Source organism: Sceloporus undulatus, chromosome 1, assembly GCF_019175285.1.
Source record: "Sceloporus undulatus isolate JIND9_A2432 ecotype Alabama chromosome 1, SceUnd_v1.1, whole genome shotgun sequence".
Classification (NCBI taxonomy): Eukaryota; Metazoa; Chordata; class Lepidosauria; order Squamata; family Phrynosomatidae; genus Sceloporus; species Sceloporus undulatus.
The window spans coordinates 189,719,607-189,791,695 of record NC_056522.1 but is presented as its reverse complement, the minus strand read 5'-3'; the positions used below and the strand labels follow the sequence as shown (position 1 = coordinate 189,791,695).

General features: G+C 44.2%; 1 protein-coding gene across 1 annotated transcript; it reads left to right on the top strand.

Moving 5' to 3' along the window:
- The first annotated feature begins 43,825 nt into the window (after positions 1–43,825).
- Positions 43,826–51,847, top strand: FZD7 (frizzled class receptor 7). The gene is given in 5 exon segments (XM_042458259.1): positions 43,826–43,943; positions 45,983–46,024; positions 46,073–46,685; positions 46,687–46,746; positions 46,748–51,847. Coding segments are annotated over 5 exon segments (1,950 nt in total). The 3' UTR covers positions 47,865–51,847.
- Positions 51,848–72,089: the final 20,242 nt, after the last annotated feature.

Sequence of the window (72,089 nt, the reverse complement as noted above, 5' to 3'; positions counted from 1 at the left end):
ATCTTGTCAAGAAAACCCTATGAAAGGGTCATCTTAGGGTCCCCATAAATAAAAAATGACTTGAAGGCATACACCAACAACTCAGAAAGTGTAGGTTATCTGACAATAGACATAAAACACAGTATAACACAGAAGCATGCGTGAAAACCACAAATCTATGGGCACAGATGTAAAATACAGTATAATAAAAACTTCTGTAAAGAATATTTGAGCCAGTTTGGTGTAGTGGTCTGAGCATAGGACTAGGACTGTGGAGATCATGGTTTGAATTCACACTTGGCCATGAACACAGGTCGCGTGACTTTGGGCAACTCACACACTCTCAGCCCAAGGAAACTCCATGATAGAGTCACCTTAGGGTCACAATAGGAAATGATTTGAAGGCACACAACAAAGGAATAAATAAAACGTGGTATTTTCCTGTCTCCTGAAAGCACACGGCCATAAATAGGTTTCCAAGTGGCATTTAAATTATGGTCTCAGCCAGATCTCTACTAGGAGGGGGTTCCATATCATTTGAGCTGAGGTAGCTTCTCACTTTACAGTTTATGGCCTCCTTTGCAAATGATTAAAATTGTACTTAATGAAGCATATAAGGTGGGAACCAGCTACATCAGTTCACACACTAATACCTAGAATTGTGGCTATTTAATCCCAGTGACTTGGTGAATGCATACATTCCTGTGGAGAGCCATGGCATTAAAAAAGAAGAAGAAAGAAACAATTTCCCCTGCATACTCACACATTTGTCCATTTTGTAGATGCATCCTCTTCCCTCAGTAGAAAATGGTAGACAGCAAATACAAAAAGTGTTAGAGGAATTTTTCTGCTGCTCCAGAGACTAGGACCCAATGGAGCAATGGATGCAAGCTCCAGGAAAAGAGATTCCACCTTAACATTAGGAGGAACCTCCTGACAGTAAGGGCTGTTTGACGGTGGAACACACTCCTTCCTTGGAGAATGGTACAGTCTCCTTCCTTAGAGATCTTTAAACAGAGGCTGGATGGCCATCTGTCGGGGATGCTTTGATTGAGATTTCCTGCATGGCAGAATGGGGTTGGACTGGATGGCCCTTGCAGTCTCTTCCAACTCTACAATTCTATGATTCTATAATTTCAAATTTAGTGTATGCCAAGGGTTAGAGTTTGAACTCAAGAAGCTGACAGAGAGGAGAAATATAAAATCACTAATCAAATGGTCCCTTATGAAAGCTGACCATACAGTCAACAGGGTGATTCTTCTGCCTTCGAAGTCTGGATTAGTATGTTTTATTTTTAATTTCCCAAAGGAAGAATGAAAGGAAATGAAGTCCCACGTGCTATATGATGGTCAAAAACTTTTATTTTTAAAAAATCCCAATGCATTTTGGCCTTATCACCAATTGGCCTTCTTTTTCAAGGGCAGTTATCAGAAATTTCTGGAATTGCAGTCTGCACTGTTTATAGAAGTGGACCTTTGAGAATTACAAAGAAGGAACAGAGCCAAAATGTAGTAATTTGAACATTAGTTCAGACTCTCTCTCTCTTTCTTTCTCTCCTTCTTTCTCTCATTTATCAAATCTTTTATTATGTCACCATTCTGCCTTTTTTTATTTGATGTTATGCCCAGCTTGGAAAAGTTTTTTTTTAACTGTAACTCCCTGAATCTCTAAGCCAGCATGGCCACTGTTAAAGAGAAAAAGGCAGAAGAGCTGCACCGTGCTTTCTAATTTCTAACATGAGGAGCCCTGATGCTGGAAACACTTTGCAGGTAAACTAAATAATATCATCAATGATTTCCTCTTTCAATACCATTTTAAAAAAAAGTAGGGTGTATATGTACATGTGAGTGAATTGAATCAAGGCCCTCCCTGTCCCATGAATCCATACACATGTGAAGATCTGGTTAGCCCTTCTTTTTGGTTCCAACTCCAACTTGAGGTAAACCATAGATCTAGATTACAGTGGCCAGTACTGACCACCATCACACCGTCAGACTGATCAGGTTATCTGTGATCCAAAGACTCTATGGATCTTCATGACTTTCTGTCAGAGACAAAACTTTGAACTCATTTTTATCTATAAAGTTGGGTGCATTTCTAGAGCTGTATGTAGCGATATATGTGGAATGCCATCTCTCTGCCAAACAAACTTCTCCTCCCCTTACAATCCCTTCCATGCCCTCCAAAATCTGTTTTAAAGATTGAGGGGCCCTCTAGATCAGATTTGGAGGCCCATGGCTACAGGAGGGAGGAGAATAAGGGGGAAATTATGTTGCATCAGTAGAATTCCATTTGTTCAGCGATCAATCAGAGTTTAAAGTGACTTCTTTAAAAATCACTTGCTGTTACTTTTAATAAGTGCTGATGTGATTCCTTTAAGTGTTGTAACTGATGCAAATATTAAGGCATCCTTGTTTGGATGTTATTGGGAAAACATTGGTTACGTTGACATGATAAGGGAGGGATCTGAGGACTTTTTAATTGATTTGAAAATAATTTAAAGGTACAAAAGACATTAATGTGCAACCCTCTTTAAAACAAACATAATGCCAAAAATTGCTTTTAATAAAACTCTATTTTTTCTGAGCTCAGTACTGGATGTTATCCATTGGTCTGTGCCTTCAAGTTATGTTTGACTTATGGCCACCCTAAGGCGGCCCTATCATAGGGCTTTCTGGGCAGGTTTCTGGTTTTGCTATTGCCGTCCTCTGAAGCTGAGAGAGTGTGACTAGCTGAGTCTTATCAAAGGTCTTCTTTACTCTCACCCTGGATCAATCAAAAATATTTTCCTGCCTCAGGCCATTGTAATGATGGCACTGCAATTTCATTCACAAACAGGATTGCATCCTGCTTCATATCTGAGGGCACACACCTTGAGAGTGTGGGGCAGGACAGTTTTGTGATTTTGGCAAGATAGAACAGGACAAGGGCGACTGCTATTACCCATGCACCCACCCACCCACATTTGCCACTTGTGGCTACTCTCTCTTTCTAACTCTTGCCAGAGTTGAACCTGGCGTGCAATATCATCTTCAACCTATAACATTTCTGTCTTCTCTCTGGAAGGAGATAAATTTTGCATTTAAACTGCACGCACGCACCCAGAGTATCTGCTCTCTCCTCACTGAATCAGAACATTGTAACACAAGAATCTAGGGAAACCATTTTCTAAACGAAACACCATTTTATAAACAAAGACCTCTTTGAAAATGGCTGGTCTCTAGATCCTTGTGAGGTGAGGAAAGCTGAAGGAGACCTGGCTTTTTTTTTGGGGGGGGGATAATCCCTGGAGTTCCTCTAACCTCCTCAAATACTGTCACATGTATTTGTGGTACAGAGTATTTGTGGTGTGGGATGAAAGAAACTCTCCCTGCTGAAAAAACCTAGGTCAAGCTGTTTCCTGCCAATTAACTGCTATTTATCATTACTGATAACATTACTCTTAAGAATGGAACTGCAGATTGGGAGGAATGTCATGCCAACCACATCCAAGATTATTGACAATGTCTGCCCTTTGGTAGCCTAAAATATTCTGAGGAGTTACAAGGGTCTTAATTAAGGCCTGTTTTGGTTGCTTAAACGAACAGACAGAGCCAGTTTTATTACAAGCATAACAAATCAGGCATTATTTCAAGAGCAACTTTGAAAACTCTATTCCCAAAATGCATTCAAAAGCAATTAGCTTTCACATTATCCAAACAAACTTCACTTCTGTCTCAACTTCAAATTTAATTATTTTTCTAGCATTAAAAAAAAAAAGTTTTGTTCCGCAATCTCATGACCTAGGAGTAAGTTTCACTGCTGGAAATGGAATTGATTCATGATAAACATTAATATGGTTGTGCTGTGAGCTTATTAATATTTACATACTATACTATAAATATGGTACTATAAATAGCACCGTCGTTCTGACTCTACAGTCAGAGAGCTTGCCTTTCCAGCCCCCCTTTGAATGTTGCTTCTACAAACCCAAGTACACTAGGTTGGGGTATAGTAACACAGCTTGTTGCTTTTTTGCTACCAACTAAAGTAAGGAAAATAAAGCTTAGGGATCAGAATCACTGCCACTTTGGCAAAGACAAGTGTGTCCAACATTTTGTACACTGACAGCCTTCTTTTTTTCCATCATCTGAATCTTGTCCCTTCTTTTAAGAGGCTGGTGGGAACAGGTTAAAGGTCAGCCCTGAGCTGCCATCAAATGGGGTGAAAAATTGTGGACAGTTCCCCTTTGCTTGGATTAAGGGGTCTATTCTTTCCTTTTGTGATGGTGATACCTTCTCCTGGAAGGCCTCCATGTAGCAAATTAGTGTTCTGACCTTTCTTTCTAATTACTTCTTCAGGTGTAACAGCAAGCCAGCTGTTGGGAAGGCGACCAGAGACTGCTGGATGGTGTCCTGTTCCCAGTATGGCATCCTCTCACAGATTTCTTTGTCAATATGACAAAAGGGCCTTTTTCTTTTCATAAGAATAAACATCAGCCTCTGTCCCTGGAGAAATAAAAGTTGAGCAGCCTTAGGTTGTCTTTTTAAAAAATAATTTTCCAAATAAAAAAGTAAAACCAGGGGAAGAAAACTAAAGGAAGAAAACTAAAGGAAGATTAAATGCACGAAGCTAAACTCTAATCATTGAAGGGAGAGAATATGTAATACATTTTCCCCCTTTCCCTTTAGAATTAAAATATAAAATAAGTCCTTTAATGGCTTGGGGTTTTAAAATATAATTATTCACACTGCATTTTGTCTTTAATGGATATTATCACATGCCATTTTCTGCCAAGATGGGCATGGGCTGGGCACGGGCTGGGCACAGGTTTAAACCGTTTAAAAACAGATGTTATCACATGCTGTCATGCTCAGCCCAGAGGCATCGCATACCCAATCCAGACTTCTCCCAGACTTTGCAAAGAACAGGAGAAGTCCCATTATTTGCGAAGTCCAGGAGAAAGCCAGATCGGATACATGATGCCTCTGAGCTGGGTACGGAGGCATGCAATAACTTAACGTTCATGTTCATATGGCTCTTCATTCCATGTGTCCTTCAGGTTGTCATCTCTTTTATATAACTCTTCTGTGTATTTCATCCAATATCTTTTTATTTCTTCCTGGTCTTGAATTGTGTTATTTCTATTGTCATAGAACATCATGATCATTGGTTTAAACTTTCCTTTGATTTCCCAAATCTTGTGGAATATATTTCTTTTGGTTTTTATCTTTTTGTTGTTGTCTTCAATTTCTCTGCATTGGTCATTGTAGTAGTTTTCTTTATCTTTATGCATTAGGCATTGTACTATTGCATTAATGGTGCTTAGTTTATTCTTATTCTCCTTTTTATTTTATTTCTCTTCTTTCCTTTATTGCTTGTAGCATTTCATTTGTCACCCATGGTTTCTTCACTTTCTTTTTGTTTGCTGGAAGTATCTGTCTGTCCTCTTTTATGACGTCCCTGGCTTCAGACCTAAGCTCTTCTGGTTCATGGTCTATTATGCTTAGTAGTGCAAATCTGTTTCTTATACTGTATTGTTAATGAATTCTGTAGAGATTATAAAGTTCATTGTTTAAATCATATTTTGGTATGATGACTGGTTTAGTTTTCTTCTTGAGTTTTACTCTTATTTTTGATATGAGTAATTCATGATCTGTACCAAAGTAGGTACAGACAAAAATCTATCAGACACTCGCTTGCTTCATTTCTTTTGCCAAATCTGCCTACTGTTTTATTATTATTATTATTATTATTATTATTATTATTCTTTGCTTCCAACTTTTGCGTTCCAATTTCCAGTGATCAGCTTGACATCCTGTGCTGGTGTGTTGTCAGTTTTTTCCTGTACTCCTTCATAGAATCTATCAATTTCTTCCTGCACTGTGATTAGTGCATATACCTGAATTATGGTGATATTCATAGGGTTTCCATGTAGCTTTATTGAGATGATTTGGTCTGATTTTGCATTGTATCCTCTGACTGCTTTTGCCACATTTCTTCTTAGTATGAAAGCCACCTAATTTCTTCAGGTCTTTTCATTCCCTGAGTAGAACACTTTGTAGTTGTCTGATTGTAAGTGGCCCATTCCTGTCCATTATGATAACTCCTCGTTGTGATAGCTCCTATTTACTTCATTGTGATGGCCTTGGATGAGTCCCACACACTCAGTCCTGGAGAACCCTGTGATAGGTTCACCATAGGGTCACCATAAGTCAGAAATGACTTGAAGGCACACAACAACAACAACAACAACAACAACAACAACAACAGAGTTTCATATATCCTTGTTATTACAACAACACATGGAGGGCCACACAATTTTCACCTCTGCTATAACAGATATGGCACCACTTTGATAATTACAGTGTGCCCACATCATACACGGGCACTGCATATGCGGCTTTCAGCTGCATCGAAAAAATCCATGGTGCACCCTGGAAGATGTTGCAACGGATAAAGTGTGAAGAAAAAGATCCATTCTTGCTGTCTTGAGCTCACTGGATGAAAAATGAGAGAAAAATGTAAATTGTTGTTAGCTGCCTTGAGTCCCTATATCAGGGGAAAGGCAGGATATAAATACATAAGATAATAATAAAATAATGAATGTCAGATTTTTCCTTTCAGTTTTAGGGAGATTATACCAGCTAAATTGTTTTAGAGCTATTAGAGTAAATAATGCAATTATAAGGGGGGTAGTACAGTTGGACTTCTGTATCCATGGATTCTTTATCCACAGATTCAACCATCCATGGCTTGATGGTTTTATATATTTTATAATTGCATTATATATATATTCCAAAAGTCAAACCTTGGTTTTGCCATTTTATATAATGGACACCATTTTACTATGCCACTCTATTTAATGGAACTTTTGATATCCACGGGAGGTCCTGGAACCAAACCGTAGCAGATACCAAGGGCTCACTGTATTTATTCAACCCAAACCTCCATTGTTAATTGGCCTTGCCAGCAGACACACAGATTTCAAAAGATGCTGTCCAGTCATTGTGAGACAAGAGGGCTATTCAAACTGGGCCCCTGCCACAAGCAAGGAAACAGAAGCCTGATAAAGGACATGTTTGCCTTAGGATTTTACTCTGGCAAACACTGCCTGAGCAAATCCGAAAACCTCCGACCCACAGCGCGGATGATTAAGATACAAGAAAATTGATTAGCAAGCAGCACCTACAAAAACAGGCTTTAGAGATTGCAGTCCATCCTTAACCCCTGCTGTTTCTCTCTCCACCAAATGTGATTAAGATAATTGTTTGTTATCTATCCAAGATGGGGTGGCGATGAAGAATAGAAATCAGGCTCTGTCCCAGAATAAATATATTTTCCTGGTAGACTGAGAATACACATACACACACACACACTGTGGGTGACATTTAAGTTGCATGCTTTTGCTTTTTGACTAGTAATGACTCCAGTAAACCCCAGCCCACTCCTCAATTACAGGTGATATCTTCATCAATTTGCACAGTAGACAACCTGGCAAGCAAAAGGCCACCCATTTCCATAACCATTAGACAAACAGCAGTTTCTCTGAAAGAGATGGAATGGATGGCTGATTGTAGGGGAAGGAGGAAAAGAAATTCAAATAAAGATAAGTACAGCAACATTAGCCTCTGATAGCAGGAAGGAACTAGTCAGGTTCTTTCCAAAAAATTCTTTGGTGAGCTTATGCAATATTAGGGCTCCCTTAGGACAGTAGGATAGCATCACTTTGCAGGTCTGTCTTTAATATGTTGATTCCCAAGCAGGGATAATACAGCTCACCTGCAACAGTGCTGTGCCATTTCAGAAGAGTTTATATACTGTATTTCGTATCTTTTCTCCCTTTGTAAGATTTATGGTTTGACATTCACACCCTCTGACAGTATCCACATATGTCCCGACTGGTGTTCTGAAATGTTCTCTGCCATGGCTCAGTAGTCCTCCAAGATCAAGACTTAAAAGATATTACAATCAGTCCTCTATATCCACGGATTCTTTATGCATGGATTGAACCATCCACGGCTTGAAAATATTTCAAAGATATATAAATTCCCAAAAGCAAACCTTGGTTTTGCCATTTTACATAAGGGGCAATATATTACTATGCCATTGCATATAATGGGACTTGAGCATCCACAGATGTTCAAATACTAACCAGGGGTGACCCTGCCTAGTTTCCAAGATCAGATGGGATCTGGTGCCTTTAGTTATTTAGGTATTCTTATTGATGCATACATCAAGACAAAGCACCAATAAAGTGTACATATCATCTTCAGAAAGCCTGGCTATTGAAAGCTATAATTCAAAATGTTTTAATTTTAGCTATCAATTAAATATATACCCCCCCCCATTTCTTCCAGTGAGATCAAAATGGTGTACATGGCTCTCCTTGTCTCCACTTTCTCTTCTCAACAACCTTGTGAGGTAGGTCAGGTAGAGAAAGAGACAGTCGCTGGCCTAAGGTTATCAAGCCAGCTTTATGCCTTGAAGAAGCCTTGAAATATGATTTTTGTCAGGCACTCTCTAGAACTCTATCTAGCACAGTATCTAGAAGGCATCAGGATGAGAAAAACTGTTCTATGTTCACTGAGAAAGGAAAAAATTAGGGGCAGAACTAGGCACAGGAGTTCTATTCCCTTTAGGAGCCAGTGGGTTATTACACAGTCATAGAGCACTGGAGGCTCACATAGAAATTATTTGTTGGAGCCACCAGTTGTGTGTGATGGGAATCATTGCAGAACCACAAGAACATCAATTCTTACATAAATTACACAAAATAAGTTATTTAACAAGTTTAACATTGAGTGTATGCAAGGGGTTCTTGTAGCACTTTTGAGACTAACTGAAAGGAAAAAGTTGGTAGCATGAGGTTTTGTATGCTTGAGCCTACTTCCTCGGATGTGTGTATCTGCGGAAGTAGAGTCAAGTCTACAACTTCTATCAGTTTGGAGATTATCGCATTCCCTTTTCCCCGATCTGGGCATCGGCTGAGACTGGGCAGGGAACATGTCCTAACACACAGCTCCATACCCAGATTGTTACTATCCCGTCCTCAATCAGAACACCTCCCATTGATGGAAAATAAGTCAATCAATCAATCAATGTTTATTGATTAGCCCAAGGGCCATCTCAAAATACTACAAAGCTAAATAGAAAATAAGTGTTTTTAGCCAGGGATGGGAGAAGGACAAGATGGTAACAATCTTGGCATGGAGATTGATAAGGCACAGTCCCATCTTCTGGGATGCAGCTGAATATTATCATATACATTTTGCTGCCAATGCTGCCTCCCGCCTAAAACCCACCTAAATCCAAGCTCAGCCAGCTGATTTACAAGGCTGGGAAGCTTCTGAGCGCAGCTGGGAGCCAGGGTTTAGGCAGGTTATAGGCGGGAGGTGGCATGGTCGCAAAATGCATATGATAATATCTTTCTGCATCTCACAAGAGGATTCAAACCGGGCAAGGTAAAACAGATTATTTAACTGTGCGCTAAACTCCAAAGTCTGAAAGGTGCTACCAGATCCCTTTGCATACTAATTTTCCAACATAGCTATATCTTTCAAGACAACTATGTCTTTGAATTATTTGAAAGTATGTGTTTTTTAAACAATGCAACTGGCTAGAACACTGTTTTATGTTAGACTGAAGTTGAGTTTAAAATGTCAGTTTCCAGAGTCTGCTAGCCAGCAGATAGGGCAGCTATAGTCCAGCAAGTAACTTTTCCATGTACTGTCACATTACAGTTGGCCCTCTACATTCAGTGGACACAGGACTCCCATGAAAGTCAAAAAACTGTAAATAAAAAGTCACTAATTTTTTCACCTGAGAGAACACCTCTAAAGGAATCTGGAGATCCTCCAGCACAACTCTATGGTCAACATGTGGGAGAATTGCACTAGAGGACCTACAGATACCTAGGTAAGTGTTTTCACTAGGAATCTCTAAGGCCTCCAGCTTCTGACAGAGTTGCACTGGAGAACCTAGAGATTCCTAGGGAGAATATATTAATCAAACTGTGAATAATCAGATCCACAAAAGTCAAAGCTGGACTATAGTGGCAAATGTGAAGGCCTGACTGTATATCTACACAAATAAAAAAAAAAAAATGAAATACTATTAACATTCTGTGGTGTGTGTGTATGTGTGTGTGTGTGTGTGTGTGTGTGTGTATGACATAGTGGTTGTGTTTTGTTTTCCAATGAAATGTTTTCCATGAAAAATGTTTTGGAAAACTCATTGGGAGCTACTAATCTGTGCAACAGATTTCTTATTTCCTTGGCAGTGTCTTACACAACTGTATATGATCCTGATATTTAATGACCTGGCTTCAAGTCTTAGGTTTTATCTGAGGAAGAGGTAACAATACACACACACACCCCATACATTTCCTGTGGTTACTTGAAGGAAAAACACATTCCAGTTGCAATTATAACTGAAATATAAATTAGCAGGTACAAAATGAGAGCAGCTCCAAGTACACTAACTTGAAAGGTGGCTCCAAAATCAATAGGAGCTTTTTCAGGGAAGACACAGTTAGTATGGGAGTGTTACTGTGAAATATAGAGTTATTTCAGAAATCTTACAGCAGGGTCAAAGCTCAACCTGCTCCCAAAGCACTTTGACCTTTCTGTCCCTTCTCCTTATTTTTGTTCTGCTTCAAATCCTTGCTCTGCCAGGAAGTTCAGTGGAATGAGCTTTATGGATTTACGGATAAAATAGGAAGAGGGCGAAAAAATCAGAACTCAACTTTGCAGAGAGAGTAAGGATGGGAAACAAATGCAAAATATAATTAAATAATTGAATAGGAATGTCTAAAGATAAATGCATATATTCTTGACAGCCTTGGCAAAATAACCCTAGTCAGTTGCGCAATCTGGTGTCATGCATTAATTTCATTGTGTCATTTTCAGATTATATATATGCTCTGCAGGTGCTTACTTATTTCAGAATGCAAGCCAGCGTCATGCCACTTCATCCTATTTTGTTTGATAAAGTGATGTATTTCAACAATGGAGATTATCGCACTGCCCTTTCCCATCCTTTCCTCCTGAGCTAGGTGCAAGATGTAAACTCTAATATGTGGATTTTAACACACACACCCATGCCAGGCAAGAGGCATACCATACCCAATCCGGACTTCTCCTGCACTTTTTGAAAGAACAGGATTTTTCCATTCTTTGTGAGGTGCAGAGTCCAGGTCAGATATGGGATCTCATGATCAGGTATGGGATGCCTCCTACCTGGGAACGGAGGTGTGCAATAAAATCCACATATTAAAGTTTACATCTTGGGCGTAGTTAGGGAGAAAAGGATGGGAAAGGGCAGTGCAATAATCTCTACCAATCTAGGCCAATGTCTTACCAGCCAGTCTCTCCTCTTAACAAGCATGACTGAGCCACACTCTTGAATCTTAGCAACTGGTATAGGTTTTTGTAACCTTTCCCCCAGCCCCAAACCTCCACATCAGTCTTGTGTTGACTTTTCTGGGGTAAAAGGCTCCAGTTTCTCAGCAGAGATTTGTTAATCAATACCCTGATAGCTGATTTCCTAAAATCCTCTACAAACACCCACGCCCCAGAAAAAAAAAACTAGTCAAAGGAAAGCCTAATACAAATTTGATTAGTGTCATTTGTACTCCATTTTCCTCCAAGAAGCTCAGGGTGGCATTTTTCTGAGATTGTTCTATTTTATCCTTATCCTACAAAGTAGGTTAGTCTAAGTGAGATAATGTGTGTTGTATCTTGTTAACTACGGCCCCATACAGACAGGCCAAAATAAAGCTGCTTCAGGACACTTTGGAGGTATGCTGTTTAAATGATGCATGCATACTAAGAGTCTGGAACCTGCGCCGAAGCTGCGCTCCAGTCCTTAGGACTGGATCATGGCTTTGGTCTGGCTTCTGGACTCTTAGTACGCATGCATCATTTAAACAGCATACCTCCAAAGTGTCCTGAAGCAGCTTTATTTTGGCCTCTCTGTTTGGGGCCTATAAGTGGTGTTTTGATAAATTCTTCCTAGGTGAGACCCAGTATGGGTGAGAGAAGGAAAAATGCTAAAGTCAAAGAGAAGGGAGAATCAAATGGTTTGTGAATGTGGTAGCAGATTCTCAAGTACCCATGTCAAAGGAAATGAGGCACTGGCAACGAAAGAGAGTGCCTTCTTGGTGGTAACACCCCAGCAACAAAATAGCTCTTGGGTATGTAGCGTGCCTGGCAACTTCTTTATGGTCTTTTTGGTGCCAAATGATGACCTCTGTATTCAGTCTTTTAAACAAACATTAAATAACCCTTGAGCTCTCACTATGTTGATATGTTTTATATTAAAAAAATTAGCTACTAACTATTTTATTCTGCTCCTGTTGAAGGATAGCAGTTATGCTTTTTAATTACTATAAGTGACATATTTTAATTTTTTCTTTGGTCTTTGCTCCTGACTAGGCACTTTTTTTCTCTTTCTTTCTTTCTTTTTATTTGTTGCTAAATAGATATATGAAATGAACAAATAAAAATAGCTACCATGAAGTCACCCATGTATTTTCATTTGTGAGTAGCATCTAAAGTCTAGGCCATTCTGATCCAAGGTTAGTACTGTACGCCACACTGGGCCCCTTACCTTGCCTGCCTGAAGTTATTATAAACAGGAGTGTAGTGGACAGAATTCAACAGCTGAAGCTTCCTCCGTGGCTGTATGTCTTTGCAGAGTAAGAATTCTATCTATAATGCAGTTTGTTAAAGACAATGGATGTCCTGTCAAGCAGTTACAAAAATTATAGTACTAGCTGTGACTCTTTATGGTGGTTTAGTGGTTAAGAGCCCAACTCTGACAACTGCAAGGTCAGCAAATCAGCAGTCGAGACCCAAGCACTGCATGATGGAGTGAGCTACCATCGCTAGTCCCAGCTTCTGCCAACCTAGTAGTCTGAAAGCATGTAAAAGTGTAAGTAGATAAATAGGTACCATTTCAGAGGGAAGGTAATAGTGTTTCATGCACCTTGGCATTTAGTTAAGCTGTCCACATGACCACAGAGTCGTCTTTGACAACGCTGGTTCCCTTGGCTTAGTAATGGAGTTGAGCACTATCCCCTACAGTCAGCACAACTAGACAATGACATCGAAGGAGAAACCTTTACCTTTAGCCATGACTCTTTTTGTATGGTTACATGCTGTGCTATCAGATGGCATTAATACAAACAAGAGGCTGACTATTGTACATAATGTAATAGTATCATGCCCAAGGCCCTTTCACAATACACAGTTATAGCACTCTGATTCCATTGTGACAGGCATGGCAACATCTTATGGAACTCTGAGATTTACAGTTCAGGAAGAGATATTTAGGCGCATTACAGACTGCCGAAAAGTGGCGGCCTGCACCCGCCCCTTTCCCCGCCGGATTGGGGCCTCAGTGGCCAGAGTGGCAGCCGCTGAGGCCCCAATCCGCCGCTTTCCAGGCCGCGGGGAAGCGGCAAAAAGCCCCTTCCCCGAGGCCTGGAAAGGGGTGTCCTTGGAGCTTCACGCCCCAAGGACACCCCATGGCGGCAGGGAGGAGGAGAAAGGGGCCGCTTGGCCCCTTTCTCCCTTGCGTCGCTGGGCCCAGCCATCTAAAGGCTGCGCCCAGCAACACAAGACCAGGAAGGAGCTCCGTTTCGGAGCTCCTTCCTGCTCCGACGAAAGGGCGCAGTAAGTGCCCTCGTGTGGCGTGACGGCGTCACGTCCGCGCCGCCTCGTTTCAAGGCGGTGCGTTCGTGACGCCATCATGGCAGCCCCCATGTAGATGGGCACCACCATCTTGTATGTCCTCAGGACGTATTAGGCTTGGGGGTGTCAAGAAGTGACGCCACTTTTTAAACCTAGGACGTCCTGAGGACGTCCCTATATGCCGGTCTGTAACGCGCCTTAGAATTCTCAGCCTGAGAGCTCTAATGGATACCAAATTACAAAAGGCCTTATCACACAAGGCAAGTAAATCACGATTGCACTGGATAATTGTGCCTCTGTGCTGGGCTTACCATATGACACCATTCTGTTGTCCTCCTGTGGATGACCGTTTGGAACACACTTCTTTTTATTAACACAAAAAATCCATTAACGACCTCTTTCCCCCATGTCTGTTGTGCCACATGTCAATTGCACTTTTATGCTTTATAGGGAAATGTCAGTCCGAGTCATCAAAGGACAAGGAGATGGGGTGGATGGATCCTAGGAAGCTGAGCACAAAGGGAGACCAGTAATCCATGGGGCTGGAGAGGAAGGGATCAATTGGTGCCTGGTGTGTGTGTATGTATGTGTGATAGAGTAAGAGTGCAGGTATGTAAGAAGAGGAGAGGCTGAGGTTAGTGACAGAGGACCACTCCAGTGGAAACAAAAGATAGGGAGAGTGTTGTGCAATATCTGGCCCTAGGGTAAGATGTGCACCCAGAGCGAGTGTGGAAGGGGTGAGGCAACTATCTGGGGCAGGAAGGAGGAAAGCTTTTTCTCCTCTGGGATCTCTACCCAGCTATCACTGTCATACTCCGCAGATCATCCCCTAGGCTCAGCTGCCCAGCCCCCAATTCCCACTGAACTAGGCTTGCCATATCCCGCCTGGGGGCGGGACTTTCCCAGTTTGGGGCGGGTCCCCACAGTCCCACCCCGGTTTGGGACCTCCCCCCCCAGCAAGGCCCTGGAGGCAGCTCCACCCCTCCCCATGGCTGTGTGCCACCCTCCCTGCCTCCCTGCCTGGCTTAGCCTAGAGAGCAGGTCTTCAAAACATCTGCCACTCAGAGCTATTGCCAGCCCACTTGGTACACTCGTCCCCCGGGTTACGAAATTAATTCGTTCCGGCGCCATTTTCGTAACCCGGAAGTTTTTCGTTAGCCGAATCCCCATAGGCGCTAATGGGGAAAAGCCGCGGCTGCGCCGCGGCTCCATTTAAAATAGCGCCGGCTTTTTTTCGCAACCCGGGGAAACCTTCGTAACCCGGAAATAATTAATTAAATTTTTTTTTTTCGTAACCCGAAAAATTCGTAACGCGGCGCGTTCGTATCCCGGGGTACCAGTGTATATATACCCTGCAAGAGGCATTACTTTCTAGGTTACAGTGAGCAAAGAAAAAAAGGCCATAAATGGTTTCTGTTTCACTGGGAGTCTAAATACCTCATCTTTTCAATGTCTACCACTCAGTATTGTTGTAATTCTTTATCACAGGATCGTTTTTGAGGCCCTAAACGCCTTTCCTTGTAATATGCAAATTTCTCCAGAAGCTGACCAATGGGAAAGAAGCAGTCAGCCCTCCACTTGGGTTGGTTTTCAATGGCTTGGAAGGAAGAGATTTTGCCTTGCAAGTTGCTGGTAAATAATAGAAAGCTTTGGGATTGCAAAAGGCTGCAGAAATAGTTTGACCCCCCCTTAAACATCCATGGCTCAGTGCTATGGGATTCTGGGAATTGTAGTTTCTTGTGGCACCAGAGCTCTTTTGACAAAAGGAGACTGAATGGAGGCATTGCCTGGCTGGGGGCAGAGCCTCTTGCCAGCAGTGAGAACTAGGCTGCGATGATGAGGAAAAGCAGGGGCTCCTCTGGTGGTCCTGGCCACTTCCCTTGGCTCCCTCCCTCCTCCTCCTCCTCCTTCTCCTCCTCCTCTCAGAGCTCATTCACACTCCCTGGCTTTTCTCCCCTCCCTCTCTCTGCACTTTGAGACCCCTTTAACTGCCAAAGCTCAATGCTCTGGAATTCTGGTGTCTGTGAGGCATTTGGCCTTCTCTGTCAGAGAGCTCTGGTGCCACAATAAACTACAATTCCCAGGATTCCATAGCACTGAGCCCTGGCAGTCCAAGCAGTGTGTTTTGGACACATAGATCCTCCAAATGAATCCAGTCCCTAGCTTTTATATCTCTCTCACACACTGCAGGAATAATAACCCACTTTAACTCAGTGCTAGGGAATCCTGGGAATGCTAGTGTTTGGGAGACACTGAGACTTCTCTGTCAGTGATGGCTCTGAGGCCACAATAGACTACATTTCCCAGCATTCCCCAGCACTAACCCAGGACAGTTAAGTCACTCTCAAACTGGATTCTTTCCTCAGTGTGGATGCAGCTTTGGTGAGGAACTCTGGGCATTTCAGTCCAGCATTGTTTTATTTCTGCAGTGCATTTTGTGCATCCTCCTCCTTTTCCAGGACATGTCCTCTTCTGTCACATTTCAAAATGTCCTCCATTTGGATCATGGCTAAGAAGCATGGATTTATAATTACATGGGTGTTTTTAGGTTTTATTTTTGGCCATGTCCTACATTTTTTTTTGTTTGGGTGCCCTACATTTTGGGGTGAGGGCATTGGTCACCTTGGTCAGAGAGCTTTCCAGGGGTTTAACTGCCATTCTGCTGTGGTGCTGGAACAAACCACCATTCCCAGAATTCCATAGCATTCAGCCAAGACAGTTAAAGTGGTCTCAAACCAGATTATTTCTCCAGTGTAGATGCAGCCCAAGCCTTTTGCCTCTCTTATGCCTGAGATTTCAAAGCCCAGCCTTGGAACCACAACAAACTACAAATCCCAGGATTCCATAGGATGGAGTGATGAGAGTGAAAGCAGTGTGGCAGCAGCCTAAGTGTGCTTAATGCAGTTCTTAAGATGGTGCACCTCTTGCCTACAGATTCTCACAAGACTTTTTTGTTTAACAACTTGTACCCATTAACTCCATTTCATGTCTCCTTTATTTAGTGGGGAGGAATACAGACAAAACAAGTCAAAATGAAGGAAAACCAAAGTCCCTTGACCAAAAGGTTTGGTTGTGGAATAAGCCTCTGAAATATGCAAGAGGCAATGTTAAAATAAAGCCATGTTCAATGCTCAAATGTGCTGTTTGGAATGGGGAGGGGGGGTGGCCAGAAAGGGAAGTACATTTCTGTGATCTGTCTACAAATAATGTCAAAATGTCCTCCATTTTGATCATGCCTAAGAAACATGCATTTATATTAACATTTCTAAAAAAAGCCTCAATTTTTTGCATGTCCTCCATTTTTATTAAATGTGTCCTACATTTGTCCTACATTTGTCCCGGTTTGGAGGTCCTCACTTATGGCAACCCTACACTGAACTCATGAGTATTTAAAAACATGTAGCCACAAGAGACAACCCCTTGCTATGATGCCATAATGCTATGGTGTTATAACATCATCATTCTTTTTCACACTTAAGACTACTTTTAATTTAATTTATATCTGGTAGGGGACCCCTGTGTGTGCATCCCACAGCGAAACTAAGATGGCTGCTAGAGCAAAGAAACCTTTTCTTCTATGGCTAAGTTGAGTGGCCATGGGCTGCTGCAGAAAATACAAAGATAGGGCTTTCCTCATCTTTTTTCTGTTGTGCTCTCTTCATAGGTCTTGGGAAAGTGCTTCCAGGGAGGTGCAGTGGGCATGCTGACTGTGGGAACTGCAATAGAAAAAAAGTAACCCTTCTAAGCTCTGACTTTTCATGATCAGAGTAAATGCAAAGCTCCAGAATGGGTTTCACAATACAGGGTTTGAGCTTAAACTGGGGTTGAGAAACACACAGTACTATAGATACACACAGCACTGTAGTATGCAAACTTGTAGTTGTTAGATTACACCTCACAGGAGGTTAGGCACCATTGCCAGTGGCGAAGGATGATGGAAGCTGTAGTCAAAGAATATTCAGTTAGGCCACACCTTCCTCTTCCCTGCCTCAGTGTAGTACTGCAGATACAGCCTTTGTGCCTTCTCTGTTCATCCCTCAGTCCATGCATTTTCTCTCTTACAGGATTTTTTTTTTAAAATGTTCCTTAGTCCAAGCTGGGCATAATCCTCTCCTAATAAAAAGCAAAAAATAACTCTGTTGAAGCCACTTTCTCTGCGATTCAGACTTAATCAGAGCAAGGAGTTCTTCTTATCTAGCCCTCGTCACATGTGGCATGAGATCCATTGAGATAAGAAACTCTAATGGCCACAACAGATTTCCCTTTCATTATTTGGCAATGTTAGGCTCACCTCCAGCAGAGAAGCTACTATAAATGTATAGCACGCTGGCTGCTGGGCCATGCGAAAGAGGATTGGATTCAGTGTCCTGCCTGCCTGTGGGGATGGGCTCCCAGGATGGAATATATACTTCCCTTTAATAAGCTCCTCACTCAACCTTAGAGATAAAAAGGGAGAGGAAATGTTTATATTCTGACAAAGCAACTCTTTCCACCAAGCTCTTGTTTTATTTATCAGCTTGCTCTGTCCCTCTTGTCATTCCCCCCCCCCTCTTCTCCTCCTTTTCCAGTATAATAAATAAAATAAAATAAAATAAAATTTTTATTTGTACCCCGCCCTTCCAAACGATCAGGGCGGCTCACAAGTGCACCAAAGTGCAAACATCATACAAAGTTAAAAACAACCAAAAACATAAACATAACAACAATCCTTAAAAACAATAAAAAGCCCCTTAGCCCAACCTCACGGCCACGAGAGAGGAGGGAGGCCCATAGGATATTTAGTCGGGGAATGCCTGATTAAATAGGAAGGTTTTGAGACCCTTCCTAAATTGGGCCAGGGTGGTAGATGAGCGGAGCTCAGTGGGCAGCGTATTCCAAAGGGCTGGGGCAGCTGTGGAAAAGGATCTTCTGGCAGTAGCAGCCAACCTGGCCCCAGGCACCTTCAGGAGTTGCTGCCTAGATGTTCTGAGGGTGCGAGGCGGAATGTACGGAGAGAGGCGGTCCTTCAGGAAACCTGGGCCCAAGCCATTTAGGGCTTTATAGGTAATAACCAACACCTTATATTGAGCTCGGAAGCGGATGGGCAGCCAATGGAGATCTTTAAGCACAGGTGTTATATGGCTGGTCCTGGGGGCACCAGTGACCAGCCGCGCTGCCATGTTCTGCACCATTTGCAGCTTCCGAGTTTGGTATAAGGGTTGCCCCATGTAGAGTACGTTGCAGAAATCCAGTCTCGAAGTTACCAGAGCGTGTACAACAGTTTCAAGGTTGATAACAGGTACTCTTGACCGTCGCATTCACCTGAGCAGTCAGGTGAAGGGACGAGTCAAGAAGCACCCCCAGACTGCGCACGGAGTCCTTCACAGGGAGCGTGACCCCGTTCAGGACAGGTGGAACCACCGCCATTCCTGGACCAGGGGAACCTATCACTAGTACCTCCGTTTTCTCTGGATTAAGTTTGAGTCGGTTTTCCCTCATCCAGCCCATTACTGACTCTAGACAGGCCACGAGAGGAGAGACGCCATCCCCGGTCACTGCATCAGTCGGAGACATAGAGAAAATGATTTGGGTGTCATCAGCGTACTGATAACCCCGCGCCCCATGTCTCCGGATGATCTCTCCCAGCGGTTTCATGTAAATGTTAAATAGCATGGGAGACAGAATGGCTCCTTGAGGGACCCCAGTTTTAAGGGCCCGCTCGCTGGAGCACACGTCTCCCAGCTGCACCATCTGGGACCTCCCAGAGAGGTAGGAGCGGAACCACTGGAGCGCAGTGCCCCCGATTCCCACCTCAGCCAGGCGCCCCAGAAGGATACCATGGTCTATGGTATCGAAAGCCGCTGAGATGTCCAAGAGCACCAACAGGGACACGCTTCCCCCGTCAATGCTCAGACGGAGATCATCGACCAAGGCGACCATGGCCGTCTCAACCCCGTGACCCGCCCGGAAGCCAGTTTGAAATGGGTCCAGATAATCCGTTTCATCCAAGACCGCCTGAAGCTGGATCGCACCCGCCCTCTCGATCACCTTTCCCAAAAATGGTAGCAGCGAAACAGGCCGATAATTATTATGAACCAGGGGGTCGAGGGAGGGCTTTTTTAGGATCGGTTTTACTATGGCCAATTTAAGATCCGATGGAAATCGCCCATCCCTGAGAGATGTATTAATTATCCGGTGTAACAAAAACGTTACCGCCGGTCCCCCCTGGGCCGCTAACCATGAGGGACAGGGATCGAGAGAGCAGGTCGTCTTCCGAACACTTCCGAGGATCTTGTCCACATCCTCGGTACTCACCAACTCAAACTTATCCAGTGTAACATAGTCCACGGAGGCTCTGGACACTTCTACCCTAGGTTCTGCCATAACGTCGGCGTTCAGACCTTCGCTTATACGAGAAGTTTTATCCACGAAAAAGTCGTTAAACAAGTCACAGCAGGCCTTAGAAGGTTCAAGGATCTGGTTCAGGGCAGGAGGGAGCTGAGTTAGCTCCCTGACCACCCTGAACAACTCTGCCGGACGCGACTCCGCGGACGCAATACGAGCACCATAGAACGAATTCTTTGTTGCTCGTATTGCCTCTCCGTAGTCCTTTAACAGTCGGTCTAGGAGAGTCTTGTCGTCGAAGCAAAGGTGTTTCCGCCAACGGTACTCTAGCCGTCGCAGGGCCCGCTTCCTCGCCCGGAGATCTTCCGTATACCAGGGCTTACGTTTGGAAGCGGGCCTGAGAGGGCGCTTGGGAGCGATTCTGTGTATAGCCCCCGAAAGACCGGTATTCCAGATACCGGTAAGGGCATCAACAGAGTCGCCGTCATTTCCAACCGTGAGCCCCTCTAAGGCTTCTTGGAACCTCTCAGGTTCCATCAGCCTTCGAGGGTGGACCATCCGAATAGGTCCACCACCCCCGGGGGGGATCTGGGTAGAGGCCTTGATTTTCACCTCTACCAGGAAATGATCCGTCCATGACAAGGGGGAAATATTGGCTATTTCCACCCACGGATTTTCCGCCTCCGAACAGAAGACCAAATCGAGAGTATTACCCGCACAATGCGTAGGACCCTGTATCAGCTGGGACAGGCCCATGGCCGTCATGGTCTCCATGAATTCCCGAGCCGCACCAGATGGAACAAAGCTGGCCGTGAGGGAGATGTTGAAGTCACCCAGGACAAGAAGCCTGGGCGTCTCCAACATCAGCTCAGCAACCAGCTGTGTCAGCTCGTTAAGGGAGTCCGCTAATGCACGGGGTGGCCGATACACTAACAGAATCCCCAGACTGTCCCTAGCCTTTAGGGTCAGGTAAATACACTCGATATAGGTGGTCTGTCGGAGGTGGTTCCTGGTGAGGGACACGGTGTTCCTATGTACCAAGGCCACACACACACCCCGCCCACCTAACCTGCGCTGGTCCTTCACCGAGTACCCGGCAGGCAGGGCCTGAGCCCACACAGCATCCCCTTCAGGCCCCAGCCAGGTCTCGGTAATGCAAGCCAGGTCACACTTAGAGTCCTCCAGCAGGTCCTGGAGGATGTGGGTCTTGTTATTAATGGACCTGGCATTGCACAGGAGCAGCGACAGGGTTTGTGGCACGGTTGGAGAGACCCTCAGGTCCTTCAGGTTGGGAGGGGGACAGGAAGGCGAGATAGATATGATGCATCTATCCCGCCTTCCCCTGGAACGGAAGTCCCTTCTCCCACCGCCATACCTCCCCCTGCCCCACACAACCTCTATAGGGGCTCCGCCCACCAAGATGTTATCCCCGGCCCAGGCATCCCCCGCATCCCTATCCTCCCCCCACCCTTCTATGGCTTTATGGGGCCGCTCTCACCTGCCCTGCCCCCACCGAAAGCGCCGCAGCGGCGGCGAGAAAGAGTCCTCGTGGGCCACTGCCCAGATGTCAAAGGGCGGGCGGGCGGCGACTTCGAGGGGGGGTGGCCGGGAGCTGGCTTTATGGGGCCGCTCTCGCCGGCCCCGCCCTCACTAAAAGCAGGACATGTCCCCAGCCAACCCCTAATAAGAAGGAAGTAACTAAGCCCCTCTCTATCTCCCTCCTTCTAAACGAGTCCCCAACAGCGGAACCAGGGAACAGTTCTTAGCTCTCCGTCCTGGTGGTATAGGCAGTGAGCAAAGTCCCCTTGGCCGCTCCTGCCCAGGTGGAAGGGGGCGGCGGCAGTGTCCTCTTCGGGGGGGAGCCGGCGGGCCGGCTTTGTAGGGGCCGCTCCCACCGGCCCCGCCCCCCCTGGAGAAACGCTGCGGCGGCGGCGAAGAAGTCCCCTGGGCCGCTCCTGCCCAGGTGGAAAGGGGCGGTATATCCATTCCTCCTCTTCCCCCTCACTTTCTCTCTAATACTTGCTCATTCTGTCCTTGAGTGACAGTGAAACTTTTTAGAAAAATCTGTGCCGCTTCTCTTCAATTCCTTTTCACCATCCTCTCCATAAGGAGAAAGGGTTAAAAGTGGTTCACTGTTCAGGAAAGAAACATTTATCACCTGATTCTCATGAAGGATAAAATCCATTCAAGTCACCCGGAATACAAAATACAAACTCTCTCCTTATTAAGTATTTTGAAAAGCAGCCCAAGTCACTCCCATATTTATATTAAAAATAGGTGCCAAACACTGGCACTGAATTAAAGGCCATCCTGAAGTAAGTCTAAACATTGCCTTAAATCCAATTACTGATTTCCTGGGTTATTTCATCTTGAATAAACTCCTTCTTGTTGAAGAAAAGGTCTCTCTTGGACCTAAAAGAGCCCCACAAAAGGCCAAAAACATAGCAAAAATGCCCCTATATCCCATATAGAGGATATTGGGACACTTTTTAAATGTGCGGTGATGCTTCAAGGTCCCAAGGGGGGCACTGCAACCCACCAACCTCTGACACTTGGCTGCTCACCCCTGATTTAACGGGTCTACTCTAGTCAATACTAACAGTTGGATTGGGCCTTTATTCTCTACACATCCTGGTCCTTTCTAAAGCAGGGTAGGCAACTTCCAAATGTTACTGGATGAGCTTCCATCATTCTTCTTCATTAGCTATGCATGTTAGATGTGCAACATCTGGACTTGACAGTAAATGCATCTATCAGTAGATGTAGCTTGACAAGAAACCAACATCAGTTTAACTTCTCTCTTCTGTCCAAACATGCATCTGAGGAAGTAGGCTCAAGTCTAGGAAAGCTCACGCTACCAGCTTCTTTCTTTCAATTAGTTTCAAAGGTGCTACAAGATCCCTTTGCATCCTGATTCTGTTTTCTGTGTATCTATTGAAGGAGCTAGAGCACTTTCGTTTGCTCGCTGCAATTTTACCTTTTTGTTTTCTTTTTCCCTAGCAGAAGCTTACAAAAAGGTGATGAAATAAAGAAGAGGCCTGAGTTTGTATACCCTTGATAGTGATGTGGAAGAGGGGCTTTCATGTGGGCACTCTGTTGCTGTGCCTTAACTGAATAGCCCAGAACAAGCAGAAATTCAGCAAGAGAGATTTGCTGGGGGAGGGTGTCATGGAAGTGCAGCCGTGAGGGGAAATGCCAAATGCTGAATCTCTCCAAATCAAAAGCACCAGAAGAGTCATCCAGGCAAAGAAAAATACAAAACCTGTCAACCCTATTTGTAAACCTGCTTGCAGCACATGATGGATTAAAAATCGGAAACAAGTCACTTCCTGTCCAGTAATAACAGTTTGACCTTTATCTGTTTCATTACTGTCCTGGTCTTCAAATTACTTTGGCTGGAGAAATCCCACTGATGTCACCGTTTATACCTGGTGACTGACAAGACCTTACACAAGACTTCCCAAGGCAATTTCTATGAACACTAGGTCTGTTTACTATGTGCAGTCAATGACAATAAGCTTAAAAACTAACAACCATTTATGCGCAAAATTTCTGGCCATGTGTATTTATAGCTTCTGCCAGTTATTACAGTTTTAATTAATTATATGCATGGCAAGCTTGGACCAGCACATCTAGAGTAACAAAAGTGGATTAAAATAATCAGGAGTATTGGATTTTGTTGCATTTTACTGCACATGCAAGACATATATCCTGTACTGGGATTGTGCAGCATACACACTAATTCTGCTACATGTCTCTTGGATTGGATGGCAACTTCCCAGAACTGAAAGTCCAACTGGATTTCTGCTGAGCATACAGACATACATCAGCTGGAAAAACACAAACAGTAATACTACAGTATTAGCATGTGCAATTAAATATTTTAATAAATAAATAAATAATGTTTGGGGCTTGTTTATATTATTTTTTATTATTTTAACCTGTTTAACCGATTTCAATGTTATTGTAAGCCACTCTGAGATCTTTTGATATAGGAAGGAATATAAATATTTTAATGAAATAAATAGATAATACACTGCTTCTACAACCTTGATCAGACAAAAATGTCCAACTCCTTTGACAGGGGAACTTATGTATGTGTAACACCATAATGTTTGGTAGGGTAGAAGGCAGTAGGAAAAGAAGAAGACTGCAGTACAGATGGAAAGACTCAACCAAGGAAGCCATGGCCTTGAGTTTGCAGAATCTGAGCAAGGCTGTTGACAATAAGGTATCTTGAAGGCCTCTGATTCATAAGTTGCCATAAGTCAAAGCCAACTCAATGGTAATTAAGAACAACAAAGACACCATTGAGATTCTGCCCTATGTGTGACAAATTTTAAAATCCATAAATGTATGGTATGTTTAAAAATTGCATCCTAGATTTTTTTTAATGGAGAGTTAATCTACCTCCAACAAATATTGGCTGTTATTTTATTTATTATTAATTAGGTGTCTATGGCTGACATTTCCATCAGTGTATTCAAGGGAGCATACATGACTCTCCTGTTCCCTACTTTATTCTTCCAACAACCCTATGATACAGATCGGGTTGAGAAAGAGAGAGAGACTTGCTCAAGGTCCTTGAGTGAATTTAATGGTTGTATTTGGAGGCTGAACAAAAATTGGAAGGTTTTTTTTAAAAAAGAAAATGGGGTGCTGTGGCCCCAGTAGCCAGGAAATCAGAAGAAGATTAAGAATAGGGACAGCAGCTATGAAAGAACTAGAAAAGATTCTAAAATGCAAAGATATACTGAGCACAAAAGTTAGAATTGTACAAGCCATTGTATTCCCTATTACCATGTATGGATGTAAGAGCTGGACAGTTAAGAAAGAAGATAGGAGGAAAATCAATTCATTTGAGATGTGGTGCTGGAGAAGAGTGCTGAGGATCCCGTGGATGGCTCAAAAGACAAACAAATGGGTCCTAGGGCAGATCAAGACAGAAATCTCCCTAGAAGCCTAGATGACAAAACTAAGGCTGTCATACTTTGCGCACATCATGAGAAGGCATGAATCAATGGAAAAAATAATAATGCTAGGAAAGGTAGAGGGAAGTAGAAAAAGAGGAAAGCCACCTGCTAGATGGATGGACTCTGTTAAGGAAATCACGAGTATGAATTTGCAGGAGCTAGTCAGAACAGTAGAGGACAGGGTATCTTGGAGATATCACATCAGCAGGGTCGTCATGGGTCAAAGTCAACTTGAAGGCAGTTAACAACAACAACAAAGTGGTTCTACTGCTACACTGGGATTTAGGAGATCCAGGTTCAAGCCATGAACCATCCAGGTTCAAATCATGAACCGTGAAACTCTCCGAGTGATCTTAAGCAAACCATTCAACCTGGTCTACCTCAAAGGGTTGATGTGATGATAAAATGGGGAAGAGGAGAGCTTGAACTCATTGGTGGAAAACTGGGTATGAAGGGCTGCCAGGTAGCACTGCATCTTGTCCCCCACCTGGCAACCATCAGAAAAGCAGCTGTAGCAAAGCAGTTGACTGCAGCAGGGCCCAGTTATGACACAAGGTGTGCCACAAGGTAATTGTGAGGAAGGGAGGAGAGCCACTGCAAGCTCATTGGAGGAAAGGTGGGATTTGAATTTAACTAATTAAAAGAACATACCAGTACATAAATCCATGTTCTGTCCAAATAAGCTACTACACATAGGTATGCTCTAGCTGCAGTTCACTTGGTAGCACCTTCCATGCTAGAGTTAGTACAGTACTATCATATCAATAATGGCATCACCATTTTGTGGATTTTGGATGTTACTGTACTTTACTATAATAGAGATGGAGCCAGCATAATGTAGTGATTTGAGTGTTGGACTATGACTCTGGAGACCAAGGTTCAAATCCCAGCTCAGCCATGGAAACCCACTTGGGCAAGTCACATGCTCTCATCCTCAAAGGCAAGGGCAAACCCTCTGAAGAAACTTGCAAAAAAAATAAATAAATGATAGGTTTGCCTTAGAGTTGCTATAAGTCAGAAATGACTTGAAGGCACACAACAACAACAACAACAACAAGAACAACAATCATGCAAATAATGAACCCACCAGTTTCCCAGTTGGGTACAGCAGCCTAGCAAGTTTGGGGCTAGATTCTGTGAGAACTCCTTTGAGCTTCTGAACAAAAGACCCTAAACCTTTTCTCTATCTCCAGATTCTCTGAGTCATGATGAATATAGAGAAGGAAAGTGCGGAATAAAATTATGTATGAAAGAAGTATTGCCTCCAACAATTCATCTTAAACCCACACATCCACCACCCCTTGATGTTTCCCCCTCAGAGATCTGATTTCAGATCATCTGCCATATTTCCATTCCCCTTGTCTTCTGGCTGTGACCTCCTGTTAGATCTGCCCATTCAAGATTTCCCACCATATGGCTGCTCAAAAAGCTCACCTATCAGTCACAGCTTGTGAGGAGTCAGGAAGGAAGGAAAGACCACCGGTTCAGATTTCACTCCAGGAGATCCTTTCCAAATGATACCTTTGCCTGATACAGAGGCATCTGTTGCATTATGGTCAACTTAGACACATACACTCCCTCCACTGCTTTCTTTTCAGGTGTGATTACAGTGGTACCCCGGGTTACGAAAATAATTCGTTCCGCCGCCGCTTTCGTAACCCGAAAGGCTTCGTAACCCGAAAAACCCATAGGCGCTAATGGGGGAAAGCCGCGATTTGGTGCGAAATAGCGCCGAAAAGCACCAAAAAATTTTTCGAAACCCGAAAAAACATTCGTAACGCGGAACAGTTTTTTTAAATAGATTTTTTTCGTAACCCGGAAATTTCGTAAGGCGGCGCATTCGTATCCCGGGGTACCACTGTATATCTTTTCTCCTGCCGAAAAGAAAAAGAAACAAGAAAGTAAATACGCAAAAGGTATGCCTTGCCTTTCCCCCTTTCTACTCAAAAGTAACACAGTCAAAAATTCTACATTACAAATGTGCCTTAGGTGTAATTTTAGTTGGGAGGAATTACTTGTTTGGATTATAATTTCCAGGACCCCAACCAGTACAATCCCCACCCAGCCAGATTCTGGGAGTTATAGTCTAAACAAGTAAATTTTCTGGTTATGGAAGGCTTAGTATAATGGCTGGTAGATTGGCATCTACTGGTAGCTCCTTGGGTGATTTGCAGTAGATAGGTGAGAATTCCTTAATTCCTACAGTTTCTAATAGTTTGACAATAGCAGCTCTCCCTTCAAAAAAGAAATGTCCATCACTATCACTACCACTAAATTATACTAAAATTGAGAAAGATGTAGAGTTGGAGATAACCAGGAGTAGATTCCAGTTTGAACGGACAGTGTTTTCTGTTGCTCAGCTAGAGTTACCACACTGAAAACTGGCGAGGGCTCCTGTCTTTTTAATGGTTCTGTAGAAGATGGAATTTGACAAGTGTTGCTTGTCATGCAACCAGGTAACAAGCAACTCTAACTGAAATTCCTTCTTCAACACAACTATTAAAAGCACAGGAGCCCTCACCAGTTTTCACTTTGGCAACTCCACAGGTTTGAACATAAGTCAGAAATTACTTGAAGGCACACAAGTTAACAAAACCCTCATAGGACTTTATCATACAATGGGAAAGGGGGGTTTTAAATAGACATTATCCCATGAAAATTGTGTGATCGCGGTGAAGATTTTCACACATATCATGATTAAAGAGGACCTATCCCAGCAATAACTAGGTAATAACCAGCAACAAATTATTCATGGGATTTCCCCATGAATGATATGTTGCTGGTTAATACCTGGTTATTGCCAGGATAAGTCCTCTTTAATTGGGATGTTGTGTGAAAATCTTCATCGCGATCACACAATTTTCATGTCCTTTTAAACCCCTGCTTTTCCCAGCTTTTCCCCATGTGGTAAAGTCCATAGCTTAATAGATGAGCAGGGAGATAAACTTAAGGGCTCTTTCACACAGCATAATCATAGCATGATAATTCTTATTATGGGATCTTGGGATTGGCAGTTTCGTAAGAGGCACCAGAGGAAATGAGAACCAGCATGGCGTAGTGGTTTGAGTGTTGGATTGTGTTTCTAGAGACCAGGGTTCGATTCCCAGCTTGGCTATTAAACCCCTGGGTGACCTTGGGCAAAGCACACTCTTTCAGCCTCAGGGGAAGGCAACAGCAAATCTTGCCAAGAGAACATTGTGACCCCATTCACACTATGAAATAACCTGGTGTGGAACCCGGATTATTTCATAGGTGTTCACATTGCCCCTGACTGCACTTGGTGAAGCTTGTGGAGGGGGTATCAAAAAACCCACTTGACACGGTGCATTTAAGACCGGATCAACTAGCGAGGTTTTTTTTGTGGTGTTGCAAGAATCTGGATCTTTGGTAGTGGGAACTATCGATCCGGATCCAAGCCACAGCATCCTCCTCCCTCCCTCCACCTCTTCACCCTTTCTCTGTGCTGTGTCCTCCAGCGTCCTCCCTCCTCACCCTCCTCTTCCTCTCTGTCCCCCACCACAATCAAATCTCTTGCGTCATTCTATCCCTATTACTGTCCCCCCCCCAGTATGAACGTCAATAGGGTTAAAATGCCATGGAGAGTAGTGGGAACTTCAGTTCGGTTTCGCATTATCGAATCTCCCCGGATCTACTTAGTACAAAAACATGAGTGTGAATGAGACCAAAGATAGGGTGGTCATAAGTTGGAAACAACTTGAAGGCACACAACAATAACAGCAAACTAGAGGAACTTCCTGGCTGAGGATATTAAAGTCCCCTCCGTAATCTGCCAATCCCAGGATTCCACAGCATGTTGCCATGACAATTAAAGCGGGATCATAGCAGAATTATATGTGTAGTGGGAAAGGGCTCTGAAGTGTTCCTGTTCAAAACACCCAATGTGTATTTCAACTTTAAACAACAAAAAGAAGAAAAGGGGCTGTGTCATTGCATGTTTTGGCAGTGGTTCATGTCTGGTTAAATCAGTTAAAGGCTGCATTCTATAACAATCTGACAAGCCAGCTAAGTTAAGGCTCGGGCTCTTCAACAGGGCTCTGCAACGGGAGTAAAATAGGGCTGATAAAGTCTGGCCCATGAACTGCACTGCATTCCTCAAGGTTTGTGACCCACCCCAGAACGTTCCAATATCTTCCTATGGCAAAATAAATAAAAAATTTAAAATGCATTCAAATATGTTTCCCTATTGCCAGACCTGACACTCCAGGACCAGCAGGTTTTGCTCAGAAGTGGGCTCAGGGCCCTTCAGCCCTCTCCCAAGTGTTGTTGTTGTTGTTGTTGTTTTCTGCTGCTGCAGAGAACAGAACACGGAACAATGGATGCAAACTGCAGGAAAAGAGATTCCACCTCAACATTAGGAGGAACTTCCTGACAGTAAGGCCTATTTGACAGTGGAAAAAACTCCCTCAGAGTGTGATGGAGTCTCCTTCTTTGGAGGTCTTTAAACAGAGGCTTGATGGCCATCTGTCGGGGATGCTTTGATTGAGGGTTCCTGCATGGCAGGGGGTTGGACTGGATGGCCCTTGTGGTCTCTTCCAATGCTATGATTCTATTATTCTATTGCAGTGAATTTAATACAGTGCGTCCACGTCATACGTGGGTATATTATATGCTGATTTCATCATACGCTGAAAGCAGCACTGGAAGAAGCGGTGCTGTGCGCTGGAAGAAACAATGGGCATGTGACCCTGCCGCCGCCACACTGCACCGTTGCGAGCACGAGCCCCATTACTTGTAACGGGGCTCGAGCATACGCACTATTTCTTTTACGCGGGGGGGAGGGAGTCTGGAACAGATCCGCTGCGTAAAAGAAGGGCGCAATGTACTCTCCAACAGTTCACAGCTGAAAATTGGGACATATATGGCCACACAACATCAGTGTGTGATCAAGATGGCAAACGTTAATGAGAAAGAACACATAAGATAGAGAAAACTGCAGCAGTTTGATTTTGCCTAATCCTACTGGGAAGGGCTAAATTCCTTCTCCTCCTCTCACCCCCCCCTTGCAATTGAGTTAACTGAGTGCAAGCTACTTCTGCACTTTGAACTCTGCAGCAATTTAAATCATCTGAGAACAAAGGGGGGGGGAGTGGGTGGAGGCAAAAGAAACTGCTGTGGGATAGCAAAGAATTCATTGGGACTGTCTCTGCCAAACTGGGATAGCTGGAGAATATGGGACTTCCAGCCATTCCTGCTTTTCATTTATCTATTATTTTGTGAGAATCCAACAGCCTGGTGTGGCCCACAGTATATCGTAGGACTGCAAAACTTAACTTTTTGAGCACTCACAGTTGCCTATCCTTTGCTCTAATATCTGAGTTCCCAGTTTTTTCACTCCTCATAGCATGCAGGGGGTCAAGAATGGAATCTCAGCCTTAACTTAATTGTCTTGATTTCAGCTGTAAGTTTAAATCAAACTTTAGCTTCTGCAAGATAATATTATTTGCAGCTGAAACCTATTTGAGATTTAGCAAAGTGTCTCCACAGCATACAACTGGCAGTCCTTGTGCATTTTTTTACTCTGAAGCAACACACAGTTCCACATATGCTTCCAATTATTGTTCCCCATATATATATATTTTCCAGTACCTATTCATAGGAGGCTTTTCTTCTTAGACAAGCAGTGAGGCACACAAAGAATTTTTAAAAAGCACATTTCAGAATGGAACCAACATGACTATACATCACACCACCTGTCTATGTGGAACTGTCTACATGGGATCTGAATAAAAACCTCTGCAGTTTTACAATTAGCATCAGACGCGGCATACTGCCAGGCAAATAAGTCGGTAGGGAAAAGGAGGAGAAGAACATTAAATAGAAGCTATGTAATTAAGGAGAAAGGCTCTCATTCCCATCAGAGTGTCAATACAGGAGGCAAAAGAGGCTTAGAAATGTTGCTTTCTAGTGACCATGAGGGATATAAGCTTGGCTATTCCAGTCACACTATGAAGCCCATTATTGGCAGCTGTAAAAAGAGACTGACAGGGAGACAAGAATAGCATTTTCGTAATGATTTCTTACGGAAGAAGACAAACACAGTGTTCCAGAGGCAGCAGGGACTGGAGTCATGATTCCAAATTTCTCAAACCGCTCTTTCAAATTCTCCTGGCTGAATTTAATATTTATTAATACAATGCACCCTTCCCATCCACCAGGGTTCAGTTCCCGGGGCCCTCTGCCGACAGGAAAAAATGTGGGAGCTCAAACCTATATTGATCAATGGGTGGCAAAGTGCAAGCCAGCACTGGCTCAGCTGCATGCATGCACCACCGTTGACTAATATGGGGCAGGGCGATCCGCTGATGATGCTCCAGGCCACAGATGATTAGCATGTTGATACAGTGGGCCCACTATTAATATTTCAGAAATGAGCTCCCAAGGATGGCAGACATCAGGGTTGGTCCTGCCATCAGGAAGAGTGAAGGACTGCCTCAGCTAATGGGGAATCAGCACGTGTCCCCCACCTCTCCCTTCTGACTCCCCTTGCTTTTCCCTTGTTGCAGAGGGCACAGTTGTGTTAGACACATGGCATGTCCCAGGACCCCTGCTCTAGCTTGGTCCCTGGAGGTGTGACGAAGGACATTGTCCCTGCACCTGTGTAAAATTTAGCTGCCCATCCCATTCTTTTTAGTACAAGGAAGGCATAACTTCCAACATTTTACAGATGAAAACTGGGACAGGTGTGGCCAAGCAATATCAGATGTGATCAATATAGCAAAGGTTATTAATAAGGAAGAACACACAAGCTAGGAGAGGCTGCAGCAGTTTACTTTGCCCGGAGCCTACTGGGAACGGTAAGACTCCATCCATCCTCTCCTCTCCTCCACTGCTGAGTCAGAGCCTAGGATTTCATTTTCAGTAGAGAATGAACCTTTCCTTTCTTAAGATTTCTTAATTTCAGGTATCATAACTTAGGAGGCTTTTGTGGTCGCTGTAACTACTGAATATGCTCACTACCACAACTATTAGGGTTCTTTGGGGTCCTGTTCATAGGGATGCCCCCCCTCCAGTGACCTACTGGGGGGTGGCGGATACCTCTGCAAATTTTGAGGTTCCCACAGGCCTGCTCCATGTTGTTTTCTTCTCTGAGGATGGAGTTGTTTTGCCTACGAAAAGATCAGAGAATGAGCTCTACAGGAGGAAGGGATGAAGAGAGATTTTGTAAACATTAGCTCAATGAATTCTTTAGACCCTTTGAAAGGCACCTGGAAAAAATACCCTATCAAATAACAGCCCTTTTCCTTTCGGAACAAAGTTATTTCAACAGACTGTGTATGTCCTTCCTATGACTTTTAATCAAGCACTGATAAACTGTTTCTTTGGATGCCTGTAAGTTTCAGAACAAGAATCTGTTAGGTGACAGAATAGCCCCACAAGGCTAAAGGCTCAATATCTCTAGGTTTTCATTGTGCCAAAAAATAATACATAAAATTTAGCCATGGCTGCTCAGGACCCCAGATGTCAGAGAGTGGAAAAGTGGCCATCCCAGCTGGGGGACTCTTGGAGATGTCTGTCATGCATAAAATAAAATAAAAATCCAAGTTCTACTTTCTGTCTACCTATCCACTCTAACATTATTATGTTAGTGTTGGTGATACTACTTAGCTGGACTTTTCCATTGTGAAAAGCGTGAACCTCTTTCTCTGTACTGGCCTTAAATAATCCCTTTAGGATGATGAATAGCATTGAAACTATGAGGCTGCCAGAGGGAATTTCCATAACCAAAGTTGGGCTCCCTTAAAGCCCATGTGCAATGCTAACATTGAAATCAGTACGATCTAAAATATATTATTTTGCCTCTGTCCTATTATACCAGCACTCAAAAGGAAGGTTACTCCAGGACATTTAAAAAAAGAGAAATCCTATACAGTCAGCCCTCCATGTCCATGGCTTGTTAATCCACAGATTCAAGCATCCATGGTTTGAAAATATTCCAAAAAGATACAAATTCCAAAAACCAAATCTTGATTTTGCTATTTTATATAAGGGACACCATTTACTGTGCCACTGTATTTAATGGGACATGAGCATCCACAAGTTTTGATATTCACAGGAAGTCCTGGAACCAAACCCCAGCAGATACCAAGGCCCACTGTATATACTTACCTATCATCTGTCCTTCATGTGGTTTGTACTTGCCATCACTGCTCCTGACCATGCTTGCATTTGTCTAATACCTGGTTCTGATTCTCCACATGCTCACCTGGGATCAGGTCTTGTTCTTACATCCCAGCATGAGGGCGTCCCTACTTGGACCTACCTTGCCTATAGCTCAAATCCCATCTCAACATGCCTAAACAGATGACTGGATCATGTTACCAAGCAAAAACCAAGAGGACTGACTGCACAACTCCAGGACAATGCAAACCATGCAGAGTGTGGCATCCTCATGGATCCTAGCAAGGCTGATTATGGAGGAAGTGTTACATGATTATGAAGTAACAAGGGGCACATTCTTGATCATTCAAGTCTCCATGGTCTGTCTTAAGAAGCTAATAAAGTTATTTTTGTTGTTACTGTTATTGTTCTTCTTGTTGTTGTTAATATGATACCACTGGTGTTCTACCTTTTGTTTGAGGGATCACAGAGGGGAGAGCAAGCATTACATGCCTCCACACCTCACTCTCCAAGCAGTGAGAGACCGTTCTACACAAACACACACCATGCTCAAATCTCTTGGTAGATTACTTCACAGGCCAGCAGTCACTTTAGTAAATCACAGTGCAGTCACTGCCAATAGCCCCCCTTACTGGGTGAAACTGCAACCCACGGAGCAGTTATCATTTTTCTCCTTTTGTCTCCCATGTCCTCCTCTTATGCCTTTTGTCAATCAGTGGATCATGTTGGGGGGTTTGTGAGGAGGCAGAGAAACCGACCTTTGCTATCTTTCGGCCTATGAAGTATCACCGCTCCCTCTCATGTTTGAATTCAAACAACGAGTAGTGTTTGCTCCTTGCTTAAAGTGCAATAACAGTGTGATCTCAAACATTAGAGCCATGTGTTATATCTTTAAGAGAGGCACACTGATACACAAGCTTTTACCCTCACACATCTGAAAGGGCTAGGTGACATCAAGAGAGGTGCACACAAGATTTGCTTTGTACTTTTTGGTGCCACCCTGTATGAAGGACAAATGTTGGCCATGGAAAGATACCAGGGCTGAGGTTTAGCTCAGTGTAAACCAATTACACACAGATTTCAGATAAATCTGGAGAGGAAGGGTTTCGACTTAAGTACCACTATAAGCAGTGATAATCACCAAATATAGCAATGGCCTCCACTGCTCCTTTTGTATAGAAGAGGGTCTGGATTTTTTTAAAGAAAAGTTTTTTGTTATTTTAAAAGGCACTGATGACTGGAAATCCTAAAAGAGATAAGCTTTTTCTCTTTCTTTCTTTCTTTTTAAATGGAGGGTTCTGAAAAATAACTGCTGATCCATGGTTTTTTCTTTTCTGTGGAGAGAAATTTGACAAAGAACTATAAAAAAATAAATAAAAGTTTTGAGATTTTAAGTACTGAGTAATCATAGTTATTCTGTTAAAGGCCCAATGGGACATAGTGATTTGAGTGCTGGACTATAACTCGAGACTAGGGTTCAGTCCCCACTCAGCCATAGAAACTTAGTGGGGGACCTTGGGCAAGTCACACTCTCTCAGCTTCAGAGGAAGGCAAAGGTAAACCCACTTTGAACAAATCTTGCCAAGAAAATCATTATAGGGTCACCTTAAGTCAGAAACAGCAAATCATAGTTAGCATTTTATAATACTACGAGTGAACATTAAGAAAACAAAAATAATGATCATGAAGGATGTACATAAATTCAACCTAGATAATGAGGAAATCAAAATAGTCAAAGAGTTCACATACCTTGGACCAAACATTGATTAGAACAGAGATTGCAGTCAAGAAATAAGAAGATTAGGAATGGGATGGGCAGCCATGAAAGAACTAGACAAGATCCTAAAGTGTAAAGATATAGAACAGAGCACTAAAATCAGAATCGTTCAAGCCATTATATTCTCCGTTACTAAGCCAAAGTGCCAGCATTGTCCAAGGACTGCTCTGGTGGTCATGTGGCCAGCATGACACATTGAACGTTATTACCTTCCCACCAAAGTGGTGCCTGTTTATCTACTTGCATTTGCATCTTTCGAACTGCTAAGTTGGCATACCATACACAAGAGTCAAGTATCATACACAAGAGTCAAGAGAAAAGAATCAGTAGATTTGGGAGATTTGTATTAAAGCTGAGGTTGTTAACTGTGTAGTCTTCTCAGTGTTGCTGAAACGCAGCTCCCACTGCACTATTTAGCAAAGCCAATGTAGAGACAGCCAAAGGGCCACCCAATTCTCACCCCTCTATGAAAGCATCACAGTAAGTTACACTTACAGCATTATCCACAGATTTAGCCACATTTGTTACTGTGCGTCTTCAAGTTGTTTCCAGCTCATGGTGACTCTAAGGTAAACCTATTCTCAACAATGTTTGTTCCAAGAGGGTTTGCCATGATCTTCCTCTAAGAAGCTGAGAGAATGTGACTTGCCCAAGGTCACCTAGTGGGTTTTCGTGGCTCAGCTGGGATTTAAACCCAGGTCTTTCAGAGTCTCAGTCCAACAATCAAACCATGACACTATGCTGAATTTCTCTGAAGCCACAGGTAAACCTTTATAAAACGTTACATTTGCCCTAATCTTTCCCCAGCACTTTAGTTAAAGCTTACTAACTGTTCCCAGCTCTCCAGCAATTTGACCTAAAAACTGAGAAAGAAAAAGAGGTACTTCTTTCAAGAGGAATGTTCCTGAAGACTCAGGTGAAAGTAGAGGAAGATTGATCCACAGGAAAATTCAGAGAGAGGACATATTCTGGAACAATATATATTAACAAATGAATCCATGACTGAAAGAGATTGGAAGGAACACTTAGGAAAACAGAATTTATTCAAAGTAGTTCAGGAGCACACACACACCCAAAAATCCTAGCCCAGGAAAAAACCATCTCCATGTTAAACTCACATGGCAAAACTCTCATTAAAAAGGAGCAGAACAAAGTAAAAGGAGGAACAAAGATTAATCAGAGCTGAGCAAGAATCTGTGGAAGGCACAGCAGTAGAAAGGCAAACCCACTGTAAAATTGTTGGAAGGGGGGGGAAAAATAAAGGAATCTGAAAACGCAGCTCCCTTCTCTTTTTGTCTCCTCTTCAGGAAAGAAATGAGTTTCAGCACTCAGAAGGCATCAGGGGAAAACTACTTGTATGTGGAAAAAAGAGAGAAAGCTGAAAAGGATGATGGAATCCAGTGAACCCAGCCAAGGAGAACATACAAAGGCAAACTAAGGCCCCAAGGCCCCAGGACAAGTAACAACAGCCACAGCTGCTCATAAAAAAAAGAAAAGGGAGTTTTTTAAAATGTAAAACTAAATGAGGAGAAAAAGACAGTTCCTCTCTCAGAATACAGTTGCTTTTTAAAAAATACCTCTAATTCATCACACCTAATTTTTTTTTGCTGCCTTCTGCGTTCCCTTCCCTATCCCATAATAAAAATCTGGTTTGGAGTAGGTAGATGGCAAGTTAGTGGGGAAATGCTTTACATCCCACATTTCTTTATAGCCCCCAAATAGCATCCCTTTGTCTTGGGTACGAGCTGCCCACTGTCTGAGCAGAAGAGCTGCCACATCAAGCAGCGGTGGGTTAAGTCCCCCCGGCATACCATAAGGTCCCAGTGGTCTTTGGGCATTTAATGTGACCCTAAATGGGTAAAAATCAATTAAAACTATCCACTTTGGCAGTTTTTTCACACTCAGATCCATTTATATAGCTTGGCTATGAGCTCAAACCAGTGTGGTGCAGTTATCTGAGTGTTGGATGTGACTCTGGAGACTAAGGTTTGACTCCCAGCAAAGCTATGTAAACCCACTGGATGAGTTCAGGCATGTCACACTCTCTCATCCTCAGAGAATGGCAATGGCAACCCAGCCTCACAAAGAAATTGCCAAGAAAACCCCACGATAGGGTCGCCTTAGGGTCACCATAACTTGGAAATGACTTGGAGGCACACAGCAATAACAATGGGCTAGTCTAGTAGAGTAGAGTAGAGTTTATCGCACGGGGCCTAAACCGGTCCCCAGAAATGTTTCAAAGCGTCCCCAGAAATGGCACCCTCTGGAACAGAATTGGGACGCAATGGGAACGTGCGGCGGCGGCGTCCCCCCGTGCGATAAAGTCGCGTTTTCGGACCCATCCGGTGCCCATCGCGTTCCTTGCGCGCCCCCGCTCGCCCCCGTTAGAACGCGCTGGGGACCGGTTTAGGCCCCGTGCGATAAACTTCATGGAAGTTGGCACACTCCAGTTCCTCAAATCCAAGCACCTAATCGTATGTTGTGCAAATCAGCAAATTATGCAAGTCAACCACTTTAATCATTGCAATCATTTTCCAACAGCGTGTTTCAGCTTTGGCACCATTTGAACAGTGATCCCAAATCTGAGAGAGTGATTTTTAGAGTGCTGAATCAGGGACTCAACAGGTGGTTTTGAACCAGTCACTACCCCTCAGCAAATCTACCTTGCATATTAATGTAAGGGATTAATGGGGAGTGTAAGGAACCATGTTAAAATGACATGCATATTGCTGATGCAGTAGAAATAACTGATGACAGTAATCATGACAGTTTGCCACGTTTATCTATCAGAGCTTCCAGTGGTATTTTCAAGGGATTGCTGGAAGGTTTTTGTTTTTTGTTTAGTTTGGTTTTCTGTGTTAAGATCAATAAGAATGCCAGAGGAAGCCCCTGAGAGAGACATGACCCTCTGGTTTACAGGGGGAAATGCAGAAGAAAGGAAGGGCAAACAGCAGTAATTGAAGGGCTAGGGTAAAGCCAGGTATGATTTCCTTCAGTGGTACAGACTTTATTGTAACAAGAAAATTGTCTACTTTAATCTTCTTTGTCCTTTTCAAATATTAATCACAATACATACATTAATCCAACCATCTATGGTCATCATCATTATCATCTAAGAAGTGTTTGTTAATGAACAATGCCTATAGTCTGTATTTCCATATTCACTCACCCAGTAACAGCTTGTGGATCTCATGAATTTGCTTTGGGTTTTCATCCGAATTTTAAAGAAGCTATCCAAGTTACTGAGCTATTTGAGGATATCATCCAGTGCCTTGGATAGCTCTTCTAATGTTCAGGATAAAACCAGGCACATATTCAATGCCCCAGACACCATTTCTCTAATCCCACTTAATCATGTGTATAATAATGCATATGCACCAAAACCTCCAGTTTTTTTTGAGAAGGGGAAAGTATATCCTGGGCCTGAGATAGTTTAGGCAGGCATAAAGATACCAAAGTTGCTCCCCATAATAGAAAGTATGAAGGATCTTATTCAATAAAATAAATAAATTGGGGGCAGGGGTAATGGTGAGATATAGTGTGAGTCCTGGATGTGGGGGCATATATAGCCCACAGGCCATGCTTCCTGCAAGATGAAAAAATAGCAATAATTAATGACAAGCAACCCACTTTTAATCAAAATTTTCATACTGTCAGTGATGTGTTGTTTATTAGAAACCTCCAAAATGTTCAATGTAGCTGATTAGTTTAGAATATCCTCAAGTTACCAGGTCTCAAGGTGTTGGTTGAAGTCTTTGCTTCTCTGGGTCTCCAAACAGGAAGACGAATCTCAGCGTAAGTAGTATTGGAAGAGAAAGACCTTTAATTTTGGGGTGTGAGGAGCTATCAAAGCTTAGACATCTACCTCCTTCTCTCACTCCCAGGTGGCACCAGGGCTCACAGGCATGGTGCAAAGGTGTCTGCATGTGTGTTGCAATTGTGCAACATTGATGAACCAAAAAGCCTGGAGCTAGGAGTGAGGACTGAAAAGAGAGATCATAGAATCATAGTGTTCGAAGAGACCATAAGGGCCATCCAGTCCAACCCCGCTGCCATGCAGGAAATCACATTCAAAGCATCCCTAACAGGTGGATATTCAGACTCTGTTTAAAGACCTCCAAGGAAGGAGACTCCACTACACTCCGAGGGAGTGTGTTCCACTGTCGAACAGCCTTTACTGTCAAGAAGTTCCTCCTAATGTTGAGGTGGAATCTCTTTTCTTGTAGCTTGCATCAGATGGTGGAGCAAAGCAAGAAGTGCTGTGCCAGCATCACAATTCGTGAATTTCTTTCTTATACAAACTCTGGTAAATGCAGTCTAATGCTTGCAGTGAAAGTCTTTGAGGGCTTGCAGTGAGACTTCCAGAAGCTGCAGAAGCAGCACAGGGCCTAAAAATCTCTCCACACATCATATGCACTGCAGGACTTGAATAACAAATGTCACCACAATTATCACATTTCTGAAACTACAGTAAACCCACAGGGAAAGTGTAGTCTTCTCATTGCAATTATACAAGAAGTCATAGATTGGCAGGAGTTACAGGGTACAGGAAGATTACCGCCACCCTTCCCTTCAAATGAAGGATTCTCCATGGTCAAGAATGTCAATCATAATTATTAAAAAGAATGGTCAAGAGTATCAGTCATGACTAATAAATGCACCAAGATGGAAAATGAGAAAATGGAAAATATATCATTGATTTAAATTGTAGGTCATAGACAGCCTAAGATAGTTCAAACTGGGTGAGAAACATGCCATCTCGCGAATTGACTGGAAGGAAAACTAGAAGGTGAAAATGTTCCAGAATCCTTAGCCCTTACAGTATTTTCCAACCAGTACCTAACATGGTGGCCATTTGTATTCCCAGGAATTCAGATTAGTTCTATTTTTCACGCAGAAGTTCCACACAGTCTCTCTCTCTCTCTCTCTCTCTAAAAGAGAGAGAAAAAGAAAAGAAAGAGAGAGTCACCTTTGTGGTGGAGGGTAGTTCTTCCTTCTAGCAGTGGGATACTTAATGATATACTTTCCAGCTTCTCACACCCATTAATCCAGCTATGCATTTTCTTATTTTATTCTACCAGCAGTTTGAATTTCTTTCCACAGGTTTAGCATTTCTATGGGTTTAGCATTTTCTATCTCTGTAATAAGGAATGTCAATAGCCCCACTTGCCTTTGGGGCATGTTTATAGAAAACAAATCCCCGGATTCCTTTGGGTTGGTTCAGACAGAATGGTTTGTCCGACCCTTATGTGTTAAGATGGAGCTGCGCATACGTTTCTTGTACTGCCAAAGCTTTTGTTTCTTAAAAGCTGGATGACATGTGCAATATTGCATAGAAGTGTGGATGAAGATAGTCATGATGTGTGATTGTGTAAAAATCATGTAGACCTGTACTTGGAATGTCACTTGGGAAATGTTCAGAGAGTACCAATCACCTAATAAAAATTCAAATGGAGAATCAATAGATCAAAAACATGACAGAAAGGTCATTAAAGGGGTGGTAGAATTCAAAGACATAACTATGTTAATCTGGAAAATCAGTATGCAAAAGAGTCTTGCAGCACCTTTGAGACTAACTGAAAGACAGAAGTTGGTAGTGTGAGTTTTCATATACTTGAGCCTACTTCCTCAGATGCATTTGAGGAGGCGGGCACTTCTGTCTTTCACTTAGTCTCAAAAGTGCTGCAAGATCCCTTTGCATATTAAAGAGGTGATGGCTAAGGACTGCAGCTTCCATCACCCCCTCACCATTGGCTGCACTGACAAGGGCGGATGGAAGCTGCAGTCCAATTACAGTTAGCCCTTGGCATCTGCTGGCGTTTGATTCCAGGACACCCAGTAGATACTCAAATCTATGGATGCTCAAAGGCATAGTGAAATGGCATCCCTTATATAAAATGACAAAATCAAGATTTTCTATTTAGAATTTAAATTACTTGGAATATTTTCAAACTGTGGATGCTTGAATCCATGCATAAAAATTCCATGGATAAGGAGGGCCAATTGTACATCCATAGGTTCTCCACCCCTGTTCTACTCAAACCATCCATTTTCTCATATTAAGTTTCCAAATATCTTTACAAGTTATGGTGCAACTCATTTTTTTAAAGTTAAACTGTTGAACTTCTGAGAAAACAGGGCTATGTTAAGACAACACCTTTTTTATAACACTAAGGGGGGGGGGATCTATGGCACCTTGAACATGAATACTTTATTATAGAACAGTGTTGTCCTTTTTTTCTTCCACACACAAATATGGCAGCTACCCCTTTCTAAGTCAAAAAACAAATATTTGACTATGTTAGGAGAAATGTAAGAGTAAAAATTTTGTTTAAAATCCACACAAGCAATGAAGCATGGATGACAGACAATCTGGGTTAATACCCAATAATGCAAATACAGTAGAAGCAAATACCCTTGGGATACCATGAGGTTAAAACACATTCGTCCCAGCTGAAAATTTCACTATGGGGATCCCACTGTGGCAAAATTTACCATCTTCACATGACTAAACTCTATGGCTGCTAAGTAAAATTATGCTCTTGTTTCTAAAATGGAAACTAACTTTATGGATTAAAAACGCAGTCTCAGAGTTTTGCAATTACAAATAACAGACAAGACTAATTTTTCTCCAAAATCAAGCCAGAAGCAAGTCAAATCCTGCCGCATTAAGGAGGGGGGGGGGGGGGGGAGGAAAGAAAGAAACATATATTGCAACACATTGATCGGGTGCATGGGAAAAAATAGAACTGTGTGGGTGGGAGACTGCACTACTCTGTGGAACACTTTGTTATGCTTTGGGCCAAAATGTTGTTGGATAACTGCTGTCTCTCACCCTAACCTCTATCATCATCATCATCATCATCATCATCATCATCATCATCATCATCATCATCATCCAGAGTTTATTGTATTTATTAGTTTAAAAGCTAATTTATGCTATTTACTTCATGCTGCCTTTCACAAAGTGTTCTCAAAAGGCATTGAAGTTATTGATGCAACAGAGCTTAAAAGATTTATGGATGCAAGTCATCATTTTCAGATTAAAGCAGTTACTTATTTATCACTACTTAACATGTGCTTGTTTCACACCTTTCTTGTAGAGAGCTCAAAGAAGCATAAATGGCTCTCTTCCCCTATTTCGTTGTTGTTGTTGTGTGCCTTTAAATCATTTCCAACCCTTTGAACGGGTAAAAAGAACCTCTCATGGGATTCTCTGGGATTGAGAGTGTGTGATTCACTCTCCCAAGGCCACCCAAATGGTTTCCATGGTCTCCAGAGTTGTAGGGTGCATCTGCACTGCAGAAACAATGCAGTTTGACACCACTTTAACTGCGCTGGGTCAGTGCTCTGGAATTATGGGCTTTGTAGTTTTGTGAGACCTTTAGCCTTCTCTGTGAGAGAGCTCTGGTGCCACAATAAACTACAATTCTCCAGGATTCCCTAGCACTGAGCCAAAGCAGTTAAAGTGGTCTCAAACTGGATTATTTCTGCAGTGTGTTTTGGACCACTGTCATCTATGTAAACGTGGATTTCATTCCCTGGAGGCCTTCAACCTTGCAGACATTGGAAAGGTCTGTTGAAGCTTCCAGGAAATGTCATTTCACCTTCACCACTACAACCTTCTTTTTTCTCCTTCTTCTGGACAGTTGGCCTGGGGACCTAGGAGGGGTCAAGCGCTGGAAAAACAGGTTCATCCCTGCTCTACAGGTTGCTGGACTCAAACTCCCCCATCAGTGCCATGACTAGGGATCAGAGATGATGGGAGCAGACATCCAGCAGTATCTGGGAGCCCAAACATGCATTTGGAGGAAGGAAGCTCAAATCCGCTCATGATTCCAACTTCTGAGTCTCAAAGGTGCTGCAAGATCCCTTTGCAGACTGATTTTCCAGACTAACAGGGCTAGGTCTTTGAACATCTGGGAGAGTTATAGGTTCGCCTCGTCACCCCTGTTGCATTGGGCCAAAGAGGAACATCTCTGCTCTCTCCATAAGGACTTTTCCTCCAACCTAGATAAGTGAATGGAGTATGTACTGTATATGCCTTCATGTTGCCTGTTGACTTATGGCAACCCCATGGATTTCATAGGGTTTTCTTAAAGAAAAATCAGAGGTGGTTTTGCCAGTTCCTTCCTCTGCAATACAGAGCCTGTAGTACCTGGGACTCCTTGGTCTCCCATCCAAGGACTATCCAGGGCTGGGCCTGCTTAGCTTCCAAGATCAAACCGGATTTGGTGCCTTTATTTATGCTTTGCTATAAAAGGACCTTTCTAGAAGCTAGGATGCCTAAGGAGGTTAAGCATTTTTGTGTGAGCAATCCAGTTTTCTTTTTCTTTTTTTAAAGGAGCTGCTCAAGGTTAACATTTATTTATCTATTTGACATTGAGAGCACAGCTCTGCGCTATGGATCAATGCGTTCTTCAAGGAATAATTGTTCTTCCAGACAAAATCCAATACATAATTTTTAAAAAACTGTTTTAAGCCTCACCCCATTCACTCTTCAGCATGCTTTTTTCTTGTTTGTTGTTGTTGTGTGCCTTCAAGTAGTTTCTGACTTAAGTTGACCCGAAGGCGAACTTATCATGGGGCCTATTAATTCTTAATATTTTCCTTTCCCTTCTTCTTTCTACCTGTTCAAAGTGCATCCTATTCTTTTGCCCATACCCCAGTCTCAGGTCTGTTTCTGTCTCATTAACAATTTGTAAGCTGCCCTGAGAGCACTTCTAAAAAGCATTGTATAAATACAACTGATGATGATGATGATGTGTAAGCCGTTCGGAAGCATTTCTAAAGAACAGAGTATAAAAACAATTAATAATAATAATAATAATAATAATAATAATAATAATATTGTGTAAGCCACAATGAGAGCATTTCTAAAGAGCAGGGTATAAATACAACAACAACAATAATAATAATTTCCTATCCGTGATGGGAGTGGGGAGGGCGAAACAGAATGACCAGGAACTTCATGGATGCATTTACCCAAGAGATGAATACAGGATCCACAGCCTTTTGGAAAGAGTGGCCAGATGATGCCCTCCCTGCAAAAGGAGGGACCAGGCCCCTGAAATGTAGGACAGTTAAAGAAAAATGGAGGACATGACGCATAAAACACTCCTAGAAATATATCATCATGCTTATTGGTCATGCTAAAAAATGGAGGATGTTGTGGAATTCCTCCTGGGAGACAAAGAGGAAATGGAGGACAGGTCTGGGAAAAGGAGGACACGCCTGGTCCCCCTGCTTTGGCATTGCCCTGAGTTTAGATCCAGATCAGCTGTTGCTGTGCCAAGTCCTTTCCCTCTCATTGCCCCTCTTCAGGGACAGGGGAACCAGAGCCGTCCTCCTTTCCCAGGACATGTCCTCCATTCCAGCCTTGTGTCTGGGAGGACTTCCAAAAAAAGTCCTCCATTTGGAGCAGTACTAAGAGAGGCATGAGTTGATATTAATTAGTGTTTGTTTGTTTGTTTAGCTTGCATTTGGCTATGTCCTCCATTTTGCTCTGAGTGTCCTCCATTTTGGTCCTCTATGGTGATGAAGACATCTGGCCACAATATCCAGAGGAGGTCGGCCCTTGCCTTCTTGCTCTGACTTTTCTGTGGTTTGAGCGTTGGGATTGTGACTCTGGAGACCAGGGTTCGAATCCCCGCTCGGCTCCAAAATTGTGGAACGACCTGCCGGAAGAGATCCGCCTCATTACCATCTCAGACGCCTTTAAGAAAGCAGTCAAGATGGATCTCTTCCTCCCTCGATCTGCAGGGAGAGACAGGAAATATAAATATATTATTATCATCATCATCATCATCATCATATGAAACCCACTGGGTGACCTTGGGCCAGAAGTCACACTCTCTCAGCCTCAGAGGCAAAAATCTGAACAAATCTTGCCAAGAAAACCCCATGATAGGAGTGGCCATAAGTCAGAAACAGCTTGAAGGCACACAACAACAACAATAACAGCAACAACAAGTGTGTGGTTGCGTGTCTCCCTCCCTTCCCTGCCTTCACCAAAGTTTTCTTTCAACTTTTCCAGCCTAGGAGTCCCACCTCCCCAAGCCCCGCCCACACTCCTCCCCCTCCCCTCCTTTCATCTCCGCAGCCAATCCCGAGCGGAGCTGCGGAGACAACAGAGCTCGCCATTGGCTGGAGCCCCGCGTTCTCCTCCACGCCCCCTGTTTGTTTTGTGAATGGGGCAGGGGCGAAGTGGGCGGGGCTTGTGGAACGCTCAGCCATAAAGGCGCCTTCCGCTGCGCCCTGGCCTCTCTTTCTCAATGGGGGGGCACGTAATGCATGCGCCTTTTTTGCTGCAGACCCAGCGAAACCGGCTCCGCCGCTGCTGCTGTTGCTGCCTCCTCCGCCGGCGCTTTTCTTGCCTTCCTATTTAACTGGGAGCCTCCTCGTCCAGCGGGGGAAGGACTAATTCTTTGGAGTTATATTTTCAAGCCATTTCCCTCCCACCTTTGGAAAGAGGCTGAGAGAGGCAGAGCCGGGGGAGTTTGCCCCAAAGGAGGAGGAGGAGGAAGAGGAGGATTTCCGTCTGGCTGTGGATTTCCTGCGCACCCTGGAAACTTTTTTTGGAGGGGTGAGTTAAACTGCCCTCCTCTGCCTGGGTCAGAAGAGGAGGAAGGTCGGATCCCCATTTGGGGAGGAAGGGGCCCTGTGTGCCTGGAAGGAGACAGAGGAGGAGAGACACCCACCAATCCACCCTCTCTCTGTGTGTCTGCCTGGGATCGCCCTTGAGCTGCTTCCCACCAGCCTCCCTCGGGCAGCCACCAAGCAGAGCTGCAGAAGACCCAGCCAGCCAGCCAGCCACCGGAGGGTCCAGCAGCCCTTGAGCCGGCCCCTTTCCGCGGCCCCAGCCCGAGAGCAGCCAGCCAGCCAGCCGGGAGAGCCGGGGAGTCTGGCCTGGCCTTGCTGCCGGACCCTCGGCAAAGAAGAGAGCCCTCTCTCGCCTCCAGCATCGGCTGGGAAGGGGCTGAGAAGCCGCCGCTGGTCGCCTGCCTTGACCTACCTCCTCCTTTTTCTCCTCTTTTAATTCATCTCCCCTTTTCTCCTCTTTTTCCTTCTTTCCACTCTCCTCCGCTTCCTCCCTTCTTCCTCCTCCTCCTCCTCCTCCTCCTCCTCCTTTCTTCTTCATCCTACCCCTCCTCCTCCTCTTCTTTTTCTCCCTCTTCTTCCATTGCCTCTTCTTCCTCCTCCCCTTCTTTTCCTTCCTCTTCCATTGCCTCCTCCTCCTCGCTCTCTCTTCTTCCTCCCCTTCTTCTTCCAGGATGGGGCTGGGCCAGGCAGGCCCCCCTGGCGGTGGTGTTTCTGTCCTGCCTGCTGGTATCTGGGCCTGGGGGCCGTGGGGCAGCGGTGGCAGGGCAGGCGTACCCTGCTGGAGGGGAGCCAGGCCTCTCTGTGCCAGAGCATGGCTTCTGCCAGCCCATCTCCATCCCTCTCTGCACAGACCTGGCCTACAACCAGACCATCCTGCCCAACCTCTTGGGCCACACCAACCAGGAGGACGCAGGGCTGGAGGTGCACCAGTTCTACCCACTGGTGAAGGTGCAGTGCTCGGCGGAGCTGCGCTTCTTCCTCTGCTCCATGTATGCCCCGGTGTGCACCGTCCTGGAGCAGGCCATCCCTCCCTGCCGCTCCCTCTGCGCCAGGGCCAGGCAGGGCTGCGAGGCCCTCATGAACAAGTTTGGCTTCCAGTGGCCTGAGAGGCTCCGATGTGAGAACTTCCCCATCCATGGGGCCGGTGAGATCTGCGTGGGCCAGAACACCTCGGACAGCTCCAGTGGGGCAGGAGGGGGGGCCAGGCGTCGGGGGTCCTGTGGCGGCCGCACCCACTGCCTCCCCGACAGCCCACCCTTGGCACCCTCTGCCCCCCCACCGGCTACACCTTCACCTGCCCCCGCCAGCTCCAGGTGCCCCCTTACCTGGGCTACCGCTTCCTGGGCCAGCGCGACTGTGGGTCCCCCTGCCAGCCAGAGCTGCCCCAGGGGCTGATGTACTTCAAGGCGGCCGAGGTGCGCTTTGCCCGCCTTTTGGTGGGCATCTGGTCCATGCTGTGCTGTGCCTCCACCCTCTTCACCGTCCTGACCTACCTGGTGGACATGCGGCGCTTCAGCTACCCGGAGCGGCCCATTATCTTCCTCTCGGGCTGCTACTTCATGGTGGCCCTGGCCTATGTGGCCGGCTTCCTCCTGGAGGATCGGGTGGCCTGTGGGGAGCGCTTCTCCGATGAGGGCTACCGGACAGTGGTCCAGGGAACCAAGAAGGAAGGCTGTACCATCCTCTTCATGGTCCTCTACTTCTTTGGCATGGCCAGCTCCATCTGGTGGGTCATCCTCTCGCTCACCTGGTTCCTGGCTGCGGGCATGAAGTGGGGCCATGAGGCCATCGAGGCCAACTCCCAGTACTTCCACCTGGCTGCCTGGGCCGTGCCAGCTGTCAAGACCATCACCGTCCTGGCCATGGGGCAGGTGGACGGGGATGTCCTCAGCGGGGTCTGTTATGTGGGTCTTTACAGCGTGGATGCCCTGCGGGGCTTCGTCCTGGCCCCGCTCTTCCTCTACCTCTTCCTGGGCACCTCCTTCCTCCTGGCCGGCTTTGTTTCCCTCTTCCGCATCAGGACCATCATGAAGCACGATGGCACCAAGACCGAGAAGCTGGAGAAGCTGATGGTGCGGATCGGGGTCTTCAGCGTCCTCTACACCGTGCCGGCCACCATTGTCTTGGCCTGCTACTTCTATGAGCAGGCCTTCCGGGACACCTGGGAGAAGACCTGGCTCCTGCAGAGCTGCAAGAGCTATGCTGTGGCCTGCCCCACTGCCAACTTTGCTCCCATGAGCCCCGACTTCACTGTCTTCCTCATCAAGTACCTCATGACCATGATTGTGGGCATCACCACCGGCTTCTGGATCTGGACTGGCAAGACCCTCCAGTCTTGGCGGCGCTTCTACCACAGACTCAGCACTGGGAGCAAAGGGGAGACAGCAGTATGAGGTTTAGGCCTGTCCACCTGACCCTGTCTGGGCCCTGTCCCACACTGCTGCTCTTCCTGCTCCTTGTGGAGAAGACATTACCTGAGGGAGGAGGGTGCCTGGGCAGTGGGTCTGTGGGCTTGCATGGAAGCGAAGGGATTGCTTCTTCCTTCAAACTCTTGCCTCTTCTTCTTTCCAAGGGATGGTGATTTTGTACATGCAGCAAGCATTCCAGCTTGGTTTCTCTCTCCCAACCACGCTCTCTCTATTTTTTTTTCTTTTTTACCTTGATAGCCAAGTTGAAGAGGGTTGAAGAAAGTGTCCTTAAGACTTGTTCTTCAGAATGGTCAGTTTCTGATCCTGAGAGAAGTTCTTTACTTCTCTTTGCCTGTTCCCCACTGTACCCCAGCTGCTTTTAGGAAGGAAAGAAGAAAGAGAACTGTGGGATCTGTTCAAAGAGAAATGCTGGAATTGGGCCCAGGATGCAAAATGCAGGTGTGGGGATTAAAGTAGAGAATTATTATTTGTAAAATCCCTAAAACAGAAAGTCAGTCACATTTGTGTGCTTTGGGGTGGCAAGTTGAAACTCCAATAGGTCATTCCCTCTTCCTCCCAAAAATAAGTTCCAATTCACTATCTTTGTAGTCACATCCAAGAGGCACTGAGTCTCTCCCTCAACCCCTAGTACAGGCCAGAGTTGAGATGGCAAAATAGAACAGCAGTTCCCAGATTTTCCCAGTCAGCATGACCAGCACTATGATGGTTGGGATTGTGGATGTTACAGTGGGGACAGAGTGTGGAGTCATTTTTGGACTACAGCTCCCTGAATCCCATGATGGTTGGGGGACTCTGGGAGCTATAGCTAGAATAATTAGCTTTTTGGGTGGCAGTTTCCAGGATCCCCCAAACCAGTGGACATGGGATTCTGGGAATTCTCATCCAGTAAACCACTATTCCAAGCTCTGGGACAATCAAGGGGTAGCCAAGAGGCAGACAGAGAAACAGCTGAAAGTCACTTGCCAGACTACATGGAGCAGCAAGAGTGGCCAATATCTCCAGAGAGCAAAAATGAGAGATTCTGAGTAGATGTGATACAGTGTTCCAGCAACCAAGAGGGAATGCTTTTAGGAGGAGCTGCCAGAGTCCCATGCAAGGGCCAGCCATGGTGCATTAGAGGCTTCTGGAATGAAATCCTCCTAGGGAAAAGCTCTGCTTAAAGCTGAGGGATCCTTTCCTCCTAAGGAGAGGAGATGCATCTTCTGCTTGCAGCCATCCATTGTGGGCTTGATAGTTCTGGGCTACTATTTTAGGTGCCATACATTGCTGCCTGGGGTGCTAGGATAGTTTTGCACATCTGTGTCTGTTACAAGAGCTCCAGCTTCCCCGAGGAAGGTGGACCCCTAGCCATCAGTCTTGAGGGCTCAGGCAATTTCTGTGATAGTCACTGTTGTGTGCCTTCAAGACATTTTGATTTCTGGGGAACCTAAGGTGAATTTATCACGGTTTTCTGGGCTGAGAATATTTGACTCACCTATAGTCACGCCATGGGTTTCCATGGCCGAGTTGGGAATTGAATCCTGGTCTTTAAAGGCCCAATGCTCAAACCACTACATCATGCAGGTTCCTACAGTAGTCATTAGTTGCTGCCAGTTTGAGACTTTGACTCCTCCAGCAGACACAAAGCGACACATGGAGTGTTTCTCCTTTTTTTAGAAGATAGCATCATTGATAAAAATCTTATTTGAGTCTCCTGTAAAATTTGCCACAACAATTTTGCAAATATATAGATAGATAGACCTAATTCCCTTTTCATCAAGTTCAGACTGCCATACATAAATGTGGGCAGTCTCTTGAGGTGCACAGCACTCTTGGTGCAAACAACCAACATGGCTACTGCTGCAAACATCCCATCTCCACAACTATGTTAGACCCACTGAATTTAATGGGATTTAGTCCCAAGTCGGTGCATAGGACTGCAAGCTAAGCACTCTTGCCTTGAGGGAGTAAAGACATGCAGTATTTGTTGAACTCAGTGTGGCTTAAACTTCCAAGTCAACATGCCTACTCAGGCTGCTGTGGCGGGGGAGTTTCCTCCATTCATTTTAGGGTTTCTTTTCTGTTTGAATCCTCCTTTGGCAAAAGGGTCTTGCTGGGGCTTTGGGGAGGGGAAGGGTGCAGGGCTAAGTAAGGAGCACTCAGAAAAAGAAGTGACATGTTGATTTTCGGGAGAATGCGTTTTACTCTCCTCTCTTTTGTTAGAAGGGACAAAAGAGAAACAAAAGTGTGTTTCTTTGAGGCAAGGCAGAAGCATGGGATCAGTTTTTATGGGGGGGAAGGTAACAAAGCATTTGTTGAGGTCCAACTACGTGCTGCTATATGAAAATGGAGGGAAAGGAAAGGAAGTTTCGCTAAGGTCTCTTGTTTAACTCTGAGGAAATCTGAGAAACTATCCTTCTCCTCCTCTCTCTTTATTTGTAATGGAGTTTTAATTCAGAACATCTGACAAAACAGCCAGCACTGAAATATGTAAAACAGGCAAATACAATCTCTCTTTTCTTTCCCCCAAAGTTGTGATTTCCCCTGAGGAAAAAGACATCTATGTCTGTGTTCACCTTCGGAGGCTGTGTAAAGGGAAAGCTGTAGGAACTGACCAGTTTTCCCCTCTACATCTGTAGCATTCTCAGTTCGATGGTGTTCACAGCAAGATTTTAAAATGTCTTGGGGAAAGGAAGAGGTTGCTCGAGTGCTTCTAAGGCTGTCCAGGGTTGGGGCCATTCTTCTTTTTGAAACAAGAAGATAGTTCTGGCCATGTTTGCTCAGGGGAAGTGCATGGCATTTCTCGATCTTTTAGGAAAGGTGTATAAGATTGCAAGCTCTAGTTTTGTGTGCTTGACACAGTCGGTTGCAAAGTTGTCCCAATTAAATCTGCAAAAGTGGTATACCTGGAATATGTTCTGCACAGGGATACTTTGGAATTAACATGCATAGGATCAGCTCTTGTATTCTATGGGGAATCAGTGGGATGATATGGGCACTCATTTAACATTTAATTGGTGGAGCATGGCCACACAACTCACATTTTATGCATTCTGCCCATATGTTGTGCAGTGGAGGTGTGTGTGTTTTCTCTGAAGTAGGATTTACTTCCCAGTTGTGTGTAAGGTTGTAGTATGCCTCGTTCCTAAAATGTGCACTTCTTTTTTTTAAAAAAAATAATCCACCAATATCCAGCAAAGTTCTCCATCTTTTTTTTGTACGGTTGTTTTATTAAACATGCCTCTGAAATGAAACCAAACAAAATGTTCTGCATCACCGTAGATAAAAATCTTCCTTAGCGCGGGGCCCCTGATTCAATGAAATGCCTTTTTGCTTCCAAGGGGTTTCATATTTCTTCCCGAAATTCCATTTCCCTTTCTCTTGGAATTGTTTTAAACTACTTTTTAAAAAAACTTTTTGAAAAAGGTTCTTTTAAGAAATGATGTGAACCTAAGGGGTTTGGCTTGCTTTGGCCTGAAAGATTATTTGGAGAACTGTGGGTTTTAATGAGTCCTTTTTTGTTCTTCTTCCTTCCTTCTTTCCTAGACAATAATCATCCCCCCCCCTCTCTTTTTTTAAATGAATGGAGATGAAGTTCTTTAAAAACAAAACGCCATCTCTTCACAGAGGAGCATTGGTAAGGGAGAAAGAAAAGCCATCAAAGGGGAATGGTGTGGGTGTACTGTTTTGGGATAAAATGCAGAGAGAAGCACCCCACTCATTCTGCAGTGTATTTGATCTCCTTAGTGCTGAGGTCCTTAGTTTTAAAGTGTGCACCAGACAAGCTGAAAGTGCAGTGTGTGTATATTTTGTAAATCTGACATTTTTGTAAGAAATATATATGTATTTATGTTTTTACTGCCTTTTTTTTGGTTTTTGCTTTTGGAAGGTCTGTGTAAGACTCCATCTCTTTATGTACAGAACACAACAAATAAATGGATTTTTAATACAATGGGTTTTTCAAAAGAGCTATTTTAACAGTACATATTCTTTTCCCCTATACTGTTTTGTTGAATCACTGAGTTTCTTAAACATTTGTTAATTCTAGGTGGCCTCAAGCTAACTGTTCCCTTTGAAGATTTGCAACTATTCAACTGAATGGAACCTCTGAATAAATATGCATAGGATTATTATTTTGTGGAATAAGACCTGATCCTAAGTGTCTACCCAAAAGGAAGTCCAAATGAATTCCAAGAGGGCATGCTTCTAAGATAGTATTGTTAGAACTGCCTTGCTTACTGAGAATGATGGGACTTGTAGAGACCAATGCATCTGGAGGTCACCAGGTTGAAGAAGAGTGGCTTAGTGCATAATAGTCATATGTTGCTTATACAAAGTAGGTCTTGCTGAAACCATCCTTCCTTTACGTAGGATTTCATGGTAGTCTTTCTGTTGGTGTCTGTATTTATTTACTGCATTTGAATTCTGTCTTTGGTCCATAACAGTGTTTTCCAAACATTGGTGCTCCAGATGTTTTGGACTCCAACTCACACAGTTCCCGTCTGTTGGCCAAACTGCCGAGGCTTCTGATGAGTTAAACACCTGAAGGACCAAATTTTGGGAGTCACAGGTCTATAAGAATACTGTATCTGTAGAAGTTTGCCGCATCAAACTAAAGGACTTTATAGTGCAGTATTTTATTCATGCAGTGGATAAGCAGGGGCTCTTTCATACTGCACAATTCTAGCACTATCATCCTACTTTAACTGCCATGGCATTATCTTATAGCATCTTGCAATTTTGTTAGATGCATCAGAGGAAGATATTCCAGCTGGTTATCCCAAAGGCCCCTCCCCTGTCAACCCCAGGATTATAATAGATGGAACTATGGCAGTTAAAGTGGAATCATAGTGCTATAATTGTGCTGTGTGAAAGGGCCCTAGAAGACTACAAGTGAACCCCTTGTAGTCCTGTTTCTGAGTAGCTGGTAGTGAGAGGAAGCATAGTTATGACAAGGAGCCATAGGCAGCCTTCTCTCTGAATTTGTCTTATCTTCACCAAAGGAGTTCAAAATGGAGTGTGTGGCCCTTCCGTCTTTATTCTCAAACCAACTCTCTGAGGCAGATTGGGCTGAGAGGGAATGGGTCTGGTTTGTCTCTGAACCACAGCCTGGAGAAGGTGCTTTTTGGACAATGGCTCCCAAAATGCCCCAGATAATACTGCCATTGGGGATTTTGGGAACTGTGGTCTAAAGGAGAACCTTTTCTAGCCTGTCCTCTAACCTGGAAGTGCAGCCTTGCCCCACAACCATAGTTTGGAGCTTGAGGAGCACATGGCCTTTCAGATATAGTTGTCTCACATTACTGGGCATCCATATAAAAGGAAAGCAGATTTTCCAGAAACACTTGTTAAAATATGGCTATCTTGTTTTTCAACACTTTGTTCCATGCTTTGCTTTTCTGACTTTTAAGGAAGTTGCTCAATGCAGGGTTTTTTACTCCTCTCTCCAAGAGGGGAAGGTGGTGGTCATATTATTACATCCTGACTCTTGTCTGCTAGTAATATTGTTAGCACATAGGATTAAGTGTGGGACTTAACTTTTGTATGGACGTAGAAAATTGTACTCTTAATCTCACTGAACGAGGGTGAGTTTTTGAGTAAACAGGGCTTAATTTGGGCTGCACCCACTTATTAAAGTTGACATTTCAAATACTTGTTATTCTTAGTAACAGTGGGCTTGTGACACTGGTTCTTAATTTCTTTTTAAACATTATAAACAGAACAATTAGCTTCAAGCAAAACATTGGCCTGTTACAGACTGCCAAAATAAAGCTGCTTCGGGTCTCTTTGGAGGTATGCTGTTTAAATGATGCATACATCCTAAGGGGCTTTCTAGATTGCCATTTGGGACGTCCTCCGGACGTCCCATTTTAAAAAAGGGGCGTCTCTTTTAGACGCCCCATGGCCTAGTACGGACTCCGTCCGTACAAGATGGCGACGCCCCTTCTACATGGGCGCCGCCATCTTTACGTACTAGACGCACAGCGTCCAGACGTGTCGCGCCGCTGCTGACGTAGCGAGCGCGCCCCTGGCGCCTCGCTACGTCGCAAACGCGACGAAAAAAGAAGCTCCATTTTGGAGCTTCTTTTTTCGGTCCGCGCGGGAGTCGGGCCGTCTGAAGGCTCCGGCTCCCCTGCGGACCTACTGGCGGCGGCGGTCTGTACCCCGCCTTTGAGAGGGGTGTTAACATTATGAATCTTGCTCAGCAACAAACGTTAGAAGTCCAGTTCCAAAATGGACTATGACCGAGTAACATTTTGCAAATAGATTCTTCTATTGCTCTTACTTGAATGTCCTTCAGAACAGAACTTCTTAAAGCAGGATAACAATAATCTTTAAACCAGAAGTGAGCAGCCTGTGGCCTCCCAAGTGTTATGGGACTGCAACACCCATAATTCCTCTCCTTGGCATCCACCTATAATGAGAGTTGGGAGTCAATATCTGGAGGGCCACATCCCCATCCTTGCTTCACATATTGGAGTACAGAGGTTGTGGCCCTGTAGAGGTTGCTAGACTCCAACATCCATCTACACCCTTTAATTACTGTTAGTTTGGGCAGAAGGGAATTGCAGCCCCGCAATCTGATCTAGATACATGAATACAGCTTTTATCAAATAATTCAACATAGACGTTTTCTCTCCTCAAATATCTCTGGTTCTTTGCATTCATGTTTCTCTTTAAAGGTACTGTAGGAGGGAGATTATACAGCATATTAGATTTTAACCCCACTTTTTGAGTGCATTATCAGGATGTTTTGTCTGCCTTCAATTAGTTTCCAACTTAAGGTGATTCCAACTTACAGTGATCCTGAGGCAAACCTATCTTGGGGTTTTCTTGGCAAGAATTGTTCAGATGGGGTGTGCTTTTGCCTTCCTTTGAGGCTGGGAGAGTGTGACTTGACCAGGATCATCCAGTGTGTTTCCATGGCCAAGCAGGGATTCAGACCCTGGTTTCTAGAGTGCTAGTACAGTACAAAACTCAAACTACTACACCATACTGGCTGGCTGTCAGGGTGTCATACCAAAAAAATGTTTAAGCAACTATGAAAAGCTGTGGAGATAAAAAGGCAGCAGGCCTGCACAATGAATTTGCTTCTGTTCATTGGGATGGATCCAAAATTTGTAATGCTTGGACTACAGAAGAGACAGAAGTAAATCATGATTTCTGTTATGTCCAGTTGATTTCTATAGGTTTACTCTAACAATAGGTAAGTCTGTATCCATCTTATCCCCAGGAATATCTAAATATGGTGGCATAGTGTTAAAATGCTGAACAGGAATTTGGGAAGCATACACAATGGTTTGAGCTATGACTCTGGAGACCTGGGTTCGATTCTTGATGGTCATGAAACCCACTGGGTGACCTTGGGCAAGTCACATGCTCTCAACCTCAAAGGAAGGCAAGAGAAAACCTCTGAACAAATCTTGCAAAAAAAAAAAAAAAATGACAGCTCACCCTAAGTTGGAAACACAACTTTTCCCACAACACACACACACATAGTCGCTACCCAGCCACAAAACTTGATGGGTAAATCTTGGACCACTTATTCTCTCTTTGTGCCTGACATGCTTCACAGGGCTGTTGTGAAGTTAAACTTGGAAGAAAAAGCCATCTGTGCTACTTTCAGCTCAGGCTAAAAATATAACAAATACTGAAAACTGTAGGTTTGGACTACACTACTACAGTGTTAACAGGAATAAGAAAATGCTCTACTGACCTCATTGGGACTGCTGGATGAATAATATATGCTTAGGATTGGGCTGCACATTTTATCAAATGCAGCTTTTTTAATGCTGAGTATAGTGGTCTGGATAATGGGCACAGAAGGAATCTCTGCCAAAGGAATATCTCTGTCAGCCAAGTACCAAGCTAGTCTTCTGGATGGCAACACCCACAGTCCCATACTTGTTCCCTTTCTTATTTCATCTTGGAGAAGGCAATTTTATGGGCAGAAATCCAGCTTGTTTCCCTTCCTCTGGTGTAAATCATACCAGAGAACTGATTGTATTCATTTAATTATAGAAAGAAATCTGAGGTAGCTAGGGCCTAGAGCCTGGCTTTTGAGGAGCGTTGGCCAACCTGTTTTGGTATTAGGAAACTCTGACTTGCAACAACTTGTCCATGCAGGGTGCCAAAGCCATGTCACAACTTGGGTTGATTAGAAGTAAGCTTTTTATTTAGTATAGGCATGGCTTTAACATCCCACTTGCTGTAGAGTGGGAAGGTATAGCTTGCAAAATAAATCTTGGGCGGGGTACAGGCCGCCGCCAGTAGGTCCGCGGGGGAGCCGGAGCCTTCAGACGGCCCGACTCCCGCGCGGACCGAAAATGAAGCTTCAAAATGGAGCTTCTTTTTCCGTCGCGTTTGCGACGTAGCGAGGCGCCAGGGGCGCGACGCGTACGGACGCTCAGCGTCCGATACGCAAAGATGGCGCCGGCCATGTAGAAGGGCCGGCGCCATCTTGTACGGACGGAGTAAGCACCTTAGTTTAGCATATTTATGTAGAGACAATAGAGTGTCCCACCTCATTCTATGGACTGGTTGTAACCCATTGTTCTTCCACAGATCCAAAACCACATGCTTACACATAAGCAAAGGCATCTTTTTGTGTTGAGCCACTTACTGCTGGTATAAAAGTGGGCAACCTTCTGAGTGGCACAGAGGTCTTCATCAGGCAGAAATTGGTAGTTAAGTTTTCCCCATATTAAAGGTAGGCTTATATATAAAACAGAATATATATTCAATATCATGGCACCATTGCATTTTTACATTACAATTGTAATGACAGGGTTGTTATTAAACCCATCGAGCATCTAATAGTGAAACATTTCCTGTGTAAGCTGTGTTGAACTGAATGTGCATAGAGCTCTACCAGCTTCATTATTACTTTTCATAAAGCTTGGATGGAAAATTCACAGAAGACTTAGTCCCATGTCATTCAATGGTGATAAGAGGAATCACATCAGTATCCCCTACAGAATGAAGAAAATGTGCACTCCATGCTGGACTGCAGCTCCTAGCTTCCCTCAGCATTCATTTTTCTGGCTAGGGCTGATGGGACTTGTAATCTAACAATTAATACATCTATCATACTTTGCTGCCTGAGGCAAAGAGCAAGCTGGTACTCTATTGCCCCATTCTACATTCAGAAGCTGGGTGAACCCCCAGATGAATCATTTAGTACAAGTGATAGAAGAACATCCCTTATCACACCTGAGGGCAGCTGGCCAGGTTAAGGGATCAGGACAGGTTAAATGTCCCCTATCCACCAAGAGAAGGGGAAGCTTGGAAGATAAGGCCAAGGGGCTAACACCCTCCAGTTTTTGCTTAAAGGCAAGGTTGATCCTGCCACTCATTGATCAAAATAGATCTCCAAATGGGTAACTTTGTTAGTCTGTTCTTTGTGCATGTGTGTGTGTTGTGTGCCTTCAAGTCATTTCTGAATTACGGCGACCCTAATAGAACCTATCACAGGGTTTTCTTGGCAAATTTCTTCAGATGGAGTTTGCCATTGGTATCCCCTGAGGCTGAGAGAGTGCCCAAAGTTACCAAGTGGGTTTTCATGGCCAATTGGGGATCTAAACGCTGCTCTCCAGAGTCCTAGTCCAATGTTCAAACCACTACACCACTCTGGCTCTTTAATCTGTTCTTTAGCAAATTCAAGGAGTCCTGCACTGCCTTAAAGACTAATAAGTGTATTATGACATTGGCTCACATCAGGTGAAGTGGAGTCTAGTTCATGAAGACATCATAATACTTTAAAATCCTCATGCAGTGGTAGAAAAGTATGAGACATGAAGGAACTTGAAAAATTCACCCACTATCACAAAGATCTGGATTGAGTTGGTAGCAGGCAGCCTCACAGGGTTGAATCCCATATATTCAGTGCAGTTATGCTCCATCCATGGTAATTTAGTAGAGAGCCACACCTAGTGATACGTCATGATGTGGACTCCTGTGCCTAGGGTTGCCATAATTCTCTACTAAGAACCAGGACAAAATGTAGGATAAAATTTAGCCCAAAATGTAGGACATTTAAAAAAAATTGAAGATCTTAAATGTCCTACATTTTGGGCTAAATTTTATCCTACAATTGTCCTACATTTTGTCCTACATTTTGTCCCAGTTTTTAGTAGAGAATTATGGCAACCCTACCTGTGCCATGATTTATGGCTCCTCTTGAAAGCTATGCAGATGACTAAATAATATATACAAATGTGTTGTGGGCAGAATCCTCAGATTGGTTCCCCGGAATGGTGCCAAATTACCCAGAAAGGGGGCAGCAGGACTTCCGGTTTGGGGGTGCAAGGCACTATGGGAAGGTCTAAAGCAGATGGGACTGGTAGTTTTTCATCCGGACTTGCTGATTACTTTCTATTGGCCACTGTTTGGGTGGGAAGGTTGAAATTCCCTGGAAACGCCCCAGAAATTTTGCAACCAAGGAAAGAAATTAAATCCCCCTGTTTCTGGGGAATTCCCTGGAAATTGGCAACCCTGCTCATGGCCACAAATTGCCATTCAGCTAAAGAGCAAATTGTATCATCCACACAAAATGATTGCCCATTTACTGGGTAATTAGATAATATTTTGTTGTTGTTGTGAACCTTCAAGTCCTTACTGACTTATGCCCACCCTAAGGGAAACCTATCATGAGGGTTTCTTGGGAAGTTTCTTCTGAGGGGGTTTGCTATTGCAATGCCCTGAGGCTGAGAAAGTGTGACTTGCCCTAGGTCACCCAATGGGTTTCCATGGCCAAGCCAGGATTCAAACCCTGGTCTCCAGAGCCATAGTTAAACCACTACACCATGCTCGCTTCCTAAACCATGAAATCCAACATCTCGCAACTATACTTATGACTACGTCATGGGATTTCAACCTTGTTTCTTCCTCCCTGGAGCAGAATCTAAGGGCTGGTGGAAGTTTTAATGGGGCTTGGAACTAAGCCATCTGGACACAAACCCATACATTCAGGATCAGTTCTTAAGAGACCTAATCTGTTCTCCAAGTGAACCATTGAAATATGGAATGTGATTGATTGAAGAGAGGAAGAAGACCAGCACCTGACAAATATCCAGCTTTGGGATGAAAACTTCCAGAAGGCCTCAGCCAATATAGCCAGGGGATGTTGTTGTTGGTGGTGGTGTTGTGTGCCTTCAAGTCATTTCTCATTTATGGCAACCCTAATAAGGAGAACCTATCATGGGGTTTTCTTGGCAAGATGTGATCAGAGGAGGTTTGCCATTGCCTTCCCCTGGGGCAGAGAGAGTGTGACTTGTCCAAGGCCACCCCAGCGGGTTTCATGGCTAAGCTAGGAGCCAAACCCTAGTCTCTAGAATCATAATTCAAAACTCAAACCCACTACATCACACTGGCTCTTAGGCAGGGGCCATGTAGGCTGGGAATTCTGGGAAATGTAGTCCAGAAAAGTAACTTCTCCCAAGCTCTGGACATGCTCTGTGCACATGGTGACACACTCTCATGAGGAAAAGCTTGCCTCACATAACACCAACATGGCATTAAATTTCTTCCTCATAGAACTGAAAAAGACATTTTTAAAAAGTTTCTTAACTACCAGAATTTTTTAAAAAATGTCTTTTTTAGTTTATGAGGGGAAGACTGAGTCTTAACACCATGCGAGGCAAGCTTTTCCTCATGAGAGAGTGTCACCAACTCTTTTTTTTCCTTTGCACATCCACCAGATTTCTCCCTAATATATATATATAATACACTGTCTTATCCATTTTGACAGAGGTCAGAATGTCATAAAAGGCAGTTGTGGCTCCAAAACACACTGCATAAATACAGTAATCCAGTTTGCTTTAACTGCCCTGGCTCAATGCTAGGCAATTCTGGGAACTGTAGTTTTGTGAGACATTTAGCCTTCCCTGTCAAAGAGCTGGGGGGGCACAATAAACTACAACTCCCAGGATTCCCTAGCACTGAGCCAGGGCAGTTAAAGCAGTCTCAAAACTGGATTATTTCAACAGTGTATTCTGGACCAGGGTGACGTTTTGCCGGCATCTGTAGCTGGCATCAAGATGCCAGTCACAGATGCTGGCAAAAAGTCAGGAAGAAACTCTTCTAGAACATGGCCACATAGCCCAAAAAACCCACAAAAAACTACTCACACCACCTTGGTTCCATTATTATTATTATTCTACCTTGCAATGGACAAAAGTGTGTACTGCTAGCCATGTTAGCAGTCCGCCTGTTGTCTCTGCTGTGGTTCAGAGTTTTCTTTCTCACTCAGGGATCCAGCCATGAAAGGTGGCTGCCATTCCCAATGTCTTAACACATTCTTTTACTCCGAGGTTATCCTGTGTGTGTATCTGAATCTGTTAGGATGAGCCCAATGAACACGAAGCTTGCGACATATAATAATAAAACAAATATGACTAAGCTGTCCAATGTAAAAATGTGCACATTCTTTTTGAAGCTTATGCCACCCACACTTCGCTAGACTTCTGTCAATAGTTCCCCCTCGCCTTTTTTTTCCTCTTTTTCCATACACATCAAAGCATGTTCCTGGCCCAAAATCATCATCTTGTTTTTAGTAGAGTCTGTACTGGAGACAGTCAAATTGAACAGCTTCCCAAATGTTTATCTAAACTATGAACCAGATCAAGTGTCTTCCATGGCCTCTTTCCAAGAATGTCTTGCACACCCTGTTTCCCCACCCACCCACCCACCTACAAACATGGCTGTGCTTGGGAACAGGTTTTTAAAGAAAATAAAGAACACATAGCAAAGGCATGGATTTAAAATGCCCCTTCCACAGTATAGCTGGCCACTAATTAAACACTGGCGCTAATTGCCATTAGTTATTTGCATCTCGCTGTTTTGAGCCCACTTTTGAGTGCCTCCTCAGAACCTTTTCATGTTCTCTCTCCAAATGAAAAGAAAAGAAACTGTCTCTGAAAGAAATAAAAGACAATGTGTGTGTGTGTGTGTGTGTTTGCGCACAGTTATTTTTTAAAAGGAAAAAAGTGTTTGCATGCACACGCACACACACACACACACATTCAAAGACAGCTTTGATTATCTCAAGAAAAAGTCAGACTTCAGAAAACAAACCCTCCTAAATTCAAAGACAGATTTTTTAAAAAAAATTGTATCCATTATGAAAACACATTTTTCAAGTTTTAATTTTTAAAAGGTTTGGTAATGCTGTACTTTAAATAATGATTCTTTCTTTCTTTCTTTCTTTCTTTCTTTCTTTCGGCAACAACCCATAGAAATTTCAACCAGCGTTTCCTGTTCTTGTTTTATGAGCTGTGCATAGCAGTCTTCCATTGGGAATGGCAGCCAGTAAAATCAATGCCATTTGACACCCTTCCACATGAACACATAACAGTCTGGAACCGAATAGCGTTATGTGGGTGGATGGAAAAACCACTTTAGAACTCATTTTTCTTTGTGCTTCCTCTCATTTCAGTGTACACCTGGAATTCTCCCTAAGGTTAGACAATAAACTATGTCCTTCTGTGTTCATAACTTGGACATACTCAGAAGCAGAGAACACAAGCACAGGCCAGCACTCTGCAACGGTATAGCTGCTGCAAGGAGACCAATCTAGACCCAACTGTTGCTTTTTCCATCCTTTCATCCTAACTCCCAGATGCATTTCAGGAGCACTGGGATAAAGGATTGACTGCACCAAACCTTGCTGCATTTGAAGGGCCATCCACCAGCCCTACAAAAGTATAGAATGTATAGATTTTACAGTTGTGTGTGTCTTGGTAGAAAGGTCATTATCACACAAGCCCCATTCTCACTGCAATCGCATCAGTTTAAAAAAATTCGGAAACATATAGGATTCAGAGCAGCCACTGCTGCATGTCTTCACAGTTGCGCCACTGGGGCTGTTGCTGCCATTGTACACTCTTTCTGACTCCTCCTTAAACCTCATCTTCCTACTTAACCAGCATGCCTTTCATTTATTTTATTTTTATTTATTATTATTTTAACTTTTTCAAGCAATACCAGAGCTCTGCTACTGCGATGTATATTAAAAAGAAAGAAAGAAAAGAAATAGAAAAAAAAATTAAAGGCAATCAAGCTGCTTGGGAATAGCGAGGAGGTGGAGGGACAGGAGGAGAGGAGGACACTATGATACCATGTGCCTGGCATTATTGCAACTGCCCCAACAGCAGCGTTTTGCACCTGGGGACTAGCATGATTGGGAGGTCATTAATGGGTTTCCCCCATCAATTAAAAGGGATGCCCTAACCCCACTTCAGGGACACAGCAGCTATGGGCTGGAGGTGGTGTTGTGAAGGAGGATTTTCTGGCTGAGGATCATAAAGGTCCCACCCACCTCAAGTGCCAATCCCAGGATTTCATAGGATGTTGCCATGGCAATTACAGAGGAATCATAGTGGTATAATTGTCTAGTGTGAAAGGGCCCTTGGAATCAACAGTCAAACAACATCTCGGAGTCCACGCACACCTCATCGACACTATTTTAACCTCAATTAGACTCACCCAGAAAAAACAGTGAGTAGTTATCTCTAAAGATGAAGTATGCGTGGATTCCAAGATGTTATTCAACAGCAGATTCCAAGGGCCCTATCACATTATCACACTAGACAACTGCAGCACTATGATTCCTCTGTAACTGCCATGGCAAGCAACATCCTATGAAATCCTGGGGATTGGCAGTTGAGCGGAGGGACCTTTATGATCCTCAGCCATAAAATTCTCCTCTGGTGTCTTCAGGAGGATTGCATTGGATATTTCCATTATAGTTAACGGATGATGACAATGATGAACTGTAATGGAAATACAGTTTATGTCTTGAAATGGCAGCAAAATGTTCCTTATTGTATGAGGTCACTGAGGTACCCTTGGCTTAGAAACCTAAATTCAGTTCCTAGTCCTCAACTATTGGAGATTGAGTTGCAAGTCAACATTATGTAATACTCTAGTTGCACTAGCAACAAACAAAAATACCAGGAGCGTGGTGTAGTGATTTGAGTGTGACTGTGGCTCCAAACACCAGGATATGAATCCCTATCTTTATGCCGGCTGCATGGAAGACTTTGGTCCAAAACACACTGCAGAAATAATTCAATTTGAGACTACTTTAATTGCCCAGGTTCAATGCTAGGGAATTCTGGGATCTGTAGTTTTGTCAGACATTTAGCCTTCTTTGTCAGAGAATTTTGGTACCACAATAAATTACAATTCCCAGGATTCCTGTTCTTGAGCCAGAGCAGTTAAAGCAGTCTTGAACTGTTTGCTTGTTTGCTCCAAATGGCCAATTACATTGTCTAGGCGTGCAAATGGCCATTTCTCTCACTCCTCCTGATCTATTTTAAGACCATCCAGTTATTTAACAAATGTCTGACTTCTTCTGAGTACAATTCAGAGGTATTTCACTGTGTTTTCCCTGAGTAAGCTAAGAAAATAGGCTCACATCTATGAAAGCTCATGCTGCCAACTTCTTTCTTTTAGTTAGTCTGGAAAGGTGCTAAAAGTATGCTTTGCATACTGATTTCCCTGACTAACATGGCTATAGTTTTGAATAACCAAGTCAAGTTAAAGGCCCACTGGGAGGAAAAATGTCTCTGGACATTGGGATTCCAGATTATCACTCCAAAATGCTGTAACCTGGCACCAGGACCCTTTCATCCAACCCATTTATAACACTGTGATTCCACTTTAAATACTGTGGCAACACCCAATAGAGTTCTGGAGACTGGCAGTTTGCTCAGAGGCACCAGTATGGCATAGTGTTTTGAGTGCTGGACTATGACTCTGGCAACCAGGGGTTCAATTCACAGCTTGGCCATGAAATCCACTGGATGATCTTCTAGGGCAAGTCACAGGCTCTTAGCCTCAGGGGAAGGCAATGGCAAACCTCCTCTGAACAACTCTTAACCAAGAAAATTTCATGATAGGTTTGTCTTAGGTTCACCACAAATCAGAAACGACTTAAAGGCACACAACAACAACAAACTATGGAAGCTCCCTCAGTGGGCCCTTTCCTCCACTGCTAATCCCAAGATCCTATAAGATGTTGCCTTGGAGGTTGAAGTGGAATCATTGTGCTTCACTTTTGTGTTGTGAAAGGACCCTTAATTGTTGCAAAAGGTGATGCATTCAGAATGTGAGGAGTGGTGAAAAGTCTTCACACTTGCACATATGGCCAGGAAAGGCCCTGCTCCCACTGCTCCAGAGAGCCTCAGAAGTTGCTCTTGAGTCTTGAGCTATTTCTCCTTGCTTTGTAAAGCAAAGGTGACCCTGGGTAGCACTTCCCTTTCTCCACATGCAGACATGCATGACCATCAACAGGGCAGACAGGAGCAGCGTGGGAGGCTGGGGATGGGGAAGAACAGTTTGGTTGCAGACAGAAATCTGTGGGGAAACAGTGGGAAAGACTGAGTGGGATGGGGTGAGGGTTTGAGCAAGAGCAGATGGAAGAGCAAGAGGGCAGACAAGACAGGCTTTTAAAACTAGGTGAGGTGTGAGAGGTAGCCGATATCTCGGGATTGCTAATGCCTGAGGTGAGAAGAGGAAATTACTGAGGAGGAATGTTGGCTCTGCCATTTTCCAACACTTTCCCAGAGCTGCAGCTGGATCCTGGCAGGCAAGGGGGGACTCGCTCAACCCCTTCACATTCCCTGGATTGCCCTTTCTCTGGCCAAAAATGTGGAAGAGTAAATTAGCACTTTTAGGAGCATTCAGGAAAGTTACCTTTTAAATGAGTTGCAAGACCCCATTGCACTTTGTAACATTTAAAAAAGAATACAAGTTTTTCAGTACCAAAATGGATTGAACCACTTTTTGATTTTGGTTTGGGGGCCTGCTTTGGGTGCTCTATGCATTCCAGGGACAGAAAACCAGACCATGGACCTGCTGCAGTTGCCCACTGGTTTTAGGCTTGGGATTTAATGGCCTGATGGGGCCCAGATAGTCAGGTTCAGTATATTACCTTGGTTGTGAACACTGTTTAGGGCAGTGATGGCGAACCTATGGCACGTGTGCCAGAGGTGGCACTCAGAGCCCTCTCTGTGGGCACATGTGCCATCGGCCCAGCACAGAGTTTGCCAGAGTTTGTTACTGGAAAGCCAGAGGGACACGGCACTTTGCAATAAATAAGTGGGTTTGGGGTTGCAATTTGGGCACTCGGCCTCTAAAAGGTTCACCATCACTGGTTTAGGGGGGTTCCTCTGCCTTTAATGGTGGAGAATTAAGTAAATAAATAAATACTGGTGGTCATGCAACCAGGTAACAAGCAACATCTGTTGAAATTCCCTCCTTTATACCACAATAAAAAGGGCAGGAGCCCTCTCCAGTTTAGAGTCTGCCAGCCCTACATCAAAGAAAAAGACATCTCCTTAGACTACAATTCCCACAAACCCTCAGCCTGTATGATGGCCACTGGTCATGTTGTCTGGAGAGCTATGAATGCCATAATCCAAAAAGAAGAAGAAGAAGAAGACCTTTTCCAAGCCCTGTTTGTGAAGCAAATGACTAACATTTCTCTTTCACCCCATCCTACTCTCATTCCATGCTTCACAATTTCTTCTCCATTCCCAGTCTTCTTCTAGTCCAAAGACATGACTACCAACTCTGTGTGTGTGTATGTGCCATCAAGTTGCCTATCAACTTATGGAGACCCAATTGATTTTTCACAGGATTTTCTCAGACAAGGAATACTCAGAGGTGGTTCTGCCAGTTCCTTCCTCTGAAATAAAGCTTATAGCACCTGGCATGCGTTGGCACTCTCCAATCCAAATACTAACCAGGGCTGACCCTCTAATGAAAAGAAAAAGAAATATTCTGAGCAGTTTTCAACACATTCAGATAGTTGCTCAGACACACACAATTACAGGAATAAAATGGAGTCTGCTTGTGCTGCCCTGATCCTCAAAATATTTATTTTGCAATAAGCACAATGCTGCTATAGAAAAGCATAACCTGTTTTTGTAAAAATGATAAAAATGAAATTAGAAATCATAGCTAATAAGATGTAATATCTTATCTTACATAGATTGTGTAATTTTGCAGTGGTATTTATTGGCAGTTTGTTTTTGTTCCAGCATAAAGCCAAGGAAAACATATTTAATTACTACCTAGCATATATGAGCATTTTTTCATGACTAGCAAGAACTTTGAAATAGTCAGAGTTCCCATACCTAGGATCAAGTATTGATCAGAAAAGTGACAGCAGTTAACAAAGCAGAAGAAGACTAGGGTTGGAAAGGGCAGCTATGAAAGAACTGGACAGGATCCTAAAGTGTAAAGATATAACTCTGAACACCAAAGTGAGCATTATCCAAGCCACTGCATTCCGCATCATTGTGTACGGATGTGAGAGCTGGACAGTAAAGAAAGGCGAAGGAAGGAAAATCAACTCATCTGAGATGTGGTGCTGGAGAAGAGTGAGAATATCGTGGACAGTCAAAACACAAGCAAATAGGTCCTAGAACCTATCAAGCCTGAGCTCTCCTTGGAAGTCAAGATGACGAAGCTGAGGCTGTTGTACTTTGGCCACATCATGAGAAGGCTTGACTCATTGGAAAATACAATGATGCTAGGAAAGGTAGAAGATAGTAAAAAGAGAGGAAGTCAATACTCCAGATGGTTAGACTAAGTCAGGAAATCCACAAATCTGAACCTGCAGTACCTGAGCAGGGAAGTAGAGGTCAGGGGATCTTGGAGATGTCTCATCCACAGGGTTGTCACGAGTCAAGATCACCTGAGGGCAGTTAACAACAATAAACAGTACTGAGCAGATCTACAAGGTTCTACTAAATAATAATAATAAAATTTTTATTTTTATACCGCCCTTCTATGCAATCAGGGCGGTGTACAACATCTTAAAAACATCATAAACATTCATCAAATACATACATTAAGGTTAAAATACACAACATTAAAACAATCAAAACCAACCTGCCACTGTTGGCTTAGGGGAGAGGAAGAGCTAATTGGGGCAAATATCCGGGAATGCAGACCTAAACAGGAAGGTTTTGAGCCCCTTTTTAAACTGGGCCAGGGAGGTGGCCGAGCGGAGCTCACTGGGCAGAGAATTCCAGAGGGTCGGGGCCGAGATGGTAAAGGCTCTCCTAGATGAGAAGATTAGCCTGGCCCCTGGGACCCTCAATAACTGCTGCCCAGATGTTCTGAGTGTGCAGGGCGGATTGTATGGGGAGAGGCCTCAAGGTATCCTGGGCCCAAGCCATTTAGGGCTTTATAGGTTATAACCAGCACCTTGTATTGCGCCCGGAAGCGGATAGGCAGCCAGTGCAGATCCTTAAGCACTGGTGTTATATGGCTGGCTCTGGGTATGCCAGTAACCAGCCTGGCCGCCATATTTTGCACTAATTGAAGCTTCCGGGTATGGTACAAGAGCTGCCCCATGTAGAGCGTGTTGCAGAAATCCAAACGAGAGGTTACCAGAGCGTGTACTACCATTTCAAGGTGCCCCCGGTCCAGGAAGGGACGCAGCTGGCGAATCAGCCGAAGCTGATAACAGGTGCTCCTGACGGTCGCGTCCACCTGAGCTGTAAGGTGGAGGGACGAATCAAGGAGCACCCCCAGACTGCGTACCGAGTCCTTCATGGGAAGCGTGATCCCATTCAGGACAGGTGGAACCACTGTCATCCCTGGGCCGGGGGCACCTATCACGAGCACCTCCGTTTTCTCTGGATTCAGACTGAGTCGGTTTTCCCTCATCCAGCCCATTACCGACTCCAGCCAGGCCACGAGAGGAGAGATGCCATCCTCAGTCACTGCATCAGTCGGAGACATAGAGAAGACTATTTGGGTGTCATCAGCGTACTGATAACTCCTCGCCCCATGTCTCTGGATGATCTCTCCCAGCGGTTTCATGTAAATGTTGAAAAGCATGGGAGACAGAATGGCTCCTTGAGGGACCCCAGATGTAAGGGCCCTCTTATCGGAGCACACGTCTCCCAGCTGCACCATCTGGAACCTCCCAGAGAGGTAGGATCGGAACCACTGGAGCGCAGTGCCCCCGATTCCCACCTCTGCTAGGCGCCCCAGAAGGATACCATGGTCTATGGTATCGAAAGCCGCTGAGATGTCCAAGAGCACCAGCAGGGACACGCTTCCCCTGTTGATGCCGAGACGGAGATCATTGACCAAGGCGACCATGGCAGTCTCAACCCCGTAGCCCGCCCGAAAGCCGGTTTGAAATGGGTCCAGATAATCCATATCATCCAAGATCGATTGAAGCTGGATTGCAACCGCCCTCTCGATCACCTTCCCCAAAAATGGCAGCAATGAAACTGGCCAATAATTGTTATGCATCAGGGGGTCGAGGGAGGGCTTTTTTAACAGTGGTTTTACAATGGCCAATTTTAAGCTGGTTGGAAATTGCCCATCCCTCAAAGATGTATTTATAATCCGGTGTAACAACGAATTTACCACCGGTCCCCCCTGAGCCGCTAGCCATGAGGGACAGGGATCGAGAGAGCAGGTTGTCTTCCGAACATTTCCTCTTGTCCACATCATCGGTACTAACCAGCTCAAACTGATCCAGTTTAATGGAGTCCACAGAGGCTCTGGACGCCTCTACTCCAGATTCTGCCCTAATGCCGGCGTTAAGACCATCGCTTATCCGAGAAGTTTTATCCGCGAAGAAGTTGTTAAATTGGTCACAGCAGGCCTTAGAAGGTTCAAGGATCTGGTTCGGGGCAGGCGGGAGCTGAGTTAGCTCCCTAACTACCCTGAACAACTCTGCTGGACGCGACTCCGCAGACGCAATATGAGCACTATAGAACGAGTTCTTAGCTGCTCGTATCGCCTCTCCGTAGTCCTCCAAAAGGCGGTCTAGGAGAGTCTTGTCGGCTAAGCGAAGGTGTTTCCGCCAGCGATGCTTTAGCCGTCGCAGAACCCGCTTCCTTGCCCGGAGATCTTCTGTATACCAAGGCTTTCGCTTGGAAGCAGGCCTGAGAGGGCGCTTGGGAGCGATCCTGTGTATAGCCCCAGAAAGACCGGTATCCCAGATACCAGTCAGGGCATCAACAGAGTCGCTGTCATTTCCAACCATGAGCCCCTCTAGGGCTTCCTGGAACCTTTTGGGTTCCATCAGCCTTCGAGCGTGGACCATTCTAGTTGGTCCTCCACCCCCAGGGGGGATCTGTGTAGGAGCCTTGATTATCACCTCCACCAAGAAATGATCCGTCCATGACAGGGCGGAAATATTAGTTATTTTCCGCCCACGGATTTTCCGCATCTGTACAAAAGACCAAATCGAGCGTATTACCCGCAAAATGCGTTGGGCCCGAGACCAGTTGGGACAGGCCCATGGCCGCCATGGTATCCATGAATTCCCGAGCTGCACCGGGTGGAACATAGTTGGTTGCGAAGGGGATGTTGAAATCACCCAGGACAAGTAGCCTGGGTGTTTCCAGCATTAGCTCCGAGACCAACTGTGTCAGCTCGTTAAGGGAGTCTGTTAGCGCACGGGGTGGCCGATACACCAACAAAATCCCTAGACTGTCCCTGGCCTTCAGGGTCAAGTAAATACACTCGATAACGGAAGTTTGACGGATGTGGTTCCTGGTGAGAGAGAAGATGTTCTTGTATAACAAGGCACCCCCCCCCCCCCCGCCCACCTACCTGGACTGGTCCTTCACTGAAATGTGGATTTCCAGTACAATGAGGCCCATTCTCTAAGCACAAAAGAGTTTTCAGACAGACTCCTTATGGACGATGGCTTTACCATGTACCACATTCACTACTGTAGGCCAGCATATATAGAATCATTATCACACGGGGACAATTGGAAGTGTAAACTGGATTTATCTCATAAAAATTGTACATTTCCAATTAAGATTTTCACACAATATTGTGATTAAAGTACCATTACCCACATAATATCCTTTGAAAATTGCACAATTGTGCCCATTCACAATAAAACTTTTCACACAATGGTTTATCAAACCATTTCCTGTATTGCTATGTATTGTATATGTATTATCCTACTTGAGAGTATGTATTTTCCCTGGATGAAGGTTAAGCTTCCATTTTGATGCCAAGCCCTCCCTCCAGTCCATCTGCCTTGGTCCAGGCCTCGGAGGTAGAGAGGAACTGCTGGACCTCTTAACCTCTCCCTCCACCACTTCCTTCTCCTTCTGTGTCATGTCTTTTTAGATTGTAAGCCCGAGGGCAGGGAACCGTCTAACTAAAAAGATTGCATGTACAGCGCTGTGTAAATTTACAGCGCTTCATAAATAAAGTTTAATAATAATAATAATAATAATAATAACATCACAATCAAAAGCGATTAAATTACCATTAACCTGGGAATAACTAGGCAATAGACAGCGACAAATCATTTACGGGAAAATCCTGTGAATGATTTGTTGCTGTTAATTGCCTGGTTATTGCCTATTCCAAGATAATAACGGCTTTAATAGTAATTGTGCAATTTTCACAGGATAAACCCTGTTTAAACTTCCAATTTTCCCCCATGTGATAAACTTCGAAAGATTCCCAGTAGTCATGCCAATAAATTGAACACCAAAGTGAGAATTATCCAAATCACTGTATTCCCCATTATGTACGGATGTAAGATTTGGACAGCGAGGAAAGCTGACAGAATATCTTCCTTGGATTGTCCAGTTTGGTTGTGAAGAAAACAGAGCAAGCTTTGTGCAGGAGGTGCTGAATAGCCTTTAAATTTGAAACATGCTCAGCAATGTCATGCGAGTCCACACAGCTATTTCCCCCAAGAAAAGTCCAAAAATTCAGGTTCCTGTATTGTTCCCTATCAATACCCAAGTTTTAGTGGTTTTAATCTTGACCAGGGGTCAATCTTTAACTGCCTATTCCAGGTCAAGCCACCATCAGATACTTGGCACAGCAACAGGGATAGCCTATGGAAGCTTGTGGCTTCCATGTCAGTGGAGCAGTGAATTTACTTCAGAATTTTAGCCTGTGCTTTAAAAAAGCTATTCAAGGTCCTGAAATTCTTTTCAGGCTAGGTTTAAGTACTCCAATAGCCACTTTAAAAGTTATACCAAAACCCGGAGAGGCTTGTCTCTGCTATTCAAATAGCTGGATACCACTTTAAGTGCGGTTGCTGCATCTTATGGAATCCTGGAATTTGCAGTTTCACATGGTCTTTAGCCTGCTCTGCCAAAGAGTGCTGCATCTCACAAAACTACAAATCCCAAGATTAGGAAGAAACCATGGAAATTAAAGTGTAGATGCACCCTGAGTATACTACCATGTTTTCTTATCTCTCTACACATTGCAACCTCTTGGAAAGGAGCTTCTGAAGATTGCAAGACCCTGTGGAGTTTTGGGTGATAAAGCATAGACTGCAATTGTTGTTGTTGTGTGCCTTCAAGCAATCAACAGGCACCCAGTGTCTTCCTTCCACTCATGCAAGTGACGCTTTGGAACCAAATCAATATTTGCTGGACTATGCATGTGCACAGATTTCAGTATGGTGACCTGGGAAGATCTCAGCCTTTGGGGGTGTATTAACATTGGCCCGTTACAAACGGGCACCCTAGCACGGACTCAGTCTGTACTAGGGTTAGAAAGGGGTGTCTCTTCCAGACGCCCCTAACCATAGTATGGACTGAGTCCATATGAAATAGCGGCGGCCGTTCCACACGGCCGCCGCCATCTTGATGTAGTGGATGCACTGCGTCCACACGTCACGCCCCAGAAATGACGCCGCAAGTGCATGCTTCAGCCCTTGTGATTTTTGCGCTCCTTCTTTGCAGCGTCCGGGAACCGCGCAGTTTGGCTGTAACTCACCATAATTAACTATTTTGCTCCCCTGCCAAACAGTAACAACAACCAAATGCATTCTCCGAAGATGCCAGCCACAGATGCTGGTGAAACGTCAGGAATAAACTCTTATAGAACATGGCCACATAGCCCAAAAAACCCACAAAAAACTATGGATGCCAGCCATGAAAGCCTTCAACTTCATAAAGCAAATGCTACTTTACTACTCAGGACTTTTGTTTTGCAAGTTCAGTCTGCAGAATTTTATGCTGACCATTGTTATTACACTTATATATACATGAAATCTACACTGCTTATTTAGCCAACAACCCCTTCCAATCAGTAATGAATGAGAGGAGGGTTAGTCTAGTGCTTGGTGGTGCTCTCTTCCCTATTTGCTATGATAGTTGAGGCTGATGGGAGAGTCCAAAAATAGCTGGAAGGCCCCAGATTTCCCAACTTTGCTCTAAAGACAAACAAAATTAT